The sequence below is a fragment of the Cibotium barometz genome, chromosome 22 (genome assembly GCF_041138505.1).
Source record: "Cibotium barometz isolate CiBa-2024 chromosome 22, ASM4113850v1, whole genome shotgun sequence".
Lineage (NCBI taxonomy): Eukaryota > Viridiplantae > Streptophyta > Polypodiopsida > Cyatheales > Cibotiaceae > Cibotium > Cibotium barometz.
The window spans coordinates 38,447,021-38,502,020 of record NC_141067.1 but is presented as its reverse complement, the minus strand read 5'-3'; the positions used below and the strand labels follow the sequence as shown (position 1 = coordinate 38,502,020).

General features: G+C 42.4%; 1 protein-coding gene across 1 annotated transcript; it reads right to left on the bottom strand.

Moving 5' to 3' along the window:
- Positions 1-32,171: 32,171 nt before the first annotated feature.
- Positions 32,172-45,008, bottom strand: LOC147626583 (squalene epoxidase 3-like). Its single transcript, XM_086816638.1, has 9 exons — positions 44,915-45,008; positions 44,469-44,823; positions 43,842-43,953; positions 43,277-43,451; positions 42,918-43,086; positions 42,588-42,806; positions 33,296-33,571; positions 32,881-33,159; positions 32,172-32,790 (listed from the first exon to the last, which is right to left on the bottom strand). The coding sequence occupies exons 2-9, from the start codon at positions 44,751-44,753 to the stop codon at positions 32,656-32,658; spliced, it is 1,650 nt and encodes a 549-aa protein (XP_086672764.1). The 5' UTR covers positions 44,754-44,823; positions 44,915-45,008; the 3' UTR covers positions 32,172-32,655.
- Between the last annotated feature and the right edge of the window lie 9,992 nt (positions 45,009-55,000).

The window sequence follows — 55,000 nt, the reverse complement described above, 5'->3', positions numbered from 1 at the left end:
ACAGACACACACACACACACACACATGATTGTTAAAATATAAGCAACCATCTTCAATCTTGATGAACCTTTTGCCTAAGAGGAGTTTTGATCTCTTGCATTAATAATGTGATAATTGGGGCAAAGGACTCATCTATCCCAATTTCCTCTTTCATCTTTGTAAGCAATGAGTTGGAGATCATAGTTATTGTTAACAAAGAAACTTTTCGACTAAGGGCATCTACAACTACATTCTCCTTCACAGTCCCAGTTCACATGTACTTTATCTCAAAGTTAAATTCTTGTAGAGTTTATATCCATCTCCTTTGACGCATGTACTTTATCTCAAAGTTAAATTTTTGTTGAGTTTACATCCATCTCCTTTGACGCATGTTGAGATCCTTTTGGGTAAATATAAATTTCAAACTTTTATGGCATGTCACTAGAGTGAATCTCCAAGCAAGTAGTTCCTCCATAATTTCAATGCATGAGTAACAACTAAAAGTTCCAGGTCATGAACTACATAATTCCTCTCATGAGGCTTCAACTTTTGGGACTCATAAGCCACAGGTTGGTAGTCCTGAATAAGAATCCCGCTAGTTGCATACCCACTTGTAATAATCTAGAAGGGTTTACCAAACTCCGGCAATTTCAGCATTGGGTTAGTTACCAAGGTAGTTGGGATTGTCATTTTGACACATTGGAGTCCATTTGAAAGGAGGCCCGTTTCTTCTTGAGAGGTGTTGTTGAGGGGGAGCAATCTTGGGATATCTTTGACTAAATATGTGGCACCAGTTTGTCAAACCAAGAAACTTTCACTGGTTTGACAAAATGGTGCCACATATTTAGTCAATGATAACTTTCACTTTGGCTGGATCAGTTCACATTCCATCCTTTGAAACAATGAATCTCATATGTTCAACGAAATCAGTAAAGAAGGTGTATTTACTCTTTTCGGAAAAGAGCTCTAATGCTTTCTCAGGATCTCCAAAACTTTTCTCCAGTTTGGCATCATTCTTTGAATAAACCAAGATGTGATCAAAGAACACAAGAACAAAGTCATCTAAATACTTACTGAAAATCTCTTGCATCCGTCGATTAAAAGTCATAGGAGCATTTGTAAGACCAAATGATATTAATGTGAACTCATAATGTCCGTACCTTGTATTGAAGGCAACCTTTGGATTATTTTTCTCCTTAAATCTGATTTGATAGTACCCAAATTTTAGATCAATATTTGTGAATATTTGAGCACCATAGAGACAATCCAAAAGCTTATCTATCCTAGGGATACTTATTTTTAATTGTTAATTGATTCAATCCTCGATAATCAATACATAACCTTAAGGTACCATCTTTCTTCTTCTGAAAAATCACAAGAGCACCCCAAGAAGATACACTGGGTTTGATGAATTTATATTCCAATAGCTATCAGCTCAATTTCATGATCCACTTCACAGATTATCCTCTAGAAATGCATCAACATATTCACTCAACCACTCAGCTCTTTAGAATTTGACTCCTTGCCAAGTGGATTAAGCTTGAAACATAAATTGTCTGCTTCTTTCTCAAGTCCTTAAGCATTCTAGATGCCTTCACAAGTTGTAAGGTAGAAAACTCCAATCCCTTACACCTTTTTTGGTGGATATCCCTAAACTCGGATCCCTTGCACCTTGTTCGAGTGGATATCCATAAAGGTAATGACTCCTTTGTAAGCAATAAATATCGGCCTGATTTTGAGTGAGCCAATCCATTCCTAGACTACCATCACATATAATCCAAGGGGAAAGACTTTGAATTTGCATTCAATTGCATTGCCATCTCTAAAGAAAATTGAATGTTGTCTGTTTCATAGTGGGTGAGAAACTTCTTCCCACCACTAGCCAATTCAACTTACATTGGTTTATCACTTTGCTCGTCTAGGTTCAACTTTCACAAAAGCAACCAAGTGATATGAACAAATGAGTACTGTCATAATCAATTAGAAGCTTAAATTATTTACCTTGGTAATCCAGTGTTGGTGCTTGGATGATGGATAATTTTTGGTTTCCACCCTGATTTTCAATAGGTGCATGAAATCTTCATGTTTCTTCTTCTTCCAAGTATGCAATAGTAACGGCTTTAGACATATCAGGCTCGATTGGGATGTTCCTCCTCTTATTTCCCAAGTTCTATGACAAGGGTCCTTGATTGCTTTGCATCGAAGCAATAGGTCTCTTTAAAAGCGAGGTCCTATGGTACTTTGAGTGGGATGGGTTGAAACTGCTACATTGGGACATTCACTCATGATATGTCTGGGTTACTCGTACTAAAAACATCTTCTGTCCCTTTCGGAGTTGCTACAGTGACCCATTTGTTATTTGTGACTCACCCCTTCGTGAACCGGTACCTTGAGAACCCTGGTTGGATCCTTTGCTTCTGCTTTGTTTAGACTTGGGTATCTCCTGATTTGACAAATGGTCTTTTTGGAGCAGGAGGAGGTAAATACCTTGACTGGGAAATTTCTTAAGGAAAGGCTTTAGCAAAGTCCTTCACCATTCTTGCTTGCTTTAGCAAAGTCCTTCACCATTCTTACTTCTTCAACAACAATGGAATCTGGCTTGGTGTTTCTTACAAGCGTATGGGAAGCTTTCTAATGAATCTTTTCAAAAGAGCAGCTTCGTCCATAGGTAGGGTGAAATGAACAAGGCCCGAATACATCTAGTGGTACACCTGTATAGATTTTCCTTCTTGAAAAAGCTTTAGAAACTTGTTCATTTCATCCTCTTCATATCTTTGGGGGGGGGGAAATCTTCGGTAGAATAAGGCTTTCACATCCATATCATCTATTCAATTTTGTACAGCTTCAACAAGATTGTTTCCTTCCCTCACCACCATGAAACGAGACAAGTTACAATTTATGTAAAGCTTCAAAAATATTGTTGCCTAATTCTTTCAACAACAAGCACCACATTATGGGTAGATTTTCGTGATTGGCTCATGATTGCTCTGAAAGAAAATTAAGTTCTCTCATAAAGGAAACAATATTGATTAGAAGACAAGGAAGTGGTTTTTTCTACACACGTGGACATGGCTAGCTAATCCTTAATTAGGCAAAAACCTTTGGGTAATATTAGGGGACTAGCACGCTTAGAAAGGGAAGAAGAAACAAGTCCACATGAGCCCATAAACCAACCCACACAGGAGTATTAAGGCCATCTAAGCATCACAAATCAAGGGTGGGCATTATTAGGGTTGGGCAACCATTATATTTCGTAATTTATGATTTTAGATGAGTCATGGACAACTAATTGCTCATCGACAAACAGTAATCTCACTGACCTATACATATGAAGTCTATAAAAGGCTAGAATCAAACATATTCATAAGCATCTAATTCTAACCATTTGAATATCATAAGGGAGTCATCTACTCTCACAATGCACATCAATGAAGGGAATGAGAAAGGGAGAAATCTAGAAGGAGCCACTCAAAGCTCAAAAGGCACATCCCAAGAAGATAACCAGTTGGAGGAACTGAAAAGAGTCAGAGAGAGCAGGTGACCCAAATGGTGCAAGAGGCACAAGGTTAGGCCAAGAAGACTTGAGAGTGTCCTATCCCCCAGACAACTGATCAAGGCAGGAAGGCTGGCTTTTTCAAGTTAGCTATAGTGTTACAAAAAGCACAGTGAAATGTCGAAAGCAAGGAAAACAAAAAGCAGTGGCAGAATGTGACCATGAAGTGTTAGCTGAAAAGTCCAAGAAGGTCAACCCTGTAGAAAAGGTGTGGAGGAATCAAGATAAGCCCTCCAATGAATGGATGAAAAAAGCACTGTCAGTGTTGAAAGCAAGATAAAATAAAAAGTTGTGGCAGAACATGAACCAGAAGTGCTAATAGTTGAAAGGCCAAGAAGGTCAGGCTTGCATACAAGATGTGGAGCATGTTGCTCACTCAGTTAAAGGGAGAGCACTGGATCAACAAGCCAGCACCACTGCCTGCTGAAAACCAAATGCTCAACGCTCCATCCAACAAGATCAAACAAGAAATGCTTGCTTTAGGCAACTTGCAAAAGTTGTTATATGAGCTCAATAGAGTTCTCAAATTACAACTAAAAGACAGAAAGCAGATGCTATCAGCACAAAGCTGTCGATGCTCAAACAAGTCCAAGAGTTGACCACATCAAAGCTACTAGCTGAAGACAGAGCATCAAAACTGCATGCTGACTTATTGAAGTTGCCTGCCCACAAAGGTGATGCAGCAAACAGAAAGACCATCGTGGTGTTGGAGACCATGCCAACCTTTAATAATGTTATATGCACTGAGCTTGATCGTGATAAAGCACGACGGGGCCTTATTTATACCTTTATGTGGTCAGAATCTTTAGCATCAACTTTAGAGAGTAGAGAGAGAAGAGAATGATAATGTAGAAGACGACACATTATTGGGTCCCAATACCCAAGGAAGCCCCCCCCCCCCTCTGGAGTATTTGCTTATATTATTCTTTGGAGAAATGCTGTACAATGCTAAGTACAAGTGATATGAATGCCCAACGCAAGGACAAGGAAGACCGTACACATCAGCTGAGTATCCACCTAGTCTGAGGCTATGCTGAAGACTCTGAACAATGCTGATTGCAAGTGATATGAATGCCCAACGCAAGGACAAGGAAGACCGTATGTCGGCTGAGTATCCACCTAGTCCGAGGCTCTGCTGAAGACTCTTCTAGCCACTGTTGCAAGTCTAGATAGCTGTAGGATTGCACATATGCTGGCTGAATGATTGCACATATGCTGGCTGAATGTGACGAGGAACTTCTTTGTTGCTTGGAGTTGATAAGATGTTGAACTGCTTTGTTGACTTCTGCTGAATATCTGAATATGTGATGTGGGATTGAGGCCATGTTTATATACTACCTCCTACTCCTGGTTGGCTACCACGAAGGGCTGTCGACTCAGTTAAACTCTAGTCGGCTGCCTATAGCATCCAGTTAGATGCTGAAAATTCCCATGACTATACAACATGCTAGTCGACAACATTAAAAGCTAATCGATTGACATTAAAATCTCATGTCGGCTGTAAACTCCTGTCGGCAGCCTTGGGAAAGGCATTGTTGCCCTTTGCATGGCCAACCCATGTTGGGCTACCTTGGGGCTAGCCCCTTGTATGTGAAAATGTCCTACAAATGCCTAATAATGCTGTTATGGGCTACCACACCTCCAAGAGGGAACTCAATGTATTCACCTTTGGAAAGAGCAATAGAACACAACTGTCGTAGGGCACTTACCAATGCTTCGAACTTGTTTCCCTTGAGGTCTCCAAGCTCACTTGAGAAGCTCCAATACAACTTACTTAACTAAGGCCTTGGGTGGCCAATATCTCATAATGTACAACTTTTATAGTGTAGCATATTAATGTCCTCAAATGGAGGAGCATATTTGTTAATCCAAAATGGGATTAACGTCCCCCCCCCACTTGATGTAGGTTTTGTTCTCAGAACCCGTTATCGAGGTCAAAAGACATAGTCGCCGAACTCATACGATCGAAGTTCTTGCACGCGACTAAAGCTATTTTAGGGTTCTTCTAAATGCAACGTGTGATCTCCAGAACCCAGTATATCGACCATATCCTCGAATGTAAGATGCATATATGATGGTAGACACCTTAGGCGCGATGATAATATAACATCATGCCTATGTCACTTGGTCCTTGATTCATGTCAAATTGCAGCTAATCAGCACTATATCCATCATATCTTTCTTTGGGTTGATCTATCAAGACCACAAGCAATTTCAGGAATCGAACACTGGCTACAATTGTCGGGTCCAAAATATGGCGCCATGCATGTATCCAATTCAGCATTTTCTTTCTTTGCTCTCCTATAGCTGTAAATGTTACTGGCATGATTATGGGGAAGTTGTACCAGACATGTGAATCTCTTTCCTTTGCCTCTTGAACCTCCAATGGTGTCCACCTTCCCTTCAGTGGCATGTACCTCTGTGTTGGTGGTGCACACATATTTTGATGGCTATATTCTGGAATTGTAAGTTACTCTTTCCTCCAATCCGGCTATATACTGAAATCCTCTAGTTTGGGGTTAGCATCATCTATGATAATCGCTGTATAACCCCCTCTTGTGTGGATTGGATTAGCCTTCCTCCCCTTGTGCGGAATTAGTACTGATCATAAATGTAACAATCCTTATTTCCAGCAGATCTGCCAAAAGTGAATTTGCTAGCCTTGTGTGTCATGCCATGTTGGACCATAACGTGCCCTCTCCAGCCAAAGGTAGTAGCTCTTCTAATTTTGGTCTTGGTGCTCGGAGAGGGTACAGTACATACGGCTGCTTCGTTGGTGTGATATCTGAGTAAGCTTCGGGTAGAATCTATTGTGAGTAGGTTCAAAGGGTGTTATTTGCATTAACACCTTGAACATGAGCTTTGGTTTGAGTAGCGGATTCCTGGCTCTTATTAAACCTTAGTACTCTGCAGCAAACAAGGACTCAACAATAGAATCATCAGTAAATGGCTCAATTGTATCTTGTGGTAGAGTGTGACTAGCCTCTTGAGTTGGCCGTGGTGGAGACGGCGGGTCAGGTGCCGGAAACTCCTCGGGGGCGAGAGTGTTAGTGGAAAATTCTAAGGATTGAGAAGGAAGAGTAGAAAATATACAGTCGGCTTGAGATTTGTCAATAGGCGGAGCACTTGGATATGGATTAAGTAATTTACTAGCAACATTTGAATATACTGGGTAAGGATGCTTCTTCTTGACCTTCTCCTGAACTAGGGGGTGGGTGGCTGGGTTTGTGGAGCTTCATAAATTCTTGTAGCTCAGTGATATCCTTCGGAGATATGTTAGGATACTCATTATGTGTTTCATCAAAATTATAAAGTACGGTGGTTAACATGGCTTCTAGACATTTGTGTCTAACCACCCATGGCTTATGATCCATTGATAACTTTGAGCTACAACCTCATAGTTGGCCGGTGTTTCAAGAATATCATTTGGAACAAACAGGTCTAATTTTATCGCGACGCTGTTGTCCAGGATGTCGGAGTTTTGTAGCACCCGACACCAACTACAAAGGTTGAGCACAATGGGGTGCAAAGGATAAAAGTAAATATCTTGAGGATCACTTAGTACTAAGTCTCCTTGAAAAATTCCCATGATGATGGTAGGATCAGCATCACGTTCTATGTTTTGTTTAATAAGTATTAGTTCTCCTAGGCTCAGGTCATCAGACAGGTTTATATCATATTAAAGTAAAGAGAGGGTTAGCGTAGACAAAAAGAGAGTTAGAGTTTGAGGAGGGGCCCAATGAGTTATTGGCAACGAACCTATCTCCGAGGCTCGCTCAAGGAGTAGTCACATCTCATCGGTTGGTTCTTGTCATTGGGTGTGTTCTTGGATGGCCAGCTGGCATTCCAACTCTTGTATTCCGCGAGTCCGTGGTGGTGAGAAGGTCGAAAATAGCGGTTTCTCTTACCATCCTTGTAGCATTAAGCTCTTCAAAATGCCTTGTTGCTTCTTCTTGTACTCGTCTAGCTAAATCCTCCCTTCCCTGAGTCTCTGTAATCTTGTGAAGTCTTTCTGTGGGGCCAAATTTTGACTTTCTTACAGTTGCTATATTATTTGCACCATAGCTTCTTGGTGTGTAGCCATCATTTTCTGCATTTCGGACTTATTGGTGCTGATGGTCTCATTGAGTGCTCTAATTTTTTCTACATTTGCTAAGTTGCTATGTTCTCTTTCGTGTTGTAGTTGGAGCACTCTTTGTTCTGCTTCCTTCAGAGTTAAGGATAGTGAATGTAGTTGTCCTTGTAGCTCTTCTTCCTATCCCCCAGACAACTGATCAAGGCAGGAAGGCTGGCTTTTTCAAGTTAGCTATAGTGTTACAAAAAGCACAGTGAAATGTCGAAAGCAAGGAAGATGTGGAGGTCAAGAAGACCAAGAAGGTCAGGCTTGCATAGAAGATGTGGAGGAAGCAAGATAAGGCCCCCAGTCAAATGGATGTGTCGACTGAATCATCACCAAAACAGCTGAAAAAAGAAATAGCCATCATAAGAAAGAGAGAAGTTAGTTAGTTAAGGAAGATCAAAGATGAGTAAGATCTCTTGAAATAATCAGAGGCGAGGTAATAGAGATATCATGATGTCAAACACAAGTTAGCTTGATGGTCATGAGAATGACCAATGATGTAAATGCATACACCATGTTGCTTAAAAGACCATGGCTCATGCATGGCAAGATTAACTGAGAGAAGTATAGGACACAACTCCAACCCCCCCAACAAAGAAGCAAAAGGATTAATATCACCAAAGCATGTTGCTGACTCAGTTAAGGGAGAGCACTGGATCAACAAGCCAGCACCACTGCCTGCTGCTGAAAACCAGATGCTCAACGCTCCATCCAACAAGATCAAACAAGAAATGCTTGCTTTAGGCAACTTGCAAAAGTTGTTATATGAGCTCAATACAGTTCTCAAATTACAACTAAAAGACAGAAAGTAGATGCTGTGAGCACAAAGCTGTCGATGCTCAAACAAGTCCAAGAGTAGACCACATCAAAGCTACTAGCTGAAGACAGAGCATCAAAACTGCATGCTGACTTATTGAAGTTGCCTGCCCACAAAGGTGATGCAGCAACGGAAAGACCATGGTGGTGTTGGAGACCATGCCAACCTTTAATAATGTTATATGCAGCACTGAGCTTGATCGTGATAGAGAGAAGAGAATGATAATGTAGAAGACGACACATTATTGGGTCCCAATACCCAAAGAAGCCCCGCGCCCCCCCCTACAAGTAGGAGCATTTGCTTATATTATTCTTTGGAGAAATGCTGTACAATGCTAAGTACAAGTGATATAAATGCCAAGGACAAGGAAGACCGTACATCAGCTGAGTATCCACCTAGTCTGAGGCTATGCTGAAGACTCTGTACAATGCTGAGTGCAAGTGATATGAATGCCCAATGCAAGGACAAGGAAGACCATATGTCGGCTGAGTATCCACCTAGTCCGAGGCTCTGCTGAAGACTCTTCTAGCCACTGATGCAAGTCTAGATAGCTGGAGGACTGCACATATGCTGGCTGAATGTGAAGAGGAGCTTCTTTGTTGCTTGGAGTTGATAAGATGTTGAACTGCTTTGTTGACTTCTGCTGAATACCTGAATATGTGATGTGGGATTGAGGCCATGTTTATATACTACCTCCTACTCCTGGTTGGCTACCACGAAGGGCTGTTGACTCAGTAAAACTCTAGTCGGCGGCCTATAGCATCCAATCAGATGCTGAAAATTCCCATGACTATACAACATGCTAGTCGACAACATTAAAAGCCAATCGATTGACATTAAAATCTCATGTCGGCTGTTGCAATCCCTTATTGGTTGCTGTAAACTCCTGTCAGCAGCCTTGGGAAAGGCATTGTTTCCCTTTGCATGGCCAACCCATGTTGGGCTACTCAATGTATTCACCTTTGGAAAGAGCAATAGAACACAACTGTCGTAGGGCACTTACCAATGCTTCGAACTTGTTTCCTTTGAGGTCTCCAAGTTCACTTGAGAAGCTCCAATCCTCCAAGCTCCACCTCCACGTAGAGTTACTCACACCACCACACACAAGGCAATCACTCTCTCTCACTCCCCTCAATACAAGCATGCAACATACAAGTATAGAGAAGGCACAAGTGCTAGAATGCTCTCTCTCAATCTCTCTCTCAAGACAAAAGCAAGAACTCTCATAGCACAAAGGGGGATTGTGTCCATTCATTATATGAGAAAATGTCTTATATACAATTGGCCCTTATTCACACTTGGGCGTCCAAAACTTACTTAACTAAGGCCTTGGGCATCCAAAACTTACTTAACTAAGGCCTTGGGTGGCCAATATCTCATAATGTACAACTTTTATAGTGCCTTCGCATGACACTTATTAATGTCCTCAAATGGAGGAGCATATTTGTTAATCCAAAATGGGATTAACATCCCCCCCTACCTGATGTAGGTTTTGTTCTCAGAACCCGTTATTGAGGTCGAAAGACTTAGTCGCCGAACTCGTACGATCGAAGTTCCTGCACGCGACTAAAGCTATTTTAGGGTTCTTTTAAATGCAACGTGTGATCTCCAGAACCCAGTATCGACCATATCCTCGAATGTAACATGCATATATGATGGTAGACACCTTAGGCGCGATGATAATATAACATCATGCCTATGTCACTTGGTCCTTGATTCATGTCAAATTGCAGCTGATCAGCATTATATCCATCATATCTTTCTTTGGATTGATCTATCAAGACCACAAGCAATTTCAGGAATCGAACACTGGCTACATTTGTCGGGTCCAAAATATGGCGCCATGCATATATCCAATTCAGCATTTTCTTTCTTTGCTCTCCTATAGCTGTAAATGTTACTGGCATGACTACGGGAAGTTGTACCAGACATGTGAATCTCTTTCCTTTACCTCTTGAACCTCCACTGGTGTGCACCTTCCCTTCAGTGGCATGTACAAAGGAACTAATCTCTGTGTGTTGGTGGTGCACACATATTTTGATGGCTATATTCTGGAATTGTAAGTTACTCTTTCCTCCAATCCGGCTATATACTGAAATCCTCTAGTTTGGGGTTAGCATCATCTATGATAATCGCTGTATAGCCCCCTCTTGTGTGGATTGGATTAGCCTTCCTCCCCTGTGCGGAATCAGTACTGATCATAAATGTAACAATCCTTATTTCTAGCAGATTTGCCAAATGTGAATTTGCTAGCCTTGTGTGTCATGCCATGTTGGACCATAACGTGCCCTCTCCAGCCAAAGGTAGTAGCTCTTCTAATTCTGGTCTTGGTGCTCGGAGAGGGTACAGTACATATACGGCTGCTTCGTTGGTGTGATATCTGAATAAGCTTTGGGTAGAATCCACTGAGTAGGTTCAAAGGGTGTTATTTGCATTAACACCTTGAACATGAGCTTGGTTTGAGTAGCGGATTCCTGTGTGTTAGTATGAAAGACTGACTGCATATGTGAAGAACAATTTCCCTCTGTATCCACATTTGTTTCTACATGTGTCTCTGCATCTGCATCCTCAATGCTCTACTTGCAATATGCGTTTCTCTCCTTCAGCACTTCCATATGCTGATACAGGGCCATAGTAGACAAAACACTATCAAAAAGATCTGTTCGTGGTTCTACATTTGAGTTTTGTGAGCTCAAGTCACCATACATGTGTTGCTCTCCTCTTTCTAAGTTTCTTAAATATTTTAAGAGAGATGAAATTGTGAAGTTGGGAAAACTTGGCCATAACCCCAAGGCAAAGTGACCATAAGCTATTTGTCCATGTCCATGAGTGAGCATTCCTGTTAAGGATACTGGAAGCCTCTCAACCCCATTGAGAGATTTAGGAACTGGTTTAATTTGTGGTATGGCAGTCTTGCTCTGGTCCATCTTATCATGTATAATACACAAATACCTGTTTGGGTTCATTTCGAAAGAGCTCCTCCAAGCATAGTATAGATTTCTATAACTCATTTGCTACAACATGTGTGCCCTTCTTTGTGCCATGTATCTGGCACGCTCCTCTTGATTTTTTGTTGATTCCAACTTGACCTGATTGCCGTACAAATGTCGCATTTTGAGAAGGTGCTAGTTTTTGATAAACTAACTGTCTTGAACTCTGTGTTCCACAATCTTGAGAATGATGGTTGTGACAGTGGCCGGTATTCGAATGAGACAAGTGTGTCATTCACTTCACGCAATATGTCCACCTGTTTGTACAGTGCTGGTAGAACACGTTGGGTCTCGCGGGCTCCATGCATAGTTGTCCTTGACCTATGTGGCATTTGATCGGCATTATTATCTATGAAGCCCTGTATGATTGATTTTGCCATCTCAACATGTGTCATGCCCTTCCGTATTATCCCACTCTTGCCATGATTGACATTACATGCACCATTCAAGAACTTCTTTCTGAGCCTATAGAACGTTGACTTACTAATGCCATGCATTACATACCATGCTTTACTACAAACCTTCTTCCCATCAAATGTGAAAGCACTCGTCATCTTGACCTTGTCTATAGGCCATGCCCATGTAATCCAGTACAAATGTGTATCGTGTACTATAGCTCTATCCCCAAAAGTGTACCCTAGCTTTTATGATTTTGGATCTATCTCCAAGTTGACAACATCGCTTCTCGCAACAACAATCAATGGTTGTGACGTTGTGAATGTTTGCCACATCACATTTTTTGCTAGCTCCATGGGTTTTATCGTAATTTTTCATTACCCTTACCCTATATGGACATAGCTCCTTTTCTTATTTGTCCCTTCAATGATATCATAGTCAGTGATCATGGCATCATGGTGTCTGTCATCAGAACTATCGCCATCATTGCCCTCTACATCATCATCCTCTTTTTCATCACTTGAATTGTTTAGGCTGTCAATATTTTTTTGCATGAAGTGATCTTGAATACCCTCATCATCAATAGAAGAAGATTTTGTGTCCTTCACTAATGGTTCACCATTCTCAAATGTGAGTTGCCTGATCGGCCAACTAACCAAATTCAAACCTGAAACACAAGTTGAACTTGGATGCAAAGATCCTTCTATAATGACACCCAAGCTACTCTCCCCTAGTTCTCTACAATTTATAGCCTCGTATGGGTGGACCATCAATACTACTCCATTGCCAAGTTTTGTAGATCTGTTGTCATCCCAGAGGATGACACTTTTCTCTTTCCAGCTCTCCCTATCTATAAAGTGATCTTCTTGATCAACAAGAAGTTCCGTAAAATTATCCTCTTTGGTATTAGTAATGTCTTTGTCCATAACAAGGTTGACCAATGGCCATTTGATGATACTTCCAACTACTTGAGACATTGTTCTTGCATCCATTGTGGCAAATGGAATGAGAAATGTGTCATCAAAGCTTTGTTGAACACGTATTGCTGCACATGTCTCACCAATGAATTGAAAACCACATGTTTGAGATGCATCAATGGAATGAATAACCCTGCGTGCCTTCCTTGCAGAACCATCAATGAGAAACACTGAAGCACCTTGTTTTAGACCCTGCAATCCCTTAGAAAATCAAGATCTCAATAAGAAAGATTGAAGCGATGTTTTTACGGTAGTACACAAAACTATAAATGTAATTCAATCTCAACATGAGTTCAGGCTCCAACCAAAGTTTTAATCTCACCTATCAATGCTAGTTTGCTTCTAGGAGGCTAGGCTCCATCTAAAGCTTGAGCCTTGCCTGCATATGCTAGCTTGTTAGTAGGAGGCTCCATGAGCCTCACCAACATATGTTAGTTTGCTAGGAGGCTCCAGTTAAAGTTATCATCCTCACTTGCATAATATATTAGTTTGCATATGTTAGCTAGAAGGGTAGGCTCCTCCAACAAAAGTTTGAGCCTCACCCGCGGATGCTAGTTCACTTCTAGGAAGCTGAAAGTAAAGTTTGAGCCTCACCTTCATATGCTAGTTTGCTATTAAGAGGTCCCAATTGAAGTGATAATCCTCACCTCATGTATATGCTAGTTTCCCAAGAGGTAGGCTTCATCACCCTCTGCATCTGGCCACACCGTTTCATTGGGATATTGAGTCAAGGTATGGTATCAATTAGCCATCAATGTTTCATAGCTACAAAAGGCAAAGGTGAGTGGTTACAACAGCAGCAGCAAAGGCAAAGAGAAAGCAATAGAGAGAAACAATATGCTAGTGAAGAGAATGTGACATGGAAATGAGCAAATGGACATTGGATTTGAGACTCTTCTCCTTCGTGAGGCTCAAACTCAAGTTTGAGCCATTGTGTAGGATAATCCCAGAGAACAAGTGGGGTGTGGGTGAAGAAGGGTATATAAACAAAAGTGAAACTAACTATAATCAAAAGACCTGGGACCTGGGCTTGGGCTTGGGCTTGGGATTGGGATTGGGATTGGGAGAAGAAACCGAAACCGAAACCGACTTTCTGCCGCACTCGTCCTCCTCGCGCTCCCGAAACAGAGCTCCCTCCTCCCGCTCCCGAGCATCTCTCGGCCATGCTCCTCATGGACTGCCCCGACTGCTGCTCCTCCTCGCGCTCCCGTTGGCTGCTGCGGCACCCCGCTCCTCCCGAGCGAAGCAGAGCTCCTCCTCACGCTCCTGAGTGTCTCTCGGCCATGCTCCTCATGGACTGCGCCGGCAAAGCTGCTGCTCCTCCTTGCGCTCCCGTTGCTGCTGCGGGACCCCCGAGCCTGGCAAATGCTCCTCATGGAGAGCTCTCCAGATGTCTACCTCGTGCTCCCGTTGCTGCTGTGGCACCCCCGATGCCCGGCCCGTCTCTCTCGGCTGTGGCTGCCCAGGCAGCAGCACGCCTTGTTGCGCGGCGCCCCCGAGAGCTCTCTCGGCTGTTGCGGCTGCCCTCCCGACTGCGCCCCTCGGCGCCCCCGTCTCGCCGGTTCCCTCCTGAAGCAGAGCTCGCCCGGCCCACCCCCCCTCAAAATTTAAATTTCAAATTTCCATTCCCCCCCCGCGCATCGCCACCCGCCCCCCCTCAAAATTCAAAATTCAAATTTCAAATTTCCATTTCCTCCCCCCTAACTTTCAAATTAAAATCCCTCCCCCCCAACTTTGAAATTCATCCTGTCTCTGAAGTACTCGCTCAGCCCTGCGTTTCAAACAATTTCTTTTCCTCCTGCAATCGACCCACATGCCATCGGTTCAAGCATCCGTCACGTCTGTGCGACATCGGAGACTTTCGTGTGCCCATCTTCATTTCGTGTATTCCCTCATCTAATTGAATACTTTACGCAACAAGTAAGTCCTTCTTTAATTGATTATAATCAATATAAATGCTTACTTGATTGCATGCTAAGTGTGCCATTTGTCAATCGTTGCTCGTCATAGATTGTTTACACTTCTTGCTGCTCTCTTTTGTATCTTCACATATGTTGAGAACCTATAAAACTGATCTTTGTGCACATTATATAATCTAAATGACAAGGGTTCCCTATATAAACATGGTATATGTGTCACATATCTGAGTGCACAACTTGGATATAGACTCCACCTTAAGTTCGAGCCTCCCCTACATAGAACTTATGTGTTAACGCTCGACCTAGATTGAGTCTTTGTTCTCCATGTTAGTATACCCCGGCCTTAAGGCTCGAACTTGAGTTTGAGCCTTTGCTCTCCAAGCTAGTGCACCCCGGCCTTAAGGCTTGAACTTGAGTTTGAGCCTTTGCTCCTTTGCTCTCCATGCTAGTGCACCCCGGTCTTAAGGCTCGAACTTGAGTTTGAGCCTTTGCTCCCCATGCTAGTGCACCCCGGCCTTAACGCTCGAACTTCAGATTGAGCCTTCGTTCTCCATGCTAGTGCACCCCGGCCTTAAGGGCTCGAACGTGAGTTTGAGCCTTTGCTCTCCATGCTAGTGCACCCCAGTCTTAAGGCTCGATCTTTAGATTGAGCCTTCGTTCTCCATGCTAGTGTACCCTGGCCTTAAGGCTCAAACTTGAGTTTGAGCCTTCGTTCTCCATGCTAGTGTACCCTGGCCTTAAGGCTCAAACTTGAGTTTGAGCCTTTGCTCTAGTACACCCCGGTGTTAAGGCTCGACCTTCAGATTGAGCCTTTGTTCTCCATGCTAGTGTACACCGGCGGCCTTAAGGCTCGAACTTGAGTTGGAGCCTTTGCTCTCCATGCTAGTGTACACCGGCGGCCTTAAGGCTCGAACTTGAGTTGGAGCCTTTGCTCTCGATGCTAGTGTACACCGGCCTTAAGGCTCGAACTTCAGATTGAGCCTTTGTTCTCCATGCTAGTGTACTCCGGCCTCAAGGCTCGAACTCGAGTTTGAGCCTTTGCTCTTCATGCTAGTGCACCCCTAGCATCTGAGTGCACAGCTTGGATATAGACCCCACCTTAAGATTGAACCTCCCCTACATGGAACTTATGTGTTAAGGCTCATTCTCCATGCTTAACTTTACATGGAACTTGGCCTTAAGGCTCCAACTTAAGTTCGAGCCTTGCCTATCTATGCTAGTGTATCTCTAGCATATGAGTGCACAACTTGGATCTAGGCTCCAGCTTAAGTTCGAGACTCTCCTACATAAAACTTGGCCTTAAGGCTCGAACTTGAGCTTGAGCCTTGTCTCTATATGCTGGTATACCCCTGTCATATGAGTGCACAACTTAGATCTAGGCTCTAGCTTAATGTCGGGTTTCCCCTATATGGAACTTGGCCTTAAGGCTCCAATATACTAGTGTACCCCTAGCATATGAGTGCACAACTTGGATCTAGACTCCAGCTTAAGTTCAAGCCTCCCATACATGGAACTTCGCCTTAAGGCTCAAACTTGAGTTTGAGCCTTGCCTCTCTATGCTAGCGTACCCCTAGCATATGAGTGCACAACTTGGATCTAGGCTCCAGCTTAAGTCGAGCTTCTGTATGGATTAAATAAATGCAAGTGAGGCCCCCGCTATTCATGAAAACTAAGAAGCATCAATAATTGTAGCATGCATTAAGTTTCTTAAGTTTGATAGGTTTTGATTTGATATGTAGCATTTAAATCCATTTTTTTGATTTGATATGTAGCATTTAAATCCATTTTTTTTAAAGGTATTGAAACTTTTTTTGTGCTTCACAGGAATGGAAGGTAGCAGAGCGCCCGCTACCTCGCAACCACATGGTGCACCAATCTTTACTCTGGATGCTTCTCGAAACAACAACTCAAGCTAAAAGTGTCACTCCTAGAATTAAGGTGGATAAAACCTTCGAGAATTAAGTAACAAAGAAGGAGTAAAATGGTTTGTGGATAGCTACGATGCCAGTGCAAACTTCAAAGGAGTCCTCCATTTGTTTCTGTCTCAAGGTGATACATCATATGGAGATATGGGGATTGTGGTAGGTGCTAAGGATGATGTGGATGCAAGAGCAAACCCATGCTTCACATGCAATGTATTGCTAGAAGGAGAAACTACAAAAGCAAATAAGCTTTGCTTATCATTGGATACTTTTTCCCCAGCAGACATGACTGGCAGTAAACTAGAAAAGGAAAATTCTATTATAAAGCTAGGATTGAAGATCATTGACTTTTCCAATCAAGAAGACTCAGGGGTGGCTAATGTGGAGGACTTGGTGAAAGCGATGAGGCATGCAAAGAAGGCTTTGGATTCACGAAAAAAGTCCATACCTGAAAAGGAGGCAACAACCACTCAAGTTAGGAAAATTGTGGAGAAAAAAGGCAGGGCCATAGTGAAGAGTGCACTTGAAGCATCTAGAAATGCTGGTGCAACTTCTTCAAAACATAAAAAGGAGGGTGACAAAACAAAAGTCCTTGATGTAAGCACAATAGCAGCTGAAGACATGGCAGGCTCTCAGGTGCAAGAAGAGGAGCAAGCACTTGCAAAGAAGAGAAAGGCAAAGCACTCTACAAAGGTTCAAGAAATCTCTTTAAAGAGGCAAAGGACAAAACCAGCAAGTGGTTCAAAGGAGATAGATGCGTCCCCGATGACGAGCTAATGGAGGTTGAGACTGCAAACAAGGGCAGCAAAGCAATGATCTCATTAGAAATAAAGAAGGGATATTATCCCTTTGGTCTAAATAAGGTCTTCAGCATTGATGTGATGAAATGTTATCCTGCTCCTTCAAATTATGTGTATAGAAGGTTAAATAAGGATTGGATTCTTATTTTGACCCAAGACTTTATTGAGGACCCAAAGCAAGAGGAGATACTTGCAATTTTGATGCCCTGTAATCGTGCTACGAAACAACCCCTTGATAAACTCGCAAAAGAAGATATTCATAAAGTTGAATATTGGATTATCTTTGGTCAACACTCCATGAGTGCTGCAAAAAGCTTGCAGGCTCTAAATATGGCTAAAGTGACCCCTCAACTGCGTCAGCAATTTAGGTTCAGGAGATCTAAGATAATTGTAAATTGCCCGCCCAAGATTTCTCGTGACATTTACACTTGCTTCTATGTGATGATGATGTATGGCAGAATTGGGTTAAGATCATGAGGCTATATGCAAAAGGCTTGCTACCAAATATAAAGGGCGAAACTCAAACTAAAGGTCTTGATCAAAATCCTAAACTTCCAACTTTGAAGAGTGGGCAAATTCAACAGGCACCAGGAACAGTCATGCTAGGCCCAACATTGTTTAGGTGCATTTTAGGCGCCTTCAAAAGAGTGAAGTTTTGGACATTCAAACAGCACTTCTTGATAAGAGAATATTGCTTAAGAAGGGAAAGCAAACCCATCAAGGAATGGACATGGAGAAGATGGCTTGGAAGCTAAAAACAGATCGAGTGCTCAAAGATGCAATAACCGCCTTCTATTTTGATCTGACAAGGGAAAAGATGACTTGGGAACAGGTGTGTGAGACATATAAGCTAGGGGAGTATGAGTATAATCAATTGAGGAGCTACAACTAGTCCTTTGTTAGGGACTCTCTCAATCATTCAAAAAAAAATCCTTCACTTCCAAAAAGTGTAGTAACTTTACTCAATCACCTATATAGAGCATCTATGGGTATTGTATCTCAACAAGAGTCTATTCCTTGGACAATTAGGGGGGTGGGTTTTGATATGACAAAGATTATAGCCTTCTATAGTGAAGAGCATGTACCATTTCAACTGCCAATCATGGACCTACATGGTAAAAGGAGCAGCTCTCGTCAGAATTTTTCTCCAAGTTGGCACTTGCTTTGAACACACGAAACTCACAATATGAATATATTCTTGTGTGTTTTTTTTATTTCATCACCATTGGAATGCTTATCAAAGGGATTTCTAGCCAGTCAACAAAGGTGCACTATGAATTTGGCGTGATCCACACACAAAAAGATGATGCCTGGACATCTGGAACAGTTGAGATTGTAACTGTTATTCTTTTCATCAGCAAGGTTGACAAGTTTGAGGCCATTGATAAGGTTCTCACAAAAAATGTATTCATCTCAGGCTCTAGTGGTCAAAATAGAGAATTCATCGACAAAGGCTTTATTGACGGTCTCATCATAGGGTTTTGTCCTGAACACAGCTATGTTGTAGAGATATATTGTGGTGGAGTTGTGCTAGAGGAGAGCTTGCTAAAGCAGAGACGATGTATTGCTTTATGCAAAGATGATTTGAAAGCGATGGCATTAGAATCAAAGTGCTCTGCTCTTTTAGACGGTCACCTGTCCTTGCAAGAGTGGTGTGGTGCAAGTGGCGGCACAAAAAAGCAAACACTAGATGATGCAGAAAAAGAGAACCTTCAAAATCTTCACATTGACGACCCGCCAGTACAGACGAGGAAGACGAAGGTGATGATATTGACAACAAAAATGACACAGATGATGATAAAGAAGTTGGGGATGCTATAGACTTTGAAGATGCAGGGCAAAGGAATGAAGAGGACCAACAAGGGAATGATGCTCTATTCAATGAGGATGCCGAAGACAATTTTGAAGATATTGGAAGGCATGAAAATGATGATGAAGGTGGGAATGGTGATGATATATTGGATACTGCAAAAGACATGGAAGCTTCAAATGTTGGGGTTACTATGGCCGTTGAGAAGATTGGGGATACAGATGTCAACAAGGCTTTCCATGCTCATAGCCCATCAAGCTCTCAACCAAAGAAAGGTAAAAAAGTGCATTGATAGTGCTTATGAATGTACAACGAATGGTGATCATTGAAAGGAGCTTATCAACAACTAATATTAACATAGGTCTTGTTCAAAGTGTGGATTTGTTGAAATAATTATTTTAATACATTGGCTTTTTTGGATTCACTTTGAACATTTTTCTATTAAAGTACGAGCCAAATACATGATGATGGGTTTAATTTTTGGATTGTACGAGCCAAATCTTTACACTATTGTATCAAGCAATCAAATGCCTCCAAACTTACTGTCATTTGATTATCTCATGTTTTTACTTCAATGTCCCTCAAATTTGAGCATATATATCATGATTTATAATCTTGATGTAGTGTCTAAGATGGGTTTTTATCTGTGGATCAATCGTAAACTTAGCACATTGTTACTGTCATTGAGATTTACTTTTTGTTTTGTTGTTTCTAATACCACACCCTTTAGAGATCTCTCATTTCTAAGGTTCCTTTTTAAGTGATATTTAGAATTCTTTTGGCAAATTAAATAAAGCCCATGTTTTTACTTCAATGTCTCAAAGTGGAGATAGTATTTAACATTATCTTCTTCATATGAAAGGTGTTGTATAATCTCAATTAAATTTAGTGTCATGTTTCCCTTGTCCTTCCAATATTGTTGCATTGACATATGTATCTATACAACTACAAACAAATATGCCAAATAGTTGTGTCAAGATATAATCTAATGGTACAAAGAGTGCACCAACAAATAGACGTTAGCTCAAACTACAAAAAAATACCAAGTTTCCAACCAATCCTATAAGAAATGGGACTCGAATAATTCCCAAAATTCCTAAATTTGTCTTAATCACTCTCGCTCACTCCTCAATACAATCATGCAACATACAAGTATAGAGAAGGCACAAGTGCTATAATGCTGTCTCTCAATCTCTCTCTCAAGACAAAAGCAAGAACTCTCATAGTACAAAGGGGGATTGTGCCCATTCATTATGAGAAAATGACTTATATACAATTGGCCCTTATTCACACTTGGGCACCCAAAACTTACTTAACTAAGGCCTTGGGTGGCCAATATCTCATAATGTATAACTTTAATAGTGCCTTTTCATGACACTTATTAATGTCCTCAAATGGAGGAGCATATTTGTTTATCCAAAATGGGATTAACAAATGCATCTTATGTTAAGGTTGACAAATACATGCTCTTGAATGATACTTTCTCCAAGTAGGTTAAGAGGACTAACATCTGACTGACCGCTAAGGCTTAGAGACTGGCCTACATAGCTCGTAGACTGAAGGCTCACAATGGGGTCATGGCATACGACAAATAATCCTAAAAAAGGTTCTACTTCTATATAAATGCTGCACTGATAATCATGCCAGTGTGTCACTATGTACCCCAGTGCAGAGTGCACGTGACATTCCCTCCTGCTTAACTTGGGGGCAGGTTCAGGGCTTCCAAGTAGTCCACCAACAATTGGGGGTACTCCTGAAAGAACTCTTCATCTAGCCAAATTGCTTCATGGGTTCCATGGTCTTTAAACTTCGTATAGAATTGTCGGATTCGTCGATCGAAACCCTACTTCCATTTGTGAAGGAGAATCTGCTCAGGCTCTATGACTTCAGCGTTGGCTATCATATCTGGTTGTTTCTCTTCGGATATATCCTGCAATGTTGAACCTACATATGGCTTCAACCAAGAAACATGAAAGACATTGTGCATGGTCCAACTTTTTGGAAACTTTAACTTTAAAGAGACATCACTTAACTTTGAATAACTGGAAATGGGCCAAAACTTCGGAATGATAGTTTGGGACAACGCTTGTCCACTTGCTTTAGCCATTGTTTCATGATGCGCGGAGATATATGCAATCCCCTTCCTTAAAGTTGAAATCTCGCCTAGATTTGTTGGCTTGCACAGTATATGCTTCTAGAGTCTTGGCAAGGTGCTCCTTAACTGACTCCATGATTTTCGAGAATGTCTTAGTGGTTTTATTTGCCTTGACAAGAGATGGTGATACCTGTCTCGTCAAAAGAGATGAGAACCGGTGACCAAATGCTTCCTCATAGGGCGTCCAACCAATATTCGATTAGTGAGTATCGTTTAGGATTGCCCGAACCAAAGGAAGATATTGTTTCCATTTCGACTATTGGTCATGGGCAGTATGATTCGAGAACGTCAAAGGCCAATTGATTGTAAATTTCTATTTGGCCATCTGTTTGAGAATGGAATGCACTGGACAACTACAACTTAGTCCCAAAATTGTCAAACAATGCTCTCCAAAAATGGGACATAAATTTGGAATCTCTATCTGATGTGATAGTCCGTGGGGCAAACCACCAATGGGATACCAAAACTGAATGAACAAAAGAGCTATGTCCTCGGATGTGGATGTCTGCTTGCATGCAATGAGCATGCAAAACTTAGAGAATCTATCAACAATTGTCATACACTATGTGTTTCTAGATCCAACTAAGGTGGCAAGAGGGCCTACAAAGTCCATACTGATGTCGTGAAAGCGTCCCTTGGGAATAGGCAAAGTTTGAAGCAACCCTGCCTGTTTAGTATGAAGAACTTTCATTTTTTTGACATATCTGGCATGATTGGACATGTCGGTAGACATCCAGTCACATCTTAGGCCAATAGAATGACCTCTCTAACTTCTCCAAGGTACTGTTGATATCCCTATGACCCCAAACAATAGAATCATAGGCATCGTGGAGAAGTACTTGGCACTTTTCTTTGAGTACACAAAGACGGTTCTTGAAAAACAACCAACCATCCCGTATACTATAGTGGCCTAGTTTTGAATTGAGGGCCAACTAATATTGAGTCCCGAACTCTTCCGAATCTAGATATTTTGCCTTCATGCTATCTAAGTCTTTACCTTGAATTTCTAGCACAGTGGACTCATGCAATGTCTGAATAGTGCCCTTTCGACTAAGAGCATCGGCAAACGGGGTTATTTTTTCCCGAGACGTATTCAATCATTCCCCCAAATTGTTGAAACAATTGACTCCACATGGACTCCCTGTCACTCCATTTTGGGCACTGGGCATGGTTTGCAACCATTTAAATGCCTGGTGAAGTCCATCCCATAAAGGAAGTGCTTTCAATGCTTAAGAGCGATCATCCCCCTGTAAAGGCCGTTTTTGAAATTTAGGCCTCAAAGATCCAAACCTAATGATAGCCACTCTTAAGATCAATCTTAGAAAACATCTTTGCAATGATCACGCTTACCATCATACTTACTAAAATTTGGAGAGGTTCATATGACGATGACGAGGAATTTGGAGCCTGCTAATACCTGAATATGTGATGTAGGAATGAGGCCATGTTTATATACTGCCTCCTATTGCTGGTCAGCCAAGAAGGGCTGTCGGCCTGATGTATTGCTCCACGACTGAGTAAAACTCCAGAGTCGACTACCTATAGCATCCAGTCGGATGCTGGAAATGCCCACGACTTTACAACATGCCAATTGGCAACATTAAAAGCCAGTCGAATGCTGGAAATGCCCACGACTATACAACATGCCAATCGGCAACATTAAAAGCCAGTCAGCTGCACAATATCCTGTCGACTATTGCAATCCCTTGTTGGCTATGCAAACCCTTGTCAGCTGCCTTGGGAAAGGCATTGTTGCCCGCATGGCCAACACATGCTGGGCTACCTCTGGCCTTGTATGTGAAAATGTCCTACAAATGCGTAATAATGCATCTAATGCTAAGGCTAACAAATACATCCTCCTAAATGATGCTTTCTCGAAGTGGGTTAAGAGGACTGACATTTGACTGACCTATGTAGCTCATGCGTGACTGTTCTTAGACTGATGGCTCACAATGGGGTCACAACGTATGACAAATATTCCTAAAAAAGATTCTACTTCTGTATAAATGCTGCAGTGATGATCTTGCCAGTGTCACTCTGTACCCCAGTGCAGGGTGCACGTGACCAAATAAGGACCTACTAGAGCAGAAGCAGCAACTATCAATGAGCTACAAATGCACAACATGCTTTAAAAGACAAGCTAGAAGAACTAGAAGGCAAAACGTCAACACCAACCAGCACAAGAGGAAGGAAGAAACAAACTATCGATGTCCTTGCCTTGCCATCAGCACAATTAGATAGCCGAGAGAAGCAGCAAGATAAGAGTCCAAAAATTGGAGAAAGAGCTAAAGAATGCTCAAGAAAAGCTTCAACAACAATTTGAAAGCTACAACATTCTAATAAACACTGTTGAAAAGTAGAGATGACCACCATAGATGGAGTTTGGTAAAAGAAAAGGAGATTCTTATGCAAAATAAACTTTTGGACAAATATAAACAATATGCTGACACTCTCAAGAAGGAGAAGACTAGTAAAAGCATCAATGAAAAGCTAACAAACAACAAAGCTAAATCAGCAAAAGAAAGTGACCTAAAGATTAGCAAAAGAGAGATAGAGAAAGAACAAGAGTGGATCATTAACTTGTTGGGACGAAGAAAATTGTTAACTGATTTGTTCAAGAAGCAAGAGTATGCCAAAAGATGATCACACCTAAGTGATGTAACTTAGACCAGGAGCAAATACCAACAAAACTTAATGTATGCTGCTTAGACCATGCAAACGTCGATGCAACATTTACAATGGAACAATTTGCGCCTGTTGGTCGATAAAGCTGATTTGATGAAGTTCATCAAGAATCAACGGATCCAATAGAGTTGCCTAATACAGATAGCTGCTGCCTCTGCAACTCCGAGCAGCTTCACAAGGGAGGAGTTCCTGATGCAGTTCCCATTTTCGTTACATTTAGACCACCATCTTAGCCTTGGAAAGAAGACCAGCAATGAAGGCCTACCAAAGCTGGAGTCGAATATCGTCAACTTGTTTATTTCTCCAAATCATCATTAGGACATTTTGGAGGTCATTTGGAGGGCCTTGTGTAAGAAATTCACTTTTTTTTAATTTCTCACTAGAAACAACTTTTAAAAATATCAAAACGTCCGACTATCAAAATATATATCTTTTTCCAAATTACCATTCTCGTATTTAAGGAAGGCTGCAAGCTTGTCATCAGAATGTTGAAATTTATGAAAAAGGCTGTAAGCCTTTAAACTCAGTGCTCTCGATATATGTGCCTCTCTCTCTCTCTCTCTCTCTCTCCGGAGAGCACTGAGTTTAAAGAAGCCTAACATGTCAAAAGTGAGCATCCGGAGGTCCTAAATGAGAGATATATTATAGAATGGCTTTTCAAAAAGTGAGCCTAACCAGTCAAAAGTAAGCATCCACGAAACCTAGATGTCAAAAGTGGGAGACTATCCCTTAAAAAGAGTCTTTCAGAGCTACTACTTTCCTAAGTTGAGCAAAGATTTCAGCATCTTTGGTGAAGCAGCTACCACTGTACTCAAGTCCCTCCTTTCTATATATTCTGTGATACACCAGTTTTGCATTCCTGCGTACTTTAGCCACTATCCTCTGGTCACGCTCAGATTTTGCCTCATCAATTTTCTGCACATGGCCTGCTTCTTGGCTTCTACATCCTCTCTTTTCTCCTGCAAAGAGAAAGCACTGAGTTAGGATTTCCTATGGAACCATTGAGTTAAGCCCTTAGTTAGGCTTTCCTATGGAACCATTGAGTAAAGCACTAAGTTAACCACACTGAGTTATGCAGCAAGGAGAGAAGGGAAGGAGAAAGGCTTACCTCTAGAAGAGCCAACTCCAAACCTTGCAGAATTTTGAGCACTTTTATTATGTTCAGTCTCTTTCCCAATGATTGAGGGGGCACCAGGTGTTGGAGGGGCTCAAAAAGTTCCATAAAGTCTAATACCTTCTCCGTGCGCAGGAATCCGTGCGTAGGAAAGGCAAATTTTTCATAGTTTTTACACTACCTCAATGTTAGCAAAGGATGGCGTGTTGATAAAGTGGCTGTGTTGACAAAGGAGTGTGTGTAATGTTAACCAGGGGGTCTTTTTACCACTAGCTCAAGCGTGTGTGTCCATGTGAATTTATGATGAATACAACTGGGGGATGATTGTAAGTATTATTTGTTGATATCATCATGATGGATTGAGGGAGGGCTAGAGTTAAGGTTAGGGGGTAGGTTTAGGGTTCATGATAGGATTAGGACAGAGAAGCTTGTATTTTTAGGATTAGGGTTAGGGTTAGCATCATGTTCATATATATATATATATATATATATATATATATATATATATATATATATATATATATAGAGAGAGAGAGAGAGAGAGAGAGAGAGAGAGAGTTACTCTCTCTCTCTCTCTCTCTCTCTCTATCGAATTCATTTTCATCTTTTTTGTTAGGTTTAGGGTTAGGGTTAGCATTCATGTTCATGGAGAGGGAGAGATAGAGCCACAAAGAGAGAGAGAGAGAGAGAGAGAGAGAGAGAGAGAGAAATAAAGAAGAGAGAGAGAGAGAGAGAGAGAGAGAAATAAAGAATTATAATAGTTATAATTCTTTATTTCTCTCTCTCTCTCTCTCTCTAATTATAACTATGAGAGAGAGAGAGAGAGAGAGAAATAAAGAAGAGAGAGAGAGAGAGAGAGAGAGAGAAATAAAGAATTATAATAGTTATAATTCTTTATTTCTCTCTCTCTCTCTCTCTCTCTCTCTCTCTCTCTCTCATAGTTATAATTCTTTATTTCTCTCTCTCTCTCTCTCTCTCTCTCTCTCTCTCTCTCTCTCTCTCTCTCTCTCTAGTAATAATGTTTATGCTATATGGAATGATCGGTATTTGGTGCGCATATGGAATTTGGATTCACCTAGAGGGGTGTTTTCGCGCCAATTGGCTATCATACTATATTTTGGATAAAGTGATTTTCTTGCCTTCTTGTATAATTTAAGTATGAGGAAGTTTGGAATGTACTAATTTTTTAATGTTTTAAGTTTGAGGAAGTTTGCAATGTTTGTAATCTTCTAACCTCAACAATTTCCTGGATTTTGCCAAGGTTAAAGAGCAAGTCAAAAGAGAATTTAGGAAGATAATTCAAATAGAGCAATTCTTTAGGAAGAGAATTTGGGTGACTTGGTCTTTTGAGTGAGATGAAGGTGATGTTTATTTGGAACAAAGCCTTCAGCCTTATTTGGAAGCGTTGGTCAGTGCCATATGTACAGAACTCTTCATATGGATGTACATAATACTATTGATTCTGTTGGATCAAAGCTAGACTATATAATTTTTTTCTTACAAAAATAGAAGGGAGTACAAAAAGAGAGTACATAATAAATTTATTCCAATAAGTGCTTGTTGCAACAAGGTTATTATAGTTAGACAGGAATTAATTTTGGAACAAGGTTATTATAGATAAAGAGTGAAATGCCTGAGCAAGATGTGTGCTCCAAAATGACATTTATACCATATATAACAAAATCAAAATGTTTTTGTTGCTATGCAATCGTATATACTTTCTTGCATGTACTTTCCTATCCCAGCTCTCATCAAGTGGTTTAAGAAAGTACCCTCTAGATTTCTGCAAAGAAATCTTTACTATGCACTTTCCACCTTAACATTGAATAGCTCCACAAAAATTGTTATTAGCATATACACAAGACAATTGTCACCACTTGTGTGGGTATACCTCAGAGAGTAGAATGGTCATAAGAAAGAATACCTATGTGGGTATACACCATTCCAATGACCAACAGAGTGTAGAAGTGGTCAATTAGACGAATACTTGCCTCCGCAAGGCTTCTTGCACTTCTCCCCTAATATTGCACTCAATTACTTGCCACTCTTCATAGGAGGAGGGATTCACATCTGCGCACAAAAAACATTGAATACTTGAATGAGAGAATGCAAACATAAGAAGGAATAATCTACACAAGAATCTCCTGAAATTTGTTTTCCCGTCTTTATTCTAAAACATTTATCCTTCTTGGTTTCTATCTTTAAAAAAAGAGAGAAGAAGAAGAGTAGACTGAAAGCTTTCTCCTTCCTACTTGCACCTGGATCAAAGAGTGGGAGAGTGTTTCTGAAAAAAGAGAGAAGAATAGGCTAATATTAAGGAGAGTAAACATGAAGAAGCATTCAAAATTTTCCCTCTATAATATTTTCCCCTCCTTCCTTGTACTTTGTCAGGCCTCTTTAATGCCATTGGCAGTCATTTTCTTCAAAAAGGTACTACTTTTAAGATGAAATCGACGGTTTTTTAATATACTATAAACTTTTTTAATAGATTTTTATATTCATTTAATAGATTTTTATATTCGTTTAGCTATTTTCCAACGTTATGTTGGCCTCTTGTGTTGATTGGTGGGCTTCTATTTTCTCTCTCTTCTAAAAGGCCCTCTAAATGACCTCCAAAATGTCCTAATGCAACAGATGCTAACCCTACAGTAGATTAGTCCCACCAAGTGTACCAAGAACGAGTCGTTGACTTCCAACAAAACAAAGGGGAGGATAGGTGTTAACTAGAAATTCGATTGCCAATCGTAGATCGTAATGCGCAACTTTGCGTGTGCACAACCAACCAATTGTTGCACTATTATATTAGAATGTATGTTAGTAGTATTCTTGTAACAGTTAACAAGATAGGCATACCTAATTGAACCAATCAATTTTTGGATATATGGATGTAAAGTCACAAGGAGAGGGTGAACTTGGCTCCAATGTAGCGTGACCTCAAGGGTGCAAGTAGAAAATACAAGAGGGGGGGAGCTCAGCCTCCTCCTGTGCATTGCTTTCTCCCTCTACCCCCCCCCCAACGCGTCTTTGCACCTCCCTCGATCTGCCAGGCCCCCCCCTCTCCCTTTCCACCTGCACCTGCCCCCCTGCCCCTCTCCCTCCTCGCTTCCCCCTCTCCTTCTTCGTTGTTCTCTCCCTCTTCTTGCGCCTCGCTTTCTCCCTCCATCCCCCCCTCCCCCTTGTCTTCGTTGTTCTCTCTCCTCTTCACCTACCCCGCTTCCATCTCTGTTTGTGTTTCCCCTCTCCCCTTTTCCTCCAGTGTTTTCCCCTCTCCTCCAGCCTCCTCTTGTGCCTCGCTTTCTCCCTCCAGCCCCCCCCTTCTTCGCGCCTCCCTTGCTCTGCCAAGCCCCCCCCTCTCCCTTTCCACCTACCCCTCCCTCTCCTCGCTTCCCCCTCTCATTCTTCGTTGTTCTCTCTCCTCTTCACCTACCCAGCTTCCAACTCCGCTTGTGTTTCCCCTCCGCCTGCCCCTTTTTCTCCAGCGTTTTCTCCTCTCCTCCAGCCTCCTCCTGCCCCTCACTCCCCCCCCTCCGTCCTCGCGCCTGCCTCGCTCTGCCAAGCCCCCCCCTCTCCCTTTCCACCTACCCCTCCCTCTCCTCGCTTCCCTCTCTCATTCTTCATTGTTCTCTCTCCTCTTCACCTACCCAGCTTCCAACTCCGCTTGTGTTTCCCCTCCGCCTGCCCCTTTTTCTCCAGCGTTTTCTCGTCTCCTCCAGCCTCCTCCTTCCCCTCACTTCCCCCCCCCCTCCGTCCTCGCGCCTGCCTCGCTCTGCCAAGCCCCCCCCTCCTCCAGCCTGCCCCTTTTTCTCCAGTGTTTTCTCCTCTCCTCCAGCCTCCTCCTACGCCTCGCTTCCCCCCCCCCCCCTCTCCCTTTCCACCTGCCCCTTTTCCTCCTCGCTTCCCCCTCTCCTTCTTCGTTGTTCTCTCTCCTCTTCACCTACCCCACTTCCGTCTTCGCCTCCCTTTCCACCTTCCCCTTTCCCTCCTCGCTTCCCCCTCTCCTTCTTCGTTATTCTCTCTCCTCTTCACCTACCCCACTTCCGTCTTCGCATGTGTTTCCCCTCCTCTAGCGTTTTCCCCTCTCCTCCAACCTCCTCCTGCGCCTCGCTTTCTCCCTCCAGCCCCCCCCCTCTCCCTTTCCACCTGCACCTGTTGCCCCTCTCCCTCCTCGCTTCCCCCTCTCCTTCTTCGATGTTCTCCCTCCTCTCCACCTACCCCACTTCTGTCTTCGCCTGTGTTTTCCCTCTCCGCCTGCCCCTTTTCCTCCAACATTTTCCCCTCCCCCCTCGCTTTCTCTCTCCAGTCCCCCCCCGTCTTCATGCCTCCCTCGCTCTACCAAGCCCCCCCCCCTACTCCCTTTCCACCTGCACCTGCCCCTCTCCCTCCTCGCTTCCCCCTCTCCTTCTTCGATGTTCTCTCTCCTCTTCACCTACCCCACTTCCGTCTCCGCCTGTGTTTCCCCTCTCCACCTGCCCCTTTTCCTCCAGCGTTTTCCCCTCTCCTCCAGCTCGCTCCGCCCCACGCCCTCCTCTCTCCGCCTACATCCTTCCCCCCTCCCCCCTTTTTTCCGTCTATGCCCCTTCCCCTCCCTTTCGCCTTCTCCTCAGCCCTTCCCGCTACCTCTCCTCCACCATCTTGCTCTCTTCTCCCCTGGAGGGTCCCCTAGGATCTTGGGGCTTCCAGTGGATTATAGTTTCTTCTGCTGCCTTCCGACACAGGGACATATCTTTTTGAGGAGACAGTAGCACCCATTCAGATATGTGTGGTGTTCCATCATTCCATACCTTCTACGCCAGAGAGTGACGTGATGATCTTCTCTTTTCCTTTGAGTGCAACCCCGGACACGAAGTGAGACTTGGAGTCGATGGCTGCCGCCATTTAGGGCAGTCAAGCTTTCACATCATCTCCACGATCTTTGCATCACTGATGTGCTCACCCACCTCTGACCCTTGGCTAGGATGGAGCTGGGGGAGGTCCAAGCCATAGGGACAAGGATGGGGCGATGGTAGCCTCTAGCCTAGAGGTGCTGCAATTTGTGTTCCTACATATCTCAGTCACAGTACCCCTCCCACCCTCTTATAGATACCTCCATTGTGATCGATCGAGTTTGGTATACATGGCAGATTAGAGAGATTCGAGCCCCCCTTGGAGGATTTCAGTGGCTACACCTTACAGAGGGTGAGGATGATTGGATTTTAGGCACAGAATTGCACATAGACCCCATCATCTGCAGGATCTTCGCATCACTAATGTGCTCACCCACCTCTAGCCCTTGGTTAGGATGGAGCTGGGAGGTCCACGCCATAGGGACAAGGACGGGGCGGTGGTAGCCTCCAACTTGGAGGTGCTGCAATTTGTATTCCTACATATCTCAGTCACAATACCCCTCTCCCCCTCTTACAAATACCTCCATTGTGATCGATCAAGTTTGGTACACATGGCAAATTAGAGAGATCCAAGCGCCCCTTGGAGGATTTCAATGGCTACACCTTATAGAGGGTGATTGGATTTTAGGTGTGAAAGTGGCACATAGACCCCCCACCTGACAAGGTGGCCAGGGAGAGATTCTAGTGGCTATGGGTATGGGAGAGATCTTGTCACGCGCCTCCACTGGGACCTGAGAGAATGGACTTGGCATGACTTTGCTGACTAGGAGGAGACATTGGCTATGTTGCAAGATTCAGATGCCAACGATTGATGGCACCTCGACAGCAGCAATACAATGGCAGTCACATAGGGCCTCTCACAACATTTCCTCTTAGATTTTTGGAAGAGGCTCTAGGATAATTTTCGGCCTAAAAAGATCACCCTCTTTCTCTAGCTGATGGTACACAGGAGCTTGGCAGTTGGCACATGGCAAGCTAGATGCAACGAAGTTAGCGAGGGTAACCACTCCACCTGTTGAGTCCATCAAGAGCATTTGGCTCGACATCGTACATACCCTCCACGATCAGTGGGGGAAGTTGTAGGGTGGTTTTGACAACATGCAGAAGCGACGGGAAGCTTTCTGGAGGCTCTGGCGGCCTAGCCCACAGATAGAGGTGGAGAGCCCACTTGGCATTATTGACCATTTGTGTGGTTGCCCCCCCCCCCCCCCCACCCCACCCCCCCCCCCTCCCCCCCCCCCCCTCTCCCCTTGTATGAGATAGCCTTCTCCTCATAGAGGGACCAACCGGAGGAGAAGTCTCTTTCCCCTCTTTTGATCCCCGCCCTATACATGAGGTGTGTTTGTATCTAGCGCATCGTGCTTGTATTTAGCCCTTTGTGGCTGTTTTTCCATTAACTAATAGAAGGATCTTTTACCCGGGAAAAAAAAGTCACAAGGGGAGAGAGAGAGAGAGAGAGAGGAGAGGAAATAAACACAACAATGAGTAGGCCTTCTGCATAGTAGAGCATCAGCTGCATGCAATCACCTTGTACATCTGCATGCAATACTCATAAATATACATTGAAAACTAGTCTCACTCTCGGACTTCTCCATTCTATGTCGGTAACGTCGGATTATTGACCATCTGGGTGCATTCCATTACTCACTTGCCCCCTCTTAATAGTGCTTAAGCACTGAAGCACTGACAACCCATGCTGACCTGCTGCCCTCCTGTCTTGCTATGTTGACCGCCAATAATCACAAACTTGCATAAGCTACAAGAATAGGAAAAGCAGGAAAAACAGAACTCATTGTTAGTGGTTCTACAAGCAGAGTCTTGGAGATTTTTATTTTATTTTTTGGGACTTTTTCCCTACAAGCGCTTCTTTGTGTGTCATTTGTGGTGTATGGCAGAATGCCGCATATACCGCCTTTCTCTGACTACACGTGGTTAGTTCTTTTGATTTCCCATTATTGGTCATGTCAGGACATTGCAACATCAATATTATGTGCTACCTTAACATCAATAAGTTTGAAAAGCAAAAATTATTGTCGGTGGTTCTACAAGTGTTTTCTTGCAGAGATATGCGTCAACCATGTTGAAAACAAAACTTGATGCTGGTGTTTCTGCGAGTGTTGGACATTGGTCTTCCATAAATACAAGTCATGAAGATCTTTGTATCGTATAGGCAAGGTAAGGACAAGGTCCACCTCACTCTCTTGAAAGTGACCTTTTCCATGTGTATCGATCTCTTTTAGCCTCACTCACTCTTATAATCAACCTCACACCCACGCAGCAATTACAAAGGGATACCATGTCATAAAGCAGACCAGTTCTACAAAACAAACAAAGTTCAACAAACACATAGGTGATGAGAAGTAATGTGAAGCTCCTTTGGGGGACAAGTATAATGCATGACTGAAAAGGAGAGTATGGATGATGACCTCCCAAAATACAAATGATTCTCCTCTTCTGGTTGCATGTCCCATCAAGCAGTTTAAAATGTAATGACAAAAATTCACGGCCACAAACACAACTGCATCCTCTGGTAGATTAGATCGTATCAAATTTGATTGGCTCCATCGACTTCAAAGGTGGCGTTTTGTAATATGCCGGGACTGTGTTGGGGAAGAACATCTGTCTCACACCCTCGGCCCTGATGATTGGATATATGATGTTTGCAGCTCCCTGGAGAGAAAACCCCACAAAAAGAATATTAAGTCTAATCATACCTCAGAAATCAATCACTAAACAAATCCTCAAGCTGCAATAACAAACCATGAGCAGGCGTGTTCCAAGCCACAGCTTGTATGGTGAAGGAAAAGGCACTAATAGGCGACCCACACCAAAGATTGCCACAGCGAAAAAATGTGCTACCAAGCTCATTGGGCGTGGATTTAAGCCTGATAACAGAGCCACAGGTCCAGTTGAAAACACTCCTCCTAAACTCAGGTAGTCAAAGCATGCCTGCCTCATCTCCTTCATGGCCAAATCAGGTGACGCACAGAAAACCTTGTAAAGAGCACCAGCCAAAGTATTTATGGTTGAAGCCACTGGCTGCAGCAAAAGCAAGAGAAACTTTGTTAGGGGTTATTACACACAACTTGCATTTCATGCATGTGTATGTAAAGAAAAAATGGAAACCATCTCAAAGCACCAGAAGTTGGTTGAAAATAAAGTTTGAGCACACTACCTTGCGCAACGTGTAAAACTTCTCCAGATAGTTACATAATGCTGCAGCATCATGCAAGCTACTCAATGGCCGTAGCAAGTTTTTAAGAAGTACTATGTCCGACAAGGCAACTGTCATTCCCCCTCCTGTTAAAGGATGTCGCATGTTAAATGCATCTCCCATAAGAAGTGCCCCTGGCCTTGGAACAGGCAAAGCAGGCATGCTTTTGTTCGGCATTGAGCGGATGTTGCCTTTCTCCACTGCAGCCAGAAATGCTGTTTGCAACTGCTCTGGAACCTGTCAGAGCCAAAAATGTGCTTTGAAAACAATTACGAATAGTCCAATTTGAATTTAACGTTGCCGCACTACAAAACAAAAAGAAAATTCTCTTCAAAACATTCAAGCAATTACAATAAATGAAATTTGTAGAGCCCAAAAATTTGGTGAAATCCAACATACTTCGTCATAAAAGTTTTTGCAAGAACAAAAGTCTCCTTTTTCATCTATAAACTTTGTCATAAAAGATTTAGCAAGAACAAAAGTCTCCTTTTTCATCCATGAGCAGATAGATCCTTGGGTTTACTAGTACCTGCCCAGAGGTAGCTTGGTCTTCCCCGCTGCCAAAGGCATTAAAACTTGAATAATAATGGGGGCGGGGATTTGAACTCGAGACCTCCCCTCCCCTCATCACTACACTACTCAGGTGTAGTTCTAGTATTGATACTGAGGTTAGCTTAACCAACTCTCTCTCTCTCTCTCTCTCTCTCTATATATATATATATATATAAATATATATAAATATATATATATATATATATATATATATATGGGCTCCGCATGGACCGCCAACACTCCCTTCAGTACAGTTTGGACTCCCCTTTTCTCCAGCTCTCTCACGAGGATACCAACCGGGTTATCCGATTAGATGTTCTCAGCCTCTACACCCATTGCACATGGATCACACCTTCAGAGCTCCCCACGAAGATGCACTTCTACAGAGATCACTTCCTCACACTCACTGAGGATGGATTCATCCAGCAGCCGGGCTACTTGAGTGTTCACATGTCCCATGCCATGTGGATTGCGATTGGCCAGATACAGGTTTCATCCCATCGTCTCAGAGTGGAGACAGGTAAAGCTGAGTGCATCTTCAAAGCCGGGAAGCTCATACGGTGTCACGTGCATCCCGCACTTTGATGCCACGTAGACATCTGTACAGAAGGTGCAGGACCTGGGATGGAAAACAGGTCCCATGTGAGCCTAGTCCAGGACGAGTCAGCCAGGGTTCCATCTCAGTCGTCCGAGGTCAGGTGTGCATTGTCCTGCACATGAAACAGAGCCAGTTCGTGCTGGGAGTCTCCCTCTGGAATGATGTCAGTGATTCTGTGTATCTGGTATGATACTGGATGCTAGATCACTCTGTAGACAATTAGGGTTTGCATATAGGAAAGGGGCCAGCCCATAGGGCTACCCCAAGGATTCTTTTGGGCATGGGGAAAAGTGTAAGACCACCCCCATAAGGGCCAAGAAGGCCCTGGCTGCAGCCATGGGAGGGCCATAGGAAGGCTGTAGAACAGCCCTAGGGCTCATGCAAGGGTAGCCGACTGGTTATCCAGCCCTAAGGGACTGTATGGCAAGTGTGGGGCAGCCCACACAGGCTGCCCAGCAGCCAATACATCATGTGCCTAGTGCCCAGCATTTAATGTAGGCATGACGCAAAGAGCTCTCACTGATTTCTTCTAGACCCGAGCTTCAAGGGTGGACCCACCCACCCTACTTGGACCCCAAGCTGATGTAGGAGCCCAACCCAGAGAGGTGACATTGGATAGAGTCACCAGGCTGTGCAGAGGTCGCTGACCTCAACCTAGATGCACGCGCCACCATAGGAGGATCAGGGGCATCATCTTACACCATCACAGGACTTCCTCACACCAGCTAAGCTTTACCACTCTGAGTGCCATGTTGCAACGCCCCATGCACGATATCTTAGGATGATATGTGACCCTTATGCTCTTTGTACATGGATCAGCCCTAGCATCTCAGCTTTAGCATTTTAGCTTTGTTATTTTCCTTCATTTTAGTACCCCAAACGGAATGGTTTGCAGGAATGCAAAAGCACTCAAACAGAATGGTTTGCAAAAGCGCTCAATGATGCTATATTCCATGGACATGATGTAATCCTTTTGGTCTCATAGGTCATTTTGGCCTTTTGTAAACGTTAAATAACTCTCTCTCTCTCTCTCTCTCTCTCTCTCTCAAGCATCCTTGTTTCCACACTACTTTCTGCCGGTAACATTGTGCTTATTGCAAGCTCTGGTATCTTGACACATTACAAGACTTTTGTGCATAGCGGGATCTTGCAGTAAACCTTGGGAAAACCATCTTGACTCAATTTCACCTACATGGGCAGCCCTGTGGACATTGCACAGTCATGTGTACTTAGGGGTCACTTTTACCGGACTGGTCTTCTCGATGAGCCATGCTACAGAGGCTAGACTGATGTGAGAGTCTGCTTCTCTTGCTCTCATCGAGAGACAATGCTTCCAAGCCCAATTCTAGGAGCTAAGGACCAAGGTGTGACTATTTTACACCTTGGTCACTCCGGCATTGATGTATGGAGCACCCTTTTGGACACCCGATCCCACAGTGGCCAAATGGTTGAAGATAGAGAGGCCATGCTCTCCTGTATGATATGCAACAAACCATCGATCCCACATGATATTATCTCCGCAAAGTTTGCTGCAGCACCCATGGTAGTAGAGGCACTATTCAAAACAGTTACATATTCACAAGATTAGTGTCATGCCTCCCAAGGCTCGCCCTACAGTCCTCCCAGCAGCTAGTAGAAGATGGGCACGAGTCATGGTATAGCCTAGTAGTATGCACCTGGCTCATGAGGCAAGGACTCAAGATGGATTGCCTCCCATCACTCCACTATGACCCGGACTCCCCATTCATCAAGCTATCTCAGGATGACAGGAACCGGGTGATCAAATATGATTTATTGAGACTATGCATACAAGATACTTAGATCACAACACATGAACCACTCACACAAACGGCAGTACTACATGGATACTTTCATGAGGCTTATAGAGGATGGTTTCATACTAAGGGCCAAATATCTTGATATATACATGTCACATGCCATGCGGATTGCACTAGGCCAGTTTTCTTTTGTACCATGATGAGCTTACATGGACACTATTGTATCACATTTGGTCTCATAGACCCATTGTGTCAAATCCCCACGGATCCCCTCGTGATCGATCTTGGTTCGAACTCGAATCCTGCAAACAAACGAACAAACAAACAAGCAAGGGGGTGCAGGCCTGACTCACCTCCCAACCATGACAGCCGTGGGCAAGCCCACAGTCTTGGCTGTCCCCATCGAGCCACGAGCTGAGCTAACTAGGATGACGTACCGACCAATCTCCTCCTTGCGACGTCCCATACCGCCACGAAGCTGCCCTCGCGGGCCTCGAGATTGCTGCTAGCCTCGGCTGCATAAAGCAGGTTCACGTCTGCACTAGATCCAGGCTCCAAGACCATAGAGCTCTCACAAACTTGCGAGACTCTCTATCATACAATAACTAACCTTGGCCACCCTTTTATAGGCTCTTGGCCGGTCATCGGGCGTCCACACTTGGGCGCCCGCCCGTCCATACTTGGGTGCCCGCCCGTTAGTATATCCCTAACTCAGCTCGTCAATCAGCCTGCCTAGTTCCAAGCTTCCCTAAGCCTCGAAACTAGTCTTGCATGCGTATAGCACACGGTAGATACCCACTGTGCACATGACATACTCCCCTTCCTCTAAGAGCTCACTCTTGAGCTCACTAAAAAGCCAGGGTAATCTCTCTGAAGAGAAGTCAATGTCTCCCATGTAGCGTCCTTCTCAACACGACAAAACTTGAGAACTCGAGAGATGTGTGGCAAGAAGCCCACGTGAGGAGTTTATAAAGGTTTCCCAAAAGCCAAAAATCTGCAAAAGCTAGGCTTAGCTTTTACTTTAGCTTTTGTGTTTTTTTTTCCGTGAATATATATATATATATATATATATATATATATATATATATATATATATATATATATATGTGGATATATATATTCTATTGTCTTTAAAAAAAATAAACATCTTGAAACCTTTGAAACCTTGGAGAGAGGGGATTCTTTTAAAACTTTTTAAAAAAAAAAAACTCCAAAAAACTGAAAGCTAAAAAAAAATGAAAGCTTTCCTTAGTGTTTTTTTTTTCTCCCCCCTGGATTCGCCCGTCGGCTGGTTGCAGGCGTCACACGTGTCGTGGTCGCCGTCTTTGCTGCTACCGGCTTGCTTTCTTGCGCCAATCTGCGCCTGCGCCTGAATGGGCTTGACATCGAGGCAAAAGCGTCGGCCTGGCTTGGCCTGGCGTGAGCGCTGGCCGGCCTGGCCTGAGCCGCCTGTGCTAGGCTGCGTAGGCCTGGGCAGGCCTGGGCGCTGCCCGCTTGGCCTAGGCGCCGCCTGGGCTGGCTGCGCTAGCCTGGCCAAAAGGCCACGTGGCCTGGGCACCCGCCATGCTTGGCCTAGGCGCCTTCAGCCCGCTAATAACCACCGCCTGTATACTCGCCAGCCAAACAAATGAACAGCACGTCTCTCGCTCTCTCTCTCTCGTTGGCCAAAAAACAACGAAAAGCATCATGCTTTTTTTTTCTTTTTTTTCTGTTTTCTCTCATGCGACTGCACAAACACAACTCCTCTTCCTTGCAAAAGCAATCAACCCTATTACACTACCATCTCCCATCAACATGGGGTTCTTTGATGAAGAAAAAAAACACATACCAAATCTGAAAACTGCAGTATGCACAAAAAAAACAGCAAGTTTTTTAATACATACCGTTCTTCGACCTCTTCTTCTCTACCTACCGACTTGCTCGTTCACGAGGTATGCTCTGATACCACTGTCAAATCCCCACGGATCCCCTCGTGATCGATCTTGGTTCGAACTCGAATCCTGCAAACAAACGAACAAACAAACAAGCAAGGGGGTGCAGGCCTGACTCACCTCCCAACCATGACAGCCGTGGGCAAGCCCACAGTCTTGGCTGTCCCCACCGAGCCACAAGCTGAGCTAACTAGGATGACGTACCGACCAATCTCCTCCTCGCGACGTCCCATACCGCCACGAAGCTGCCCTCGCGGGCCTCGAGATTGCTGCCGGCCTCGGCTGCATAAAGCAGGTGCATGTCTGCACTAGATCCAGGCTCCAAGACCATAGAGCTCTCACAAACTTGCGAGACTCTCTATCATACAATAACTAACCTTGGCCACCCTTTTATAGGCTCTTGGCCGGTCATCGGGCGTCCACACTTGGCCGCCCGCCCGTCCATACTTGGGTGCCCGCCCGTTAGTATATCCCTAACTCAGCTCGTCAATCAGCCTGCCTAGTTCTTCCCCAAGCCTCGAAACTAGTCTTGCATGCGTATAGCACACGGTAGATACCCACTATGCACATGACACATTGGGTCCTTTGAATACATTTAACCAACCAAAAGATGTACCTACCGTCTCGACAATACCTATTCCACGAATTCAAGAGTCAATCCCCACGTCTGCAATGTGGTTTTTACATATTAAGTGTTTTGTGCATATTGTTCACGAGACAGTGCCCAAGGATGTTCACACCTAATCGGTGTAGTTACACATGGGTTACATGTGCTACTTTCAATCTCATAGAACTTTTGGGTTCTTTTGTAGATGTCAAGATCCTCGTTAGTTGGTTGAAAAAGGGCAAGGATCAAGAAGATCAAAGCCAGTAAAACAATTCTTTGGGCAAGGATGAATGGATGAACGCAAAGAGCTTGAGGACAAGCTGTCCAAAGGAGAGCCAGTGCCATGGTGTCACCAATCCCCTTGATTATGACATGTGCTTACATGTTAAACTCACATATGACACGTGCTTACATCTTAAACTTACATTAGGGCTTCATGGATGGCATCCATGAAGAGTGCCAGTGCCATGGTGTCACCAATCCCCTTGATTATGACATGTGCTTACATGTTAAGCTCGCATATGACACGTGCTTACATCTTAAACTTGCATTAGGGCTTCATGGATGGCATCCATGAGACTCTGACTTTGAACATCTGCATGGATTTCATGGACGACATCCATGAAGAGTCCAAAGACATGGTTGGACGACTCTACATGGGCGACGGTCCCTAGGGTGTCATAGGGCTTCATGGGCAGCTCCCATGGACATATTGGTCTGGACACATGCTGTTCATGCAGCAGTCTTAGTGGGAAGAAACGTGACCACTCACTCAAGGCAGACATCGCAGCCTCCTTGTGGGAGCAGGCCTACCAGGACCAGCAGTGGCGAGCGCTTGTGTCTTGAAGCCAGCGGGCAGGCCGACACAGTATCAGGCACCCCAATTGAGCAGCAGGCTGAAGGGCAGACAGACCAGGCATGCTCAGGGCCCTTGCTGCAGCCTCACAGCAGGTCCACCAGCCAAGCTGCTGTAGACAAAGAAGGCAGGCCTGTATAAAGGGCCCCCTCCCCGTCTCATTCATCATCATCAGCATTGGTTGCAGCCAGTCTCCAACACTAGCACTGACATTCAGCAGCAAATCAGCGGCCAGCCCAATCAACATTCATCTGAGTAGAAGCCTTGTGTGATGAACTGGGTTGTGCCTGCTTGTAGGAAATTATTACTAGTAGCTTTCTTTCTCCTCAGCCTTAGCCTTGGTTTGGCAAGCTTGTAGATAGAGTTATCTGTTTTTTAATGTAATATAGTAGCAGAATTAGGTTTCTGTTTACGCAAGTGTCTTCTTTAAAGTCTTCATTCGCTATCTTGCTTCTGTTATTCACTTGCACTGTAGACAAAAGTCTTACAAAGCTTGTCCAGTGCAAACTGAGCAATGTGGATACCAAGTATCAAGAAGAACTTGTTGTCAATTTTGGCCATTACAAGGGGTCAGATGTCATGTTCAAGACATGCAGGCTGATCCTATAGCTGACCCTTGAGGGGCAACAGACAAAAGACAGAAATTAGAACCAAATTTGGAGCTTGTGCTACTAAGTTTGGGGCAGGAGAACCTTGTGGAGAGGACAGGAGGCTGTCGGCCAGATTTTGATGGGGTTTTTTCTGTCAGCTGCAGCAAATATGCGAATATTTGTCCTGGACCTAGCCGACACAGGTCTGCCAATCCATGAAGGCTTTTCCAGTCCTATAAAAGGGCACACTTGCTCATCATTTTGATTATTCAATCCCTCCTTGGGATTGGGTCACAGATTTAGGAATTAGATTAGGTCTTCTACCTTTTGATGAGGCAGCCTATGGCTGCAAGACTTGTACTTCCTTTTTGTACATTATGAATATACTGAATACTCAGCTATCTTTATCTCCTCTCTATCTTCTGTGTGCGTTTTGCATCAAGCATGTTCCAGGATGGTGTTTATGGCAGAAAAAAGGAGTCCCAAAGCTTCCACATGTTACATCAAACTTATGGATGACAAGTATATTGTGCATGACAAGAGTGATGGTGATGTTATTGTTGCTTCTGGCACACTATGCCATGGTTTGTACACAGGAGGCATGATTCTTATAAGAGAGTTATGCATAATGCATATTCAGTCGTTACTACACTGAAACCATAAGGGACACGCGTCACAGATCTTTGCAGGGTTATCAGAGGCATTTGGTATGAGGCGGGTATGGTACGCGCCTCAATAGACTCGTATTTTTTAGAGATGTTAGAGGCGTGTTAGAGGCGTCTGTTATATTATATATATATATATATATATATAAAATATAACAGACGCCTCTAACACGCCTCTATATATATATATATATATATATGTATATGTATATATATGTATATGTATATATATGTATATATGTATATATGTATATATATATATATATATGTATATATATATATATATGTATATATATATATATATGTATATATGTATATATATATATATATAACAGACGCCTCTAACACGCCTCTATAGAGAGAGAGAGAGAGAGAGAGAGAGAGAGAGAGAGAGAGCGTCTACTAAAGACCCAATGGGCCTATGAAACCAAAGTGATACAATAATGTCCATGGCATATCTCATCATGGAATGGAAAATAAACAGAAAGAAAACATAAACATAGCTATCTCACTAGGGTGATACAAAACTGTCCATGGAAACTCATCATGGAATACTGAGAGAGAGAGAGAGAGACAGAGAGAGAGAGAGAGAGAGAGAGAGAGAGCCTTGAGGGAGGCCCGAGGGAGAGAGGGTGTCACCTGGGTGTGTATGAGAGGAAGAGAGAGTGTGTGAGAGAGAGTGAGAGTGTGTGAGAGGGACTGCCTTGAGCAAGGTTTAAGCCTTAAGGGAGGGAGAGAGAGTGTGTATGAGAGAGGGAGAGACTCAAGAGAGAGTGTGTGTGATCCTTGAGAGCTTAGAGGGGCCCTTATAGCCCCCGTCTAGAGACTCAAACGGGCAAATCCCAAACGGTCAGAAATGGGCAGAATCCAAAAATGGTAATAATAAAAAAATCAACTATGCCCAGACGCCTCGAACGAAGCCCCAAATGCCTTAGAAGACTCGTACGCCTTGAACGTCTCTAACGGTTAGAGGAGCGCCTCGTAACAACTATGGAGCTTTGGCATCCCCGCTTCGGTCACTTGAATTTGAGCACTTTGTTACGCCTTTAAAGGCATGATATGGTGTCAAAGTTGCCACACCTTGAGGCCCAAGTCGTGAAGGTGTATTCTTGGCAAGATGCAATGGGCATCATTCCTTAAAGACGGATGTGTAAGAGCTGTCCAAAAATTACAGCTTGTGCATAGTGATGTATGTGGTCCGATGAGGACACCCTCTATTGGTGGTTACCTTTACTTTGTTACTTTCATTGATGACTACTCCAGGCATACATGGGTGTATCCTTTGAAGGGTAAAGATGGGGTATTTATGTGCTTCAGACACTTCTTGTCGATGGGTTTGGTCAGAAGCTTGGTACATTACGTGTAGATAGAGGTGGAAAGTATATGTCCCAAAGGATTTTGCTGCATTTATAGATGAAAGAGACATAAAACATAAGCTAGACTTTGTCTCTGTGCAGTAATCCTGGGCCTATTTGTGCCCCCTACCTGCTCGTCTCCATCAGTTTAGTGACCATCCCATTGCACAGGAGTGATCAATCTCTCCCAACTATTCTGCCAAAGTTAAGTCATTCGTTACAGATTAGACTGCTACCCTTGCATAACCATTAAAACTTTCAGAGTGACTGAAACAAACATTTGCAGCCTACATCTAGCAATGGAAGATTGAATATATCTACCTGAGGTGCAACCACAGACTTCAAGTATTTGGCCATCTCTCCACTAGCTATAGAGGGCACTTTTTCTCCAGGAATGTCGACCAAGCAACGCACTTCTGTACTGCTGATTGGATAAAACAAGATAGGAGATGGATCGGCAAGTATGACATGCCCATGGTTTGCATAAGGAAGTTCACAGTTTTCTAACACCAGTCCGACAAAGCATGAAGGCACTTCTGGCTGCATTCCAAAATACAATTATGCACACAAACTCCATTGTAAGCCTCTCACTCTCTCTCTCTCTCTCTCTCTCTCTCTCTCACACACACACACACACACACACAAAGGTACCTTTGATGTACAAAGTGTGCGCCTTAGGTTTGAAAAGCATCCATCACAAACTACTGTTAGGGGAGCATATGCCTCCAATTCACTTCCACCAGCAATTCGGTACTTGACACCCTTTACAACACCATCCACTTCTATCAGGGAGAGTACTGTTCCTTGTTGGAGTTTGACCCTAACAAGACACAACCATGGGCTATTAGCCAGACAAAAAGGTAAATATTTATGCTGTTGAAAACATCAAAAACAACACCAAAATGATGTTCACACATTGGTGAAATGCTATCTTTTTTTACAAGCTCCAAACTATCTGAATCTAGATTACTAGTGCTACTTGAATGAAAATCCAATAGTAAATCCCTTACGTAGGAAGCTTGGCAGCCTTGTTTCGCATCCTTTGAATGAAACGACCATTATGAAAACTCCGCCCAGCAACATCAAGTCCATAACCTTTTAGAGGATAACCCACTTTTGTATTCTTGCCCTCTTTGAAAAGAGCATATCCATGCACTCGTTGGGCATCAATCTTTTCCACACAATCTACACAGATGGCAAGCATATAGTCGAGATGAGTTTATTAACAAGGTAAGAAGGTGTTGTGTAATATTTTGAGGTAGTCTTTGCTTAAAAAAGAAGGCTACTTGAATTGCATTGTTGCCCATTGGCATGGTTTGACACCGGACAGGGTTGTGGGGCCACAATGGTCGTGATGGGTCTAGCTCACTGCCAGATAGGTACCATACGCTAATGGACCAGCGTTCCACACCCAGGATACCATATACCCTGCTGCTGAAACATGGTTGCTCCTCATAAAGGGGTAAATAAGTGTGAGTCTGGACCCGAGCACAATGATGATGAGCATGGAGCATTGATTCCTAACACATAGAAACTAATAAAGACAATGTGGTTGGAAAGGAGGAAAAGAAATACCTGTGAGACCCAACTCCACCAACTTGAGGTATCCCCCAGGCTGCAGAAGCTCTCCCACAATTCGATCCGGCTCGCTTAGATCTCTCTCAATCACAAAAACCTTCCTCCCATCCTGTCCCCCCAAATGGCCAAATGAAACAAAATGAACTCAATTCAACCTTGCTATTCATTCAATCCTTCGGTGAAATTTGGGCCTTTAAAAATACTGGAATCAGGCTGAATTGATATAAGAGTAAGCAAGGTGTAGTGAGACAATTGCCCGTACTTTGATATAATCTAAATCAGTGCTTTTTGGAAGCCCAAATCTTATCAAATAAGGTAAAAGGTGTTTCAAACTAAACTTAAATGAATGCAGTTTCCTTACAAATTTATGGACATAAGTTGGAAGCTCAAATCTCATCAGATTATGGGAAAATGATAAAAAAGGACAATTTTTGCCGACAATGTGACTAATTTAGGAGAATTATCCCCTTGGTTGGGGAGGGTAAGGGCAAATTATGCCTTTAATTTGGTACGGTTAAGCCTGCCAAACGTCTAGGTGTTAGCGTAATTACCTGTGCTACAATGGCGTGTTGCAAAAATTAGGGTTTTAAATCAAAATTTACTACGATTGTTAAGAGGTAGTACCTTTCCAAGCGTGTGCGCAAGGGCAGACCCAGCAACTCCCGCTCCAACAATGATTACATCAATGCCGTCCGCCTCTGATTCTGACGACTTCTCGTCTGCCGGAGAGTCCTGCAGATGAGTACCGTTTATCTTCGTGTCGTCCGGCGGTTTGTGCACCCCGGATAGCCTCCTGTTCCTCCGATTGACGGACCAGATTCGGACCGAAAAAGCTATGGCGCACAGCAGGAAAGCCAGGCCCAAGGGCATCGCCTGCACAGACCTCAGATAGCTCGCTGGAGAAGACATGCGCAGAGAAAAAAACCCCCTTACAGCGAATTTGAGACCGATAAAACGAATGGAAGATCGAGTGTCCTTGCTGCGAGATCCGCAGAGATTAGGGTTTCTGGCTCTGCAACAAAAAGTCTCTCATCTAGAATCAGCGAGGGAAGACGAAGGCGAAATCAAACCTGTTTTCGGACCACGGAGATGGAGAACGTTGCTTTTTTGCCACACATTTAGCCCGTTTGTATTGTACACCGTATACATAGAGTCACACATTTTTTTAAAATAGAAATAATTTAAAAAAATGTGTCAAGGAAGGACATTCACAGGTTGTCCGTCCCCCACACAAGACCAGTTACGTTTTTTGTCCGGCCATGATGAGATTTCTTGCAATGTGACTCAGGGTCGTTTTCTCACTCATGTGGCAGAGGTCGAATGCCAACTATCGACACTCCACGCAAGAGGCAAAAAACTTTCCTCTCAAGGCCTTGACTAGACAGATCTAAACTCACCCTAAGGCCATGTTCAAACATAAGGGTCAAATCTCAAGGCGTGGGGTGGGGTGAAAACAAACTTGCCCTCCCCCCATAATAACAGGCTTGAAACATCCCCACTTGGATGTCCCTATGTGCACCAATCTGAACATGTGCATGAACATGCTGACAATGTGCTCCAACGTCTTCTATCCCTCCAATGGCGCAACATACTCTACATAAAAAAGGATGAATAAGAATTTCATGTATTTAAAAAAGAGCTCAAAGAAATCAAGGTTTAGAAGACATGCATGGGAATTTACAAATCTTTAATTGCCCACCATGGAAAAAGCACTACCACTATATTCATGATGGGCATGCAAGTGTTTCATATCCCTTACCCACCTATTCAGTTTTTTAGCCTATATAAAAAACACTATGACCATGGAATTTAGGATGGATGTCCAAGATTGTGGGTCCTTTGCCCACCCATCCAATTTTTAAAGCATTTGTAAATGGCATAAGAGTCAATTATATAACCTTTTTGGCAAAAGCTTGTGATCTTTCTTTTCACTAATGAAATATGAAGAAACGTAGGTTTGCTTTTAAATATTATTTGTAGCATACATGGCAAGCTTGCATATGCATCTACACTGGCCTCCCATGGATGAATGGAACAAGGAGTATCCTTCTTCCAATGTATCTTGTGTGTCAAATTGATCAAGTCTTTTTTAGATTGAAACAATTGTCTTATGCAACTCTTCTGCTTTTTTGGATTGAAAGGCTTATGCTATGCTATACGATGGGATATTTTCATAAATGTAGCAATGTAATGTTTATTGGACAATCTTTCATTGTTATTTACAATGCTTTTAAGAGTATATATTCATGAGTACATCAAAATGCATACATAAGAAGTATCCTTTTATGGAATGAGGGTCTCATAGTATTATTTTATGGATTGAGGGTCTCAAATTATATTAGTCAATGAGATTTATCTATCTAATGTATCTATGATGTGAATTTTTTGCTCAAGTTTTTGACACACGTTCGATCAAAAACATGTGTGTGCGCCTGCCTATATTCGTCTACAACAACGGCTTTGTTCTTTTTCATTTGGAGTTATCGTGTTGGGTCAAGTGTCGAGTTTTCTTGGATCTCAATAGACTTTCATCTCGGGGGATTTTCCTGGGTCTTCGTCAAATGTTCTTGTGTTTTCTTGTAAATACCTCATGAATTTAATCTTGTAAAAGGCTAGGATTTGGTTTTTTCTAAAAGCCGTGTTTTTTAATTATTACTAACTTTTTGGAAAGCTAAAGTCAGGGCTTAAGCTATTTAAAGCTTTGTTTCTATTTTTGAGGAAGAGGAATTAGGCTTGTAATTCATTGAGAAGGAAGAGGAATTAGGCTTGTAATTCATTGAGAAGGAAGCGTGATTTTCATAATAAGAGAAGAGGCCAAGGATTTTTATAAGCTTAAGGAAAAGCTTTGTTTTTTTAAACTTCAGTTCTATGTGCTGTTGAAATATACAAGTGAATATGGTGTGTGTGGAAACAAGCTCTTGGATAGAGGCTGTAAAAGAGAAGATGTAATTGTAAAAGAACCTGTGAAAAGGTGAGAAGAATCTACTGGGAGAGAATAAAGGGTAGCATGAGAGAATTTAGGAGTGTGAAGATATTCTGGGAGATATTCAGGGAAAAGAGAAGAGGTGGAGAGAATCAGGCAAAAGGTGGAGATATTCTGGGAGTGAATCATGGAGAAATCAATGGGATTTGATGCTTGATGTAAACTCTATAAATTGAGGCATAGCCCTAATGAGAGTTTACTGGTTTTTGAGTATCCATGCCTACATTAATCTATTTGCTAATTACTCACTAATTACGTCTTAATCATTTACTAATCACTTTGTTAATAATGTTGATTCTAGTGTATGATCCACCATAGCTCATCATTATGCTCAAATTTCAACATGGTATCAGAGCCATGCCTAGAATCAATTAGGTTTATGAGCCCATTAGTTAATTAATGAGGATTAGTAGATAATTAGCAAAAAATCAAATTTTCAGTGAGTTTTCCACTTCCCCCTTCACCCCCAGCCAGTGGAGGATCTCTAGCACCTTGCACACTCTAAATTAGGGCACAAGCTTCTAGCACATGGTAGCTAACTTCTTTGGCTACAAGCCCATCAAGAAAACGTAGCAAACCGCCGGCGCTATCAGGAGAAATCGACGTTTTTTCCAGCGCAGTTTTTTCTGACAGTTTTGCAGATCTTGTGCTCATCAGATCAACTTGCTTCAATTCCTCTTAGCCCAAGGGGTAATCAAGCATGCTCTACAAGCTGGTGAAGACAGAATTCAATTTCATCAAGTCTACATTGAGATCAAAGCTCTTCATCAAATCTGCAGTGACTTTGGTAAAACAGAGATTAACACTAGTTCTGTAATTGGACACTAAAGTGTCCTGAGGACACTAAAGTGTCCTGAAAGTTAGCATTTTTCTTGAATTTTTGTGGGCAATCTATTAAGAGTTTTGAAATGCTTAACATCCACAGATGTTCCTCAAGACCCAAAAAAATTTTGAGATTTTTTAAATTGCACTTTTCTTAGCTTTTGCAAGGCAATATTTTAATTTTCTTAGACACATGCTGATAAAACGCATGATTTTTGCTGTTTTCAAAATAGTAGTAATTTGTACATAACTTTTAGAAGGGACATAGTTTGATCATGAAACTTGGCTTGATGGAAAGCCCATGATATAAACTAAATCTTGGAATCATCAAACGATAATTATTGGATAAATTTTTGACTCGCTAATATTGAAATGATGTTTTTTATACAGGTGGAGCATGAATTTTTCTCCTTCCATATGCAAGCTAATAATGTAAAACTTGAGGTGCACCCATGTTATATAGGGTAAATACTACTTTGTTTTGAATTTTCCAAAACTTTAGAGCCACTTTTTGGGCCTCTTCTCATACATGGCCTTTTGCGCAACCTGTTTTTAATACGTAAAATGTCTAATTATGAGCCTAATTTTGATTTTCATCAAAGGGGAAAGCTGTGTAAGTGCATTATTTGTTGTAACTATAGGTGTAGACTACTTGTGCAAGCATAGTTATGATTAGTTTTTGAAAAAAGATGATCAAATTTTGTATTTTTGTTTTTTACAGTTTTTTTTAGAACTAGGCGATAAGAACCTACTTAAGTGGAGGCTAAGTTAATGTCATACACATAAAATTATGGCTTATTTATCTCATCTCAAGCATGAAAACCAATAATCAACATTCTCATTGATAGGGCTACAATTTTTTTTAGTGGCGTGATTGAGTTTTGATAATACGCGTTACTTTTGCTGATTTTATACAACTTTTTTGGAAAAAATTCTAGGAAAGGAAAATGATTTTTTTGGTGAACTTCTACCTCCTTGGACTGATGTATGCTATCAAAATATCTTGGGAAAAATGCTATTGATATCATTGGATTTTTTTTTTGAGAGAATGATGCTTGCATATTTGGAAAAATCCTGAAAAATCCTAAAAAATGTTCATTTTCAAGACATATGCTACTTTGTTGCTTATGTACTTCCAAATAAAAAGGCATTTTATATGTTTAGCATTTTTTACATAAGCATAGGGTTATGTTCTACATGCCCAATGAAGCATTTTGGTTTTTAAAGCCTACATTAGGAGTTTGATTTTTTTTCGCAACCCCCAAAAAAGGACACTCAAGTGTCCTGTTTTGGTACCAAACTAGTGTTAAGCTTTCAATATTTGGTCAAATCTTGTGTTTCTTGGCTTAATCCTCTACTAGACTCATTGCTATTGATGCCTTTGAAAGCATTTGAGCTCATTTGAAGTGGAAGGCACCAGATCTGGACTCCCCGCATACTCTGTTTTCTGCACACAAAACAGAGCATTAATTTGCTAATCAGTGATTAATCAGTGCTAATCACTGTATTTTGGTGCAATTGAGGGTTCAAATTAACCATTAGGTATCTGATACAGATCCCTATAACTTCAGATTTCAAATCGGAGTTGGTTTGATACTCCAACCATCCCGTACAAATTGGTTACCCTTAATTTAATGTAATTTCTGGTGATTTTATGCTGATAAAATTATTGTAATCATCTATTAAACAACAGATTGAGTTGTAAAAGGGTAGACACTGCCCTTGAATCTTGAAAGTGGATTAAGAGGTAAGACCCCCTTCACATCACCATGAGTTCAGCACACGAAATAGCCAAATTTAATGGGGAACAGTTTTATACATGGCAAACAAAAACCATGTATTTGCTGATGAGGAAAAATCTGTGGGGATTAGTTGAAGGGAGAGATGAATGCCCAGAGAGAGGGGAAAATGAGTGGAAGAGTAGGAATGAAAAAGCATTGGGACTTATTGCACTCAGTTTAAATGATGAAATCATTCATCATATCACCGGGATACAGTGGGCAAAAGATGCATGGGATGAACTCTATAAATTATTTGGTACACAAGCAAAAAATTCAAAGATAAATCTGTTAATGCAATTCTACAAATTGGACATGAAGGAAAGTGAACCTTTAATCACACACTTGAACAAATATAAAAGCATTAAGCAACAACTGGCAGAGCTATGGCAAAAAGGTAGAAGATGATGAAGCATTAGCTGTACTTCTGAAGAGTGTGGACAAAGGAGATTATGAAAACATTGTAGCAACACTAAAGAATGTACCTGAATTGAAGATACATAAGATAGAAGCAGCTCTACTAGAGCAAGAGAGCAGAGGCAAAGAGAAGAAAGGGCTCGACTCAACAACAGGAGAGGAAAAAGCATTCTTCACCCGAGGAGGATTCTCTCGAGGACGAGGACGAGGAAGAGGCAGAGTAGGAGGGAGGACCTTCACTTGCCACAAATGTGGAAAGCCAGGACACATAGCGAGAGACTGCTACAGCAAACCCAGTGAAGAAGGAACGACATCGGCAAACTTCATGGAGGCTCCAAGGGAAGTGGAGTCGGATCATCTTTTCTGAGAGAGAGAGAGAGAGAGAGAGAGAGACCCCACAACCCAATGTAACCTGCCCCAATAAAGTAAAACCATCTCTGAGCCACCGATGATGTAGGCCACGTGGTAGATGTATGTGTGAGCACTTTAGTCAAGGTCGCGGGCACTTATAGTAGCCTTGGACACATAGAGAGAGAGAGAGTGTCAAGGACTCTGGAGTTTATGGACTTGAGGCATTGGTCGCGGGCTATCAAGTAAGAGGGAAACTTGATACATGGTCCAAGTGTGCTAGGATTATTCACTTGAGGGGAGGTGTTGAAATATACAAGTGAATATGGTGTGTGTGGGAACAAGCTCTTGGATAGAGGCTGTAAAAGAGAAGATGTAATTGTGAAAGAACCTGTGAAAAGGTGAGAAGAATCTACTGGGAGAGAATAAAGGGTAGCATGAGAGAATTTAGGAGTGTGGAGATATTCTTGGAGATATTCAGGGAAAAGAGAAGAGGTGGAGGGAATCAGGCAAAAGGTGGAGATATTCTGGGAGTGAATCATGGAGAAATCAATGGGATTTGATGCTTGATGTAAACTCTATAAATTGAGGCATAGCCCTAAAGAGAATTTGCTGGTTTTTGAGTATCCATGCCTACATTAATCTATTTGCTAATTACCTACTAATTACATCTTAATCATTTGCTAATCACTTTGTTAATGATGTTGATTCTAGTGTATGATCCACCATAGCTCATCATTATGCTCAAATTTCAACATGTGCATGAGAGCAAGAGAGAGCTTTGTTGCACTGTGCATAGCACCAAGAAGATCAATGCCATCGTCATCATAACATCACTGTTGCCAAGCTACGAGAGTAAGCAAGTTAGAAGGCATCCCTTATGACCATTGTAAAAGGTTTAGTGTCAAGTGAATGGCAAATTTTGAAAAATAACCTTCAAATTTCAAAATAACAACTTGCAAAAACCTACAAATTTGGCGGTTGGTTGGCTTCTTGTGGTCATTTCAAGCGACTATTTGGTGGTGGCTTCTGTGTGGTGAACTGTGTGGTTATTCTAGGCTTAGCCAAGCATTTTCTCTCTTTAAGATTCAGTTAAAAGGTTTTTTTTTAATAAACAAGAAAGACAAAAGCCTGACTACTCTTCAAAATTTTAGAAATCCTCCTATGAGGGGAGAGTTTTTTTCAAGGAGTTAAGCTCACAAACAACATTTTTCCCTTGTCGCATGCGGGCTTTTCCACATTAGTTTTTTGGGAACTATCAAAGGATAGGACATTATTACTAGTGGGTGCGTGTAGTCTAGTCGGGGCAATACCCTCTTGATGCATCCATGAACATAAGTTGATGCATTCCACACAGATCCTCATATGCATCACATTTTTGGTGCAATGAGTGTAGAAGCCTCTCTTCAATGTGGGTTGCCGATGAATATCAATTTCTAGTGATTTATCTATCTTTTTTCCAACATGGATGGTGATGTGTCTTACCCCAGTGGTCCTTTAACCGTGGAGGTGTTTCTTGCAGAGTATATGTATGAGTGTCAACAAAGACGGATGGAGTGTTCAAGAATGCATACAAAACTTTGAATTTTGGCTTGAGGATGATGCTCGAGATTGGTGCTTTTCTTTGCCCCAAGCCATTCGTCAGGTTTGGCATGCATTGGTACAAGCTTTTCGTACTAGGTTTGGGCTAGTTGAGAGCCCAAACAAAGTTGTGGGTGGAAATTCAAAATTTGTCAAAAGCTCCTACAAAATTTGTGTAGAAGTTCATGGTAAAGTTTAATTATAAATATGCTCATTTTGAGCGACTCGTGGCTCAAGGACTTTTATGAAGCTAAAACGTTTTATTAATGGTTTAGATTCCCTATTACAAAGTTATGTTTGAGGATAAAGGCCGACCACCCTTTAAGATGCCATTCGGATTGCCGAGAAGAAAGAGACAAAGGTGTGGTTAGCTTTGCAACATCGACCATCTTCAAAACCAGCTCCAAACACAACTGCCGATTGTTGCTCCTCAAGGTGAGAGTTCAATGGACTATTTGGTTAATGAGTTTGCTAACCTTCAAGTTTGGTTAGTGCGGCAATAATGACCCATAAATACCTAATCTAGAGAAGGGGGTACTCGAGTTCAATTAGGTTACAAGATTGAGACTTGTACTCATAAAAAGACTTAAGAGCTTGTTTGATTTGATTGCTTGAAAATGACCCCTTTTATTTGATTGCTTGTTTGATTTGATTGCTTGAAAATGACCCCTTTTATATGAGGTGGGTTTACCTTGGCTTTGTTAACTCATGTGGGATAAAATTTTTCTTGCTCATGTGGCTGATTGCTAGGTGTGCTTGACTTTTCTACTCGATTGTACTCCATGGCACCATATCTTTTAACATACGTGTTCTATATGATGAAGTATTTTCTTTGTTTGGTGCCTTTCAATACTATCATTTCATTCATGTGGGCGCTTAGAGAACTCTAAGGCTAATGAGTTGGCCAAGAGACTTCTCTATGTTGAGGTATCTTTATGTACATTGAGGATATAGATTACATGGCATGATGGGTTGAAGCTAAGGCCACCCATGATTCTACTACCAAGACAGTGGTAAAGTTTCTTATAGAGCATGTGTGCTCTTGTTTTGGTACACCTTTGGAGATTCTTACTAACAATGGGCCAAGTTTTCAAGGTGAGCTTTTGGAAGAGTTGATGGAAGAACCTTCTAAAATCAAACATTGACGCTTATCCCTCACAATGCAATGGGTTAGTTGAGAAGACCAACGAGATCTTGTGTGGAATCATTTCTAAGATTGTCAAGGACAAGCCTCATCATTGGGACAAAGCTCTTCTTCATGTTTTGTGGGCTTATCGCACAACATATAAGGTGGCTTTGAGACACCTTGTCTATGGTATGGATGTTATTCTTCTTATTGAGCTAAAGGTGCCTAGCTTGTAGATAGCTCTTACTCATGGATGGGGAGATTAAGAGGCCTTGACACAATGCCTTTATCAACTATATGTGCTAGAGGATAATTGAGACCATGCTTTAGAACGGGTTATAGAAGCAAGTCACACATTCAAAGATCTTGTTTGATGATAAATTCAAGAAGAAAAAGGCTATTGAGCAAGGAGACTTGGTTTTGAGGTATGACAATCGTTTGGAATGTGGATAATTGCAAGGATAAGAAGTTTCTTATTCATTGGGAAGGATTGTGCATAGTACATAAGAAGTTTTCAATGGTTCTTATATTCTCAAAGATTTGGATGACACTCTTCATTTGAGTCGCGGTCAATGCGTATCGGTCGAAGATCTATCATCATTGACATGAAGGCACTATGGAGGAAAATCTCACAAATTGAGGTGTGCTTGTAAAATGTTACAAGCATTTTGCTCAAGTTTTGTCTACATCGACTTTGTTCTTTTCCATTTAAAGTTATCGCATTGGCATTAGGTTGAGTGTCAAATTTTGTTGGATTTCGACGAAATTCTATTGGGCAATCTTTTTTCTCAATTCTTCATCAAATGTTGTCGTGTTTTGTTGTAAATACCTCATGGATTTAGTCTTGTAGATTTAGTTTTTTTTTTTAAAGCCATGTGGAACCACACTTGAGGATTATTATTATTATTATTATTATTGGCTTTTTGAAAAGCTAAAGTTGGGGCTTAAGTAAAGCCTTGCTTCTATTTGTGAGGAAGAGGAATTAGGCTTATAACTTATTTAGAAGAATGTGTTCTTTTTATGCTCAGTAGCTAAAGTTTCTTTCTTGGTAAATCTCATTCCATCCAAAGTTATTTGAATCTTTTTCAACTTCATAATAACAAAAGAGGCCAAGATTTCTTATAAGCTTAAGCAGAAGCTTTGTTTTTTGTTTCTATTCTACGCACACACGCCTATGTGCATGAGACCAAGAGAGAGCCTGCAGCACTACGCATAACACTAAGAAGATCAACGTCATCGCATCATCATAATCATAATTATCATAACCGATATCGTCATTATAATTAACATCATCATTGTTGGCAGTGGTGGGAGCTGTGAGCAAGCGTATCAAGCAAGCATCACCTATGCCCATTGTAAGGGGATCTATAGACACATGAGCCACGTGCATCTTGTTCTCTAGTTAGAGAGCTTAAACTCTAACTTGTTGGCCCGTGTTTAAGTTGGGCTTTGACGTGCTAATGTGTCAGGGAGACATGCCTCTATAGCTCTGTCTGAAACACACCACTGTGGGGAGGGAACTACCACCAGCACCACAACACTAGCAGAGAACACCAAATCAAAGTAGCTGACCACTCAGCTGATATCCCCTGATCTTCAGCTGACACAGGCGGATACCAGAATACTCTGCAAACTCTTCAAAACTGATCCAGCTGACTACTCCAAAGGTCCTTCGAGGTTAGCTATAATCTCCAATGACCCTGTTCTTCAATCTCAAGCCTTCACCTGACCTTACCTGACTACTAGCTGACCTAGAACACTTCTAGCTGACACAAGCTAGTCTACTTATGACTCTATACTGAGTCGGATAACTGCTGCTGCTGGCAGACCCTAATCAGAAATGAGTCCTCCATGCTCTCCTATAATCCTCCAACATCATCTAACCTAAAACTCACAACCCCAGAAGTTATTGGACACTTTGTTGACCCTCTCCCGCCGACCTTCTACTAACACTTGTCTGACTAAACCAAACTCGACTGACTCAACTGTCTCAACTAAAGTAGAAATCTTCACTTACGTGTCCTTTGACCTTCCCTGGCTCTTGGGTTGCTCCAATCTCAAAGAGATATCACACCAAAGACTCTCTCTTGACTCCAACTAA

What these genes read in the sequence shown, in the direction of transcription:
- LOC147626583 (XM_086816638.1), bottom strand. Translation starts at nt 44,753, where the DNA reads ATGTCTTCTCCAGCGAGCTATCTGAGGTCTGTGCAGGCGATGCCCTTG. An exon ending in GCACACTTTGTACATCAAAG is followed by an intron (nt 42,807 to 42,917) that starts GTACCTTTGTGT and finishes TTTGGAATGCAG; the next exon opens with CCAGAAGTGCCTTCATGCTT. An exon ending in AGTCTGTGGTTGCACCTCAG is followed by an intron (nt 33,572 to 42,587) that starts GTAGATATATTC and finishes TGGCTCTGACAG; the next exon opens with GTTCCAGAGCAGTTGCAAAC.